Source organism: Opisthorchis viverrini, assembly GCF_000715545.1.
Source record: "Opisthorchis viverrini unplaced genomic scaffold opera_v5_90, whole genome shotgun sequence".
NCBI lineage: Eukaryota > Metazoa > Platyhelminthes > Trematoda > Opisthorchiida > Opisthorchiidae > Opisthorchis > Opisthorchis viverrini.
In genome coordinates, this window is record NW_008751743.1 from 810829 (window position 1) to 882917 (window position 72089).

General features: G+C 41.6%; 3 protein-coding genes across 3 annotated transcripts; all 3 read left to right on the forward strand.

Moving 5' to 3' along the window:
- Window positions 1–1627: 1627 nt before the first annotated feature.
- On the forward strand, window positions 1628–1858 carry T265_04935 (hypothetical protein; the record flags this gene model as incomplete). The annotated part of the gene is made up of 1 exon (XM_009169803.1): window positions 1628–1858. One exon carries the CDS (start codon window positions 1628–1630, stop codon window positions 1856–1858), a length of 231 nt encoding a protein of 76 aa, XP_009168067.1.
- A 3347-nt stretch (window positions 1859–5205) lies between these two features.
- T265_04936 (hypothetical protein) lies at window positions 5206–7712 on the forward strand (the record flags this gene model as incomplete). Its single annotated transcript, XM_009169804.1, has 2 exons — window positions 5206–5532; window positions 7119–7712. The coding sequence occupies 2 exons, from the start codon at window positions 5206–5208 to the stop codon at window positions 7710–7712; spliced, it is 921 nt and encodes a 306-aa protein (XP_009168068.1).
- Window positions 7713–24231: 16519 nt separating this feature from the next.
- Window positions 24232–32413, forward strand: T265_13635 (hypothetical protein; the record flags this gene model as incomplete). Its single annotated transcript, XM_009169826.1, has 7 exons — window positions 24232–24377; window positions 25630–25831; window positions 26602–26637; window positions 27429–27467; window positions 28419–28561; window positions 29466–29667; window positions 32235–32413. Coding segments are annotated over 7 exons (819 nt in total), but the record flags the coding sequence as incomplete, so codon positions are not given.
- Between the last annotated feature and the right edge of the window lie 39676 nt (window positions 32414–72089).

Consider the following 72089-nt stretch of genomic DNA (forward strand, 5'->3'; position numbering starts at 1 on the left):
TCACAGTACGATCCTCAATCGACTCACTATCCGTCGGACCTGACACTCAAAAATTGGGAAAGTTGATACAAACCTGCAAGCAAAGATGGACAGGCAACAAATTCCGCACATTAGTAACCACAGCGTGGCCAGAACTTAACCGGGAGCAAAAACCCAGGGAAGAGCAGCCAGGAAGCAAAGCAGGCGTAAGCTAGGTTCCCTTAGTCGGTACAAGGATTGGCCGTTGAAAGATTTGCTCTCAGGAGCAACAGGTGGTTCGATGTGAAGTCCGCTTAACCATTGGGATCCGAAACCAGTCTTCCTAACGGGCGGTTCATAAGTTTTTGCTCTCAGTAAACGTTTTCAGCAGTGTCTCGTTGCCTACTGGTCTACCTCCAAATAAAGCTCGCAAAATCTGCCTAGTATTACGCACCGATCTCTCCAAAATACCTGTTGGATGCCAGGTTTTCGGGTCGGAGAACACCCAGTCACCCGGCAACTTGATCGCTAAATTACCTTCGTCCCATTTAAGAAGGTGTTCCTTCGGGTAGGCCCGTAAATTCACTGTCGCTGAGTGATGCACAAGCAACAAAATGTCACAGAGTTCCTTTAAACACTCAAACGTAGAAAGCAGCTGCGAATTCAACATGACGATAATTTAGGATTCCATTTTTAATTTTGTACGGCAAAATACTGATTAATAAAACCTAATTTTAACTGCTGATCAGGAGAAGAATCTTCATTTGGCATCCTCCAGAGCAGGGGTGATCGGATGGTGCAGTGGGCATTCAGGTTTATGACGCAAAGTAAATGAAACCACACTGCAGCATCTGAGATATATATTGACCACGAAACAGTGGAAACGAACTGGCCGCAGCTTCACACACGTTAGTTTCACCTGCTGTTTTCTCCAACAAAAGTCGCCACCAGGTAATCCCACACAAAATCAACTAAGCACTGATGGCTGAATCGATTGAGTAATTTCGCCATTTGTGCGTATTCGTCCCCACCTAGAGCTAATCACACATATTTGAAGCTTGACGGGTCAGTACACAGCATACCAATGAATGGAAGAAGGTTTTTGCTGCGGAGTTATTTATTAGAAAATGCCAACTGACCAGTTACTGACTATTGGACAAGAAATCAAAACTCCCATATACATCTTAATTACAAAAATTGAATATACATCTTCTCATGAACGCGTCTTCCTGAATTTTCCTGGATATTCATTTAGTGTTGCTCAAGTCCAAGCAAATGCTGCAAAGCGACTCCACAAATCCGCAATAGGTCTCCCTTTTCAAGCGAATTTAAAAGAAAACATACTACTCACACGCCTCCCCCACCAGTAGTATCATCGTTACATTAATAATGACATCTGCAACGACCGGCGATTCTGGTCGCAGCCTCAGATTTTGCTTGGTTTGAAAACAAATTGGATGTGCTTCAAGAAATATTCTCATTTGCAAACTAGCGTGATTCAACTAGGCGGCTTAGTTGGATCTCTAGTGTAGGATAAAATTGCTCTGAATTTCTCGAGAAACGTGTCCCCGATCCACATATCAAGCTTCTGCATCGTCCGAAGAACACCTGTGGGTGCGAGATCCCCGGATTGCCTCGTAGTTATCGAGCTGATGGACGTTTAAAATCAATGGAAAGTGGTGGACCAGATTCGACTAGTTCCAAGAGTCGGCGAACTCCACTTCCATTTGCGAGGGCCCAATTGACACAGTTGGTACGAATGTCCACTGTGAGTGATCAAAGACTTCCATTACACTCCACACAATTATTTTCAACATTTCTGATCGATCGGATAAAGCAGAGTCCCAAATTACGATTAGGAAATTCGCCCGACGAATCGGAAAAACACCAAACATCGTAGGAGTGTAATATAAGGCCCAGTTACAATATTTCATGGCGAGCTTCAAACGCCTAAGGATCGAAGACATTTTTCGTTAGGGTAATCTATGTGATAGTGTGAGGCATTATTCCTATGGCCAAGTTCAAGCATCCAGAAAAAGCCGACATGAAAATGTATAATTGTACGAAATACACGTGGATAATACTTTGCACATCACAGACTGAAAACCCGGTCTCTTTCTTAACATTCCACTAGAACACTTCAGCCATCTGTGGAGTTCAGCTGGACAACAAACTCCCATTGTGAAAGTTTTGATAGCCAGGAATACGTTGTCTTGCTCTGTATATATAGAGAGAAATGTGAATTGGACAACATCTGAACTTTACGAGTTCCTGTACAATCTTGTACAGACATGCGTTGGTTCTGGTCTTAAATTCCATGAAGCTAGACAAAATTGCACCCCAAATACACTGGCAGAGAAAATTCGAATGCAGGAAAATGTATTATGGTCAATAAAATGCCTTGATCACTTCACCTAGAAGCACCCGGCTCAGAGTGCCCGAAAATAACGTTTAGACTGACGTTCCCGTCAGACGCTTAGGCTTTTTAATTGGACGCTAATCGTACCCATGAACCGAACCAACAACGTAGCAAAACTGTGTGCGACATCATTCTCACGGACTGTCACCAATCAAAATGTCAACTTAAAAATTATTTACAACTCATTGCGATGATCAGTTCCCTTGCAGGGAAAACAATAAGTATATTGTATTGGTAGAACTTGTAGAAGGCTTGAAACACGAACATAAGCACACCTGCCCGAACAACTTCCATATCAGGTCAGCTGAACCGAGCCAAACACGGAACAAATACAGGATCAAGTCGTCGATCACAACGAGTCGAGCCTTAAATCGATTTGATATTGGACATCTGGGGATAAGTCGTTCGTAGCCACATTTACTGGCATTGTATGGAGCATGTATTTCGAAGCTGTTTCCGGTGTGTGGTAACCCAATCGACAATCACGACAGCACTGACCACAAGCAGAAACACCATGGTCGCGCATCCGTATGGATTTAGGCGGGCCAGTCAATTGCCAAACTATTCCCATCGGTGGCGACGTTTGACTGTCTTACTTCAGAGTCATTCGTCATATCTTTCCTGTTTTTAACCAGCTGCTGTTTATAGTAGTTCCTCATATGAGAACTTGTTGCAGTGCGGAAACGCGGAAACCATAATAAGTAGTGGCGCGAAATAGAATGCACCAGAGCTTAACAAGGTAGAATTTTTCGAACCATGTTTTGGGTAGGTACTTTACCTGGCAAAAAAGTTATTGAAATTTGTTGCATTTGTCAGTAGATGAAATCTATTGCTTCGTCTGCGTGGTGTGTCGGAAAATATCGCACCGTTAGTTATGTAACACGTTCATTAACTGTGATCTATGCCTCTTCAGGTGGTGTATTTGAAGGTTTTGCATACTCCGAATTCTTTCCGCTTTGTATATTGGGCTTATTGTTTCCACCTTTAGTAATGAATATGTTGCCTTTAATCTCTTAGATAACTTACCTGCGTCAAACGGAACTGCTCATCGCCCAGTTTACTTAGGTACATTTATTCCTGAACAGTAGTTAAACTTGTCCCAAAATGTTAAACGCTGTGAAAAACACAATATACCCTTACGAAAAAACTGGCGGTCGCAATATCGTGTTATTTACATCACAGTTTAATGAGGTAGGTTTATACAGAAAGGAGAACTTGAACTCGCGATCCTATTGAATAAATATACTTGTAAATCCAGCGCACGCCGTTCACAGAGGGATGACCCCAAAGTACGCCAAAACAGTTCATGGGCTGATAAAGCGTTTGTAACATAGTTGACATTCGCTCTGTGAGGTGGAACACTCAGGCTGCACGGGACTCGCCATGAGCATTTTAAACCTCTCTATTATTTGGAGTATCACTTGAAACGCGCTCGTTTTCAGCACATTGTAAGCTTTCCGCATGCGGTCTTTTGCGAACGGTTGTTGGCCGACGAATCTTTGTCTACTTCCCTCACTGATGTGGAGTGCATTATGCATAACCGTTCACTTGCAACTGCCTGTGATGTTCAAGACTGACTGGGCATGCTAACTCTATGTGACTCGCTATTAATGTATGGATGATGATGGTGATAATGATGTTGGTGATGATCATGAAGATGAAGATGTTAATGATCATGGTATTGAGGATGTTGATGTTGATGGAAAGTAAATCTACGAGTTCTTCACGGCGTTTTCAACGTTCAAAGAACAAGACACATTGTCATCACGAACGGTGCTAATCACAACTACCCGTCGTGATTATTTATGGTGCCTGTCGACCGAATGATACCCTTCGGATTTTCGGACAATGACCATAAGTCCCCCGGGACACGTACAGTTAAGCTGTGCTTTGTAAAATACAGTGGCCTTGAGTGAAAATTTTGGTTTAGCAAGAAGCGTGTGCTCGTTTGCTGAGATACTCCTCTGTGGCATATCTACGGACAAAATCTAGGTGAATGTAAATTTGAATGTAGCTAGGACAGAAGACTTAACCTTTCGTGCAAATTTGAATCCGTCTAAAGTGTTATTCCGATAAATAAGCTATAAGCCGGTTCTAACACCCTTCACAAAGGACTGCAGTTTGGATACCAGTGTTTACTCAGAAGAAGGGTCTAATTAACGGTGCCTTTTACAACTTTGTATGTTTGATGTACAACGTGTGGTATCGGAGGGTTGTGGGGGTTGTCTATGCATGCCTATACATGTCTATACATGTGGATTTCTAAACAAAGCCAGGAGAGTTAGAGCTCGTCCTTCGAGGCGTTAGGCAAATCACTCGCATGGCTCATTCGTGAACATTTTCGCCTGTTCAGATATGTTCAGGTGCGCTAGCAAACTATTGGAAGTACGCTCGCCTCGAAATGCAGCTGTCCCGAGTTCAAATTTTTCCCAAAACGGCCAAGTATCTACACTGCTGATGGGCTCTAATAAGAGCGAAATTCGAGTCGTACTTCACTGTTTTTGCAGAGATTCACCAGAACAATTTCGATGAGTCAGGAGCACACCCGTTCAAGCGAGGATCATGAGAGCGTGATTTTGAAGCGTTCTCGCAGTATTACTGGGACTATTGCAGAACATATTTGTAGGTGCCACTTTGAGGCTTTAGGGATCAAATTTTCCATACACAATATCCAACTATAAAGCGTATTCTGTGTTGGGATCCAGTTGGACTGAGCGGAGGCGAGAATTTCGCAGGTAGTTTCACATACACAGGAACGAGCTTATTGCTTGTGAGGCAAACAAGCGCGCACATATGATTGGCAATCCGTTGAGGAAAAGCCTCAAAATATGATGACATTTTATGAGGTAGCCGGCGTTGTTGCCACCACTGGGATTATCTACAAAGTCTTCTACCCATTTCTTCGAGTACTGTTCTATTTTACCATCGGCAAACGCATTTTCTCAAAACGGAATCTGTTACCGAAATTCGGGGAATGGGCAATCATTACGGGTGGTGCGGACGGGATCGGCAAAGCGTTCGCCCAGGAACTAGCCAGCGATGGACTGAATATATTCATCCTGGGACGTGCGGAGGAGAAACTGAAGTCGGTCGCTTCGGACCTGGAAAGAACTTATCGGGTCCAAGCCAAATATCTTACTGTAGACTTTACGAGAGTAAGTGGCCTGATGTTTCAATTGAAATTTATATGATCTTAGGGAGCTATCATTCCCACTAACAAAGAAAAGTGTGAACACTCTGAAATGAGGTTTTTGGAATTGGCTCTTCGATTTTCGTGGCGGAAATTTTGTGTAGCACAGATTGTGGACAACAGGAACCTCGGACTCTGCCGGAGCTCATTGAGCTGTCTGGGGAGCACTTCAAACGGGCGTCTGAAGCCTCCAGGATCAGAGCACATCACAGCAATCGTAGTACACCCCCGCATGTCATTGGCATATAGACGAGAATTGCTGGGTGGTCTCGATAAAAACTTTGTCAGGTTCGGCAATCATCTCACCAAAGCCTACAGTGTAGCTTGATTGGGCAAAACGGTATAGAACTTCGGCTCACATCTTGGTGACTTTGTTTATGGGAAATACTCTGACACTTCTTCTTTCTTCGGAATTGGACGACGTCCTCGTGGTGCGGACGGGGTATCCGAGACACCTCTAGGAGTTAGAAACCACGCAGGTCCGCGTCGTCGGAGTCACGTAGCCCTTTCAGAGTTCAGCTCTAGTGAGCAGTTGGTTGTAGTGAACATTGCCTGAAGACTGTGCAGTAACCAATTTTATGTCCCACAATGGTCAAGCTTTGTGAATCGTGAGCAATGCGGTTCACTGGTATGGCAGAGTTTAAGCAGGTCTTTAACGAACAGGTGAAGCAGGATACTCATCGGTAAATTGCAAGTACAAGGCAGAAATCGCTTAGGTCTCACGTTTTCATAAAATAGTCAATCATATACATTATCTGATATAAAGGTTGGCAGAAAGTTTAGTCGTGCGGAGAGATGGTTGCAAGCCAACAGCCTGGTGACATTGTAAGCAAATAAGCGAGTAGTGAAGCGGTTAGTCTGTACCTTTCCGCGGGGAATTCAGGTGGATCATTTGGAATCCACAAACATGCGATTGAAATGACTACACAATTTGGCTCAGAAGACATTTAGTGAGTTCTATTGAGAATGACCCCTTGGGGACAGCCTTTAGTTGACAAAAACAATGCACACAAATCCAACACTTTTTGCAAAATTGTGATCCTCAATGCTGGGTGTCTCCAAAGACATATCGAGCACGTTAAATGCGGTCACCCACAGTTAGCCTCGTCAGTTCCCTCGTTAAGCTGAACTTGGGAGACACAGTCTAATAGTCCTGGAAGATGAGAAGCTACCCCTTGGTTCTGTGTTCCCCGCTTAGAAAACATCCGCGGTTTTTCCATTGGGTTTCCAAACCCGCTATCTTTGAGCCGGGCGGCTGAGCACACCATAGGCAATGTTGTTCATCGCCGTTCTAAAGTACAACACATTGTTCACACCCCGTGATTTTTTCTGATTAGCTTTTCCAATGACGATATGATATGATGAGATGATAACACAGCTTTCACGAGATGGTTTCCTTCGAACCAAATTAATATTAAAATCAACTGAAACTATATTGCTGTTATTTACTAATTGTTTTCTTTCCATTCTCATTTAGTTTAGAGAGATCATTTCTTGGATTGGACTGCCGTTTTAATACTTATTTTCCAACTTTATCTCCGCTTTGTTCAGCATGACATCTATGAGCGTATCGAGGATGGAATTCGTAAATTATCTTCAATCGCCTGTCTAGTCAACAACGTCGGTATGATCAATCAACATTGGGAAGAATTCGGTTTGGAGCCGACCCTCACCACCGCAAAGATCCAAAGAATGATCACATGTAATTCGATTTCCACAGCGTGTATGACGCGCGTCTTGCTGCCCCGTATGCTGTCCCAAACTACCGGTTCAGCCATTATCAATATTTCTTCAGCCTCCTCACAGCTGCCACTACCATACCATGTTCTCTATGCCTCAACCAAAGCGTTTGTTACCCAATTCAGTGATTGTCTGGAGGCAGAATTGGAAAGGAGCTCCGTTATTGTGCAGTGCTACTGTCCGATGTATGTCAAGTCTAACATGTTCGATGTCAAGCATTGCTTCACAATCCCCGATACTCGGACGTTTGCACGCAGTGCCTTGGATATGTTTGGAGTCGAACGCCATACTACGGGCTATTTCGCCCACAGTCTGCAAACCGCTCTTTATACACTGGCTCCACGTCCGGGCATGACTTACACGATCCACATGGACTATCTGTGGAATCACAAGAGGAATCGATAACTCGCTATTAGTGGACTGTGATGTGCGGAACCGGTATATCCGACATCATTACTTCCTCCTATTCTCCTTCTATGTCGATTTGACTGCCCGAATTTGATATATTAAGCGTTGTTCACTGGGTGCCAGTTTGTTTTCGACTATTCAGGACAACTTGATGGCGTCCTTGGCTGTTCCAACTTGATCCTCACGTGAATGTTTTACTGCTCTGTTTGGCATTTTGAACTGATGCCTGCCACAGAATGCTATGTGGTACGCCTGGCTCTTAACCACAAAATTTTGACCAAGTTTCCCCATCGGATCCGATTGTGTAATAGAAGCTAACCGCAACAAAACTGTTGTACAGTGCCAGAGGCAGACTAGAGCCGTTTGCCTACTGTCAAGGAAGTTAAATTTTTAACGTCTGGACTCGTATCTGGAGACATAGTGGAGCAATTATCTGTATCAGCGTTGACTGAAAATTCCATTTCATGTTTCACACCCATTTCCTGGCCCCCCCCCCACTTATTTACTCGTGGGCGTTCACGGATTATTTGCTTGAGTTTTGTGCCCAAATCACACCGGCTTTTAGGGTTGGTGGCGTGACGAAACTGGCCCAGGCGTTCTGTCGGAGTAACCAAGCTAGTACTCTGTTGCTGCGTGATTTGATGCCAATAAACGAAACTTCTCTTCAGGGCTTTCATACGAGTTGCATCTGGATATCCTGAGTGAGGTTGTTGCATCACTTTGTTTTCCGTAATTCCGTTGGTACTACAACTCGGTCTCCGGTCAGTAAACAATTATCAACAACTGAAAGCGATTCACGTCGACTGAAAAATTGTAGCAGCTCTTTGGAGATTTCATCTTTTGGCCACTTTGTCTCTACACAATTTATTACTTCCAATCAGATTTCCCCATTGCTGTTAAGCAGTGACTGGTAATCCTCTGGCGCACTTAATCAAGATCTGACGAACTTCAGACTCGAATTAAACGGTTTGAATTACACAGTCATCACTTTCCCTGGGATATGATTGATGAGGCGAGAAGAAGCATCTGCTGTACAGATTTGTTGCGTTGATCGGTACTGAATAGTAAAATCATCGGTTAACAGTATGTTAGCCTATCTTTGAAGACGATTAGCAGTGAAAAGAGAGTCTCTTTGTTCCGAATATTGAGAGCAGTGGTTTGTGGTCAGTAAGCAGCGTGAAACGTCTTCCGCAGAGCATTTTATGGAAACGTTTCACATGAAAAGCGATTGCCAGAGCATTCTTTTCAATCTGGCTGTAATTTCTCTCAGCTACTGTCAATGACCGCGCTGCGTGGGTAATAGGCTTCTACTGTTCTCCGAGTAAATTATGGGAAATTACAGCTCCGATGCCATAATTCGAGGCGTCCGATGCCACAATAATTTCCAGTTCTGGATTAAAATGTGTCAAGATTAAACCAGGAGTGAGGGTTGCATCAAATCACTGTTGACATTCTTTTGTCAACTGCCACTCTTCTTCTCCCATTAGTAACTGGTTCAGCGGACACTTTTGATGAAGGCTTGGTAGAAAAAAGCGCTATAATAACTGGCGAGGCTAAGAAGTGAACGAAGTTGTACAACATTTTTTGGAGGCACCATCTGTCTGACAGCTTCAATATTGTCAGGGTGAGGACCTCGGTCACGCTTGTCGACAATAAAGCAAAGAAATTCAACACTTTCCATTGAAAAATTACACTTTTCCGACAGCAAATGGAATCCAGCTTCTTCCAGACGTGAGGAAAATGTCTTTTAACATGTACCTAACCGATCAATTGTATCTGAACCAATAATTAGGGCCTCAACCAAATATACTGCGATACCAGGGATGTCATGGAGAAAAGTGTTAATGAGTTGTTGAAAAATGGATGGTGCAGTTTTCATTCCGAACGACAGCCGGTTGTACTGGAAAAATCCTATGTGTGTGTGTTGATTGTCAGGTCTTCAGCCACTGGAACTTGCAGACATGCATCCGTGATATGTAACTTTGCGAATTACTTTCCACCGTTTAAATCTGTGAAAAAATCTTCAGCCACTGGTAGTGCACGCTAATGGTTTTCTAGCATGGAGTTTAGACCTGTTGAAAAATCAGCACAAATACGTTCCATACCGTTTGTGCCCTTCACAACCACTATGGATGTAGTCCATTCCGAATATTTACAAGTCCAGTTATGTCTTCGGATTGTAACCGATGGAGCTCATCTTCTACTACCGATTGAGCTGTGTATGGAACTGGAGTTTTCGGCACCAAAACTAGCTTTGAGTCCGGTTTGGGATTCAATACTGCATGGGCTATACTGAAGCGACCCAAACCTGATTCGAACAGTTCTTCATGGCGTCTTTTCAATTGTGCTATTTGATCAGGAAGTTTTATAGTTGATGGAAGTGACTCTGACAGTCGCTTGACATGCGATTTGCTGCATGTGTGATCGATCTGCTCGTCCAGTAGATTAAATTCCGCCATCCATTCGAGTCTCAATGAATCCAATCCGCCGTGATTCGCCATGAAGCATTTTGTGTGAATTGACTGGTCACCATAACTGACTTGACGGGCCGAACAATTCCAAAATAGTCCCGGAGGCATTTCGTGCTGAATGAGTGATGTGGGCGAGTCTCGGTTGACCCAGTTTGTGTCACGTGCCCCTCGAGATTAGAGTGATGTCTGAAACAGTGTCTAACTGCAACGTAATTCGTCTGCCGTTGATTTCCACGCGTATCTATTGATGTTTGCGGGCACCATCCACTTTGAAGGCAGCCGTTATAACTCTGATCTGATTGGTACGTCTGAGTAGTTTCAACTTCTTGTGGTTGAGCTACTCGTCAAGAAGCAGGTCTCCTTGTGACCCTTTCTACCACATCGATTACAAATATGATTCCTAAAGAGACAATTCCGTTCAAAATGCCATTGATCGCAAAACCAATACGCTAAATGAGGTACAGAGCGTGGTGAGTCAGTTCTGGTTCGGTTGACCGTACAGATCAAATCGTGGTCCACCTCGTCGGACAATCGTCAAATCACCGATCTATCGTATTTCCGATTCACTGTTCGTATGTATTCTGCAGTCACCTGCTTTAGTGTGACCGCAGGGTTCTGTTCAATTTTATTCAGTAACCTAGTCCGAAAATCGGTATCCTTTGTAGATTGTAGACCACAGACATGAATGAGGCACTTGTATTGGTCACTCGTCATTTTGTGATTATTTGACCGTTTACATTCTCTAGTCACACGGCTTGAATAGCTAACTCAGTCCTCGTCTTTTTTGCACATCGTATGACATTTGTAATGAATATTGAAAATAGATGTGGATTCTCCAAACATTTGAGATAACACTGCAATCACTTCATCGAAATTTAGATCCGTACTCTTCTTCGGAAGAATAAAGCTCAAAAACTTCCCGTGTTCAGCGACGCCCAATTTTCGAAGCAGTAGCCGAATTTTCTTTCCTTCTGGCACATTAACCAAATCAATATGAAACGTATCGTCATATTTATGGAATCAAGATTCCAAAGTTAACCGAGAATCATCATCAAAATGGAACTCACCTCTATGCTGCGTCAGAGTATCCGGTGAAGGAATATTTTCCGGTGCTGATGATATTGCGATTGCTTCCTTCGAAAAATTCAGCAAAAGCGTCTCGATCCATTTGTCTTGATATATTCCTAATTGTGCTCGCAACTTTTCAAACTGGGCTTGTTACCGTTGCAATAGGGTTTGCATTTGTTCGAAACTGACAGCCATGATTGAGTTTGGAAATGCAGATAAACCGTCTCCACTGGTATCTCTTCACCTTCCCTGATGCTACTGGGTCACAACCAAGAGATAAAAAGTCGGCCGGAAAAACAACTGTGTAAGAATGCAAATACAGCGTTCTCTTTATTTCACTCACTTGTAACTGGTCGATCTGTTCTCAGCCAACCAGTGTGTCTCCTGCAGGCCCACACCGGTTCTCGAGCGGCTGTTTTCGTTGTCACATTTAGTCATAGATGGTCATCTGTGCGCTTGAGTGCGGAGAGCACATGTTGCCTTGGCCACCTGGTGGGCGTGAAATGCCTTGCTTCGACACATGATGGAGTTGGATGCGATTCGGACGTGTAGGTGCACTCGTACGGCACTGTTTCAGCACGCGATTTTTCCGCTGCGCCGTAGGCTGATGCGCGACCGTATTATTCACCACCAGTTAGTGCAAAGTTGACGACATCATCATCCCTTTATCTTATAAATAATACGTGAACAGTAGGATTCAGGTTGTTGAAAGAAAACTTACTGATGACGTAAACTATTGCACACTAAAGCTCAAAACGAAAACCCGGCAAATGGTTACCACTGATCTGGAGAACAGGAAACACCTCCCCTCAATGTACCATTTACTTAGCGATCTCTTCGAAGGCGGTTTTATCGCTTGGTGCTCAATTTGTGACGCCATCCTGACATTGATGGCTGCTGGATGTTACAGCACTGTGTCGGACGTTCACTGACCGACCACTCTCCCTGACTTTGATTGGGATGTCCAAATTGGGATCTTTTCCAGATAAGCCCCGCCAAAAATTAACCTCGGCCACACTAAAAAGATTAGAACAAATTTGTACTTTTAGTTATTATTGAAGGGGGAGGGGGAATTGGAATGTGTCGTTAATAATGTACATGAAAAGGTCCGTTTTTCGGTACCTTTGTCTCCAAATGAACTCACACAAGCAACTGTCCGCTAAAGATCGATGTGTGCCGCATTGACGTTTATTCTGCACCTTGTATACGTGCCAAAGAGATTCGATAGTTTATGTGTGAGCTCCAGTCGTTGGATCCACAAAGTTTCCGTATGATTAACCGTTTCATGAATGTAATTCATGTCGTTCACCGTTCCAACTCCTTGGCGTGATGCCCACATACCGGAGATGATGAATGAGTCGGGAGTGATGCAGGCCTAGATTGTGTCCATCAAAGTGGCCACAGTTCGATCTGGGACTGCATACATGAACACCTCTTTAGTTTCCCGACAATTCCCTCCAAAAATCCACTGCTGGGGAATCTCCCTGCGTGGTTTCCACGGCAAAATATTAGCATTTCGTCGATCTCGAAGTGTATACCTGGGCTGCTGATAACTGTTGGAGTCTACAAAAGCGACCAGGTGCAAACTTCGCGAAGAAAGTTCTTCCAGTCAACAGTGATCGTGTGGCCAGTAGATAATTCTTCTAAGCAAAATTTTCGCCAAGATTTTCGCCAAATTTTTGGACCAGCAATAAATGAGTAAAAATTACTGTCCTAAACTCCGTCCTAGACCGCTCCAGCCAAGTTCCAGCTCGAAGACCGATTTCTTGCCGACGTTGTCGGGCATTACCTCTCCAGCTGTCAGAAGGAGCCGAAAGCGTCATTTGTTGCCATTGTTGCTGATGGATCACTCCGAGAGTTTGCAAAATTTTTGCACAAAATGAGCCTAGATGCGGATAAGGAATTTTCCCATCAAAAATCGGTCAAGGTTGTGTGCGTACATTAAATTGGAACTGGCAAGTTATGAGGCTTAACTGTTCTCATTTGCATTAGTGTTGGGGCTTTTCTGTAAAAGATCTCAAAATTGGACGTATAACGTACACACCCACTCAGCCAGTCATATTGCCCGCTCACTGCCCGACACACAGTTCACGTGGCCAGGTTCGCCCAGCAGACTCGCTCTAATGTGCTTGCGCTGATTTATGGTTCCATCTGCCCTCTTATCTTTTAGGTTAGGTGTGACAGTCCAATCGGTCTCACTTCTCATACACGTAGCGGCTACGGCTACGGCAGTACAGATCCATTCAACTCAATCACATGCCGTAATCATCACCTGATTCTAGCCCTAACAAAAATAGTAATCCGCATATCAACTAGATCAGCTGACGTTTGGGTGCGACTCTACCCTTTGAATATTCCACACAACAACATTTGTGAATTATTCTCGCTTTGTGGTGATGCTGGCGTGCAAGTTAGAGATTTTGTTTAGGGATATGGAATCGGAGACACTACCAAAGATCGTCAAACAGGTGAGGAATCTTTCTCCATGATTTGTAGCTCAACGGGGTTGCCGAATGGGGACGTTTCATAGACGAGCACAGCACCCTGTTATGTGAGGGTATAATTACTTTCCAACAACCTATCTAAAATATTTCACTGCGATCTTCAAACAAATAAGGATTCGAGGTCGTTTTTTTAGGGTACTCTATGGGATAATATAACGCAGATCTAACTACAAACCCACTGAGGCATTATTTTTATGGCCAAGTTCAAGTAGCCAGAAAAAGCCGGCAGGAAAATGTATAATTGTACAAAATACGTGTGGAAAATACTTTGCTCATCACAAGCAGTGAAACACAGGCTGAACACTCGCTCTCTTTTTTAACATTCCACTCGAACACATCTATCATTTGTGGAGTTCAGCAGGACAACAAACTCCCATTGCGAAAGTTTTGATAACCAGAAATACCGACATTTCGATATCTTGCTCTGTATATATAAGGAGCAATGTGCATTGGACAACATCTGAACTTTACGAGTTCCTGTACAATCTTGTACAGACATGTGTTGGTTCTGGCTTTATTCCATGAAGCTAGAAAAAGTTGCACCTAAAACACTCGATTGTAGGAAGATGTATTGTGGTCAATCAACTGCCCTGACCACTTCACCTAGAAGCACCCGGCTCAGAGTGATTACTCAAAAGTGACAACTATATTGCCCAAAATAACGTTTAGATTGACGTTCCGGTCAGATGTTCAGCCTATTCAAATGGACACTAAATTTATTCATGAACGTCACCAACAATGCAGCATAAATGTGTGCGAAATCATGCACACGGACTACGCCGCTGTCACCAATCAAAATGCCAACTTAAAAATTATGTACAACTCATTGCGATTATCAGTTTACTTTCAGGTAAAAGAATATGTTGTATTATTAGATGTCATAAGAGGCTTGAAACACGAACATAAAAACACCTGCCCAAGCAAATTCCTTATCACGTCAGCTGAACCTAGCCCAACACGGAACAAATACAGGGTCAAATAATCGATCGCAGGGAGTCGAGCCTTAACTCGATTAGATATTAGACATCTAGGGATAAGTCGTTCGTAGCCACATTTACCGGCATTGTATGGAGCGTGTATGTCGAAGCTGCTTCCGGTGTGTGGTAACCCAATTGACAATCACCACAGCACTGACCACAAGCAGAAGCACCATGGTCGCGCATCCGTATGGATTTAGGCGGCGCAGTCAATTGCCAAACTATTCCCATCGGTGGCGACGTTTGACTGTCTTACTTCAGAGTCATTCGTCATATAAGTCGTTCGTAGCCACATTTACCGGCATTGTATGGAGCGTGTATGTCGAAGCTGCTTCCGGTGTGTGGTAACCCAATTGACAATCACCACAGCACTGACCACAAGCAGAAGCACCATGGTCGCGCATCCGTATGGATTTAGGCGGCGCAGTCAATTGCCAAAACTATTCCCTCGGTGGCGACGTTTGACTGTCTTACTTCAGAGTCATTCGTCATAGTTTTCGTCAGTTTTTGATCAGTTGCTGTTTATGGTAGCCCATCATGTGACAACCTTTTGAAGCGCGAAAACACGGAAACCATAGTAATTAGTGGCGTGAATTCCGAAATGGAATGCATCAAAGCAGAAACATCATGTTTGCGCATCCATATGCATTTTGTCGGGTCGATTAATTAGCAGACTATTCTCATCGGTGGTGATGTTTGACTGTCTTATTTGAGAATCATTCGTCATATCTTTCCTCAGTTTTCAACCAGCTGCTCCTTATAATAGACCTTTCCGGGAGGACCATTTGCAGTGCTTAAATACGATTTGAAGAACACCACATATCTCATTTTTTTCCTCAACCAGCTTATTGCGCGATTTCATCCGAGCGGTACTCAAAAATATTTTTCAGTGTCTTATCCATATCTTACTGCTTGCTAACCTGCAGCGTGCTCCAGGGCAGATTAACTCTTCAGGTGCATTTGATGTGAATACTTATCCTCTAAATACCTGCGACTGGGCGAGATAACTAGTGGATTTCACCCTTTGGTCACGTAGCTCATGATTAATCTCATTCCTCCGCCAGGTCAAGACTTGACCACCTCTCTGCTTCCGCCAGTCTGAATCGGAAACGGAAAGCAGCACCTTTTTCGGCGAACGATGGGTCAACATACATAATACATATGTTACCAAGACAGCTTACGTTGATGAACACACTATTCGATGGAAGACCTTGTTGCACAACCGAAAAGTCGCCTTCAAATTGTTTCGCTAGAGCAACAAGGCGAGCTATGTTTCTGAGACAACGATTGTTGAACTTCTGAACACGTTTCAGTTCCACTTCTCGAACAGAGCAGTTCCCATAGCCATAGAAAAGAACAGCCATTACTCTGGCCTGAAACACGCGTCCCTTGAGATTCAGGAGTACACCGCTTAGACGCCAGAGACGTCACAATTTAGCGAACGTTATCCGAGCCTTGCAGATTCGTGTACTGACCTCATCTGTTGCACTACATTCAGAAATACTACAAATTCATGGGTAGATAAAACGCTCTACAATTTCTACTGCCCCCTCCTGGATTGTAAAATTTGTCTTCAGTGAGTGCATGTCCAAGAGCATGACCTTACTCATTGTTGGTGCAAAGTGCATACCAGAGGCCGGGATGGCTTTGGTCGCTTCATCCAAAAAGACCTGCACCTTCTCCCCTTGTAAGACGAGAACGATATCCCAACTTAGATTATCACGAGATTGTGTTCATCAGATCTCTAACCGTTGACCACCTTGGTATGAATGACTCTCCTAGTGTGGCGTGGGCACCCCCCAGTATATCTCAGTCGGCGCCTAGGTGCATAAACTCTCACGGCACGGTGAACTCCAGTCTCTTTGTGGCAGACCACATAACGCATCTGGGTCTTATGATGTAAACTCAAAACCAGGCCTTCACAAACGTGAGTCACCGAAAACTGCCGGGCTACCACTATTTAACGACTTGAGAAGGTGAAACTTTCTCTGATTACTAGGTTGCCAGATTTGACTTAGTGACCTATTTCTGACGTTATCATGACGCTACATCGGCCATATTGGATCGAGAGAGGTGGAAGTGATCTGCAAGTTTAGCGCTGATGATTACTTATTCATTGATTCATATTTCTAGACACTGAATGTCAGACCTAATGACCGTGGTGTTCCGACATCGTGACGCACCGGCTATATAAAAAAAGCGAGATAAGTAAACTTGACTGTAAACTAAGACAATAAAATGGTCCAGCGATATGGACAAATCCCTAATTGGTCAATAGCTCGAACCTGTCATAGTGGGGTGTCGATAGACTTTTTAAGTGGTTGATTAAGCACACAAATGCTGACGGGTTATATTCGTCTGTATTAATGAACTGTGGGACGCCAGTGGTGACTAGTCATTTCATTTTTTGACGAAACTCTTTGATACTTCTTCCGTAAAACTGGTTTTCAGGAAGGCTGTTAGTTCATTGTCCAAAACAATAAAATCATAGCCAGAACTGTTCGTGACGTTTCACCATCGGTCGCACCAGACAATTGTGTCAATATCATTTCTAAAAAAATACTTGAGAGTGTAAACTTCATTGAAATTATCTTTCCTGACTTGTGCAGGTTGATTAAGTTGCCACCCTCAAAAAGTAGACCAACCAGAACAAGAATAATCTACCAATTGTCACCAAACGTTTTCGAAAAAGGAATATTGTTCCTCCGAAGCCAAACGTTTTTACAAATCCCTCAGTGAGATTAGCTTGCAGTATAGAACAGGTGGTGGTAGAGTGACACTTCCTGAAATGGCGAGGGATGAGTCCAATTAGTGTGTGTGTATAACTTCAACTCGCTGTTACCTGCTGCCAGTCATACTGATAATGTTTACAGCAATATGGAATGTGGTTTCGACAACGACAACAACAACAACAGTACTATCTTGTGTTGGTGCCTTAATGTGCAAACAGTTGTAGTGTTTGGTCCACAGCTCCATCTACCTGAATTTCGTGCCTAGTAGGTTTCGGTGCCCATTAACTACACGGTCTGTTTTGAATTTCTCGGCTTGCTGAGACACGTCCATTGTGATTAGAATTTGTTGCACTTCAAATTGTGTCTGGAGCTGCATCGTGTTTGTGGCATATTGATTGATAGAGATAACCTGCTTGTTATTAGAAGACGACCTTGTCTGGTAGTCGTATGCACCAGGTCTCTGACAGGTCAGCTGACAAAGATGCAGAAATATGGGCGTATGAGAATAATCGACGAAGCACGAGGCAGTTCTACCAAACAGCCGTTTTTGGATAATGGGTGTAATTGGTGTCGATCTGGGTTCACTATTCCATTATAGTTCAAACCCTTCTACTCTACTTTCTACTCGTTCTCTTGTAATTTAAACTACCTCTGTATGACGTTTGAAGGAGACTCATTAGCATCATATGTCGTAGTGAAATTCGCTTCTCTGTGAGAAGATTTACTTTAAGAGTGTTTTCCTTCATGTTGCTCTCAATCGTTCTCTTTGGTGATGCAAAAATATCTGTAGGTTTTTCACTGACATTTTATTTTCCACCGCAGACTGAACTGGTAGAGCTTTCGGATGTGATTGACCTAGTGGGTTTCTTCTTTTCTTTAGAGAATGAGTCCATAAAACATGATTTATGTGCCCAATCGTAGTTCCAAGTCTCGACATGACCAAGTTTTTGTGTCCAGTTGGACTAATTTGGAAATACGCTTGACTTCGAACACTCAGGTACAACTATGGGGTTCTCCGTATGGCAGCTGAAGGTTTGTTTACTTCTCCTTTCTTCTAAAAATTCTGCGTGAAAAGACTCTTGAGCAGCCTTTGTTAGACTGACAGCAAGTTACAGATTCGCCAGGTTTGTTGACATGAACATCGTGCCAAACAAGCATCGTATGGTCGCTCCGAACTGTCTCAGAAGCTTTTGCAAAACCCAGGAGAATACCACACATAGGTGCAAAAACCCCTTCGGACATTACGACGAATACACAATCAAGCCAACCGCCTCACCATACTGCTTCCATGAGTTGATTTTGGCCTTTCGCTGGAATATCAATGGCATTGATATTCCAGGTCAGTGGCCTGATTAGTTGTCGGAAATTACAGGTAAAAACACGGAACAGAAGAAGCTGAGGGTGAGTCGTATGCGACTGAATTTTGAACTTGCGCTCAAATTCATTGCTGATATCTATCTCATCGAACTCAATCGCACCTCCAACTCTCCAACATCAGCTTTTTAACGACATTAGTTGACAAAAGCTGGGTTTTGAAAGCCAATCAAACGAGGCTGAGTTCTATACAGCTGCTCATAGGTTTGTCACAAAAATCCAAATAACCCGCTGCCGTTTCGTGTTTTTCGGAACTCAACAGGCAGGCCGATTCCCCGATTCTCCATTTGTCTTCTGTCCTAAATGCGTCCTTTTAAGAGATGCATAAGGCAAGATGGAATTTCTGTTGTTTCTTACTGCTTGTCCTCTCAGTTAGAGTTCAGACTTGGTGAGTGGCGTTCCTAGCGCACACACCCGTTTTGATTCTTCTGCTACACATAACAACACAATTAACTTGGATCACGTCCATAGTTTGTAATGTACAAATTCGACTATCGGCTATCCACATTCCCAAAAATTGCCAAAGTCTTCCATCTGTCCTGGTGTTCCCCCCAGTCAATCCAACACGCATGAACAACATCATCCACCATCAGGCAGAAAGGTTTCTCCTAGATGGGCTGTCACCGGGAGTTTAGATATAGCTGTACTGGTTGGAGGCCTTGAGGCTCAGTTGTCTACGCAAACTGTTATGATGTTAGGATAGCTAACCCGCAGTCGGCACCTTCCAAGGATAAAGTCTCACTTTGGGAGTTTCTTTCTCCTATACCACTTTGTAAATCCAGGATCAGAATGCTCGATTTTTGATCGCTTACTTGATTCCAGATCACTTATAGGAACGACTCCTGAAGAAAATGGACGGTCATGATGGGGCTCAAGTGTACTTGGGCATTTGTACTTTCCAGTCTAAAACTTATATGGTTCTATTTATTTGCATTTAGAAGAGAAAATTTTGTCTATTTTGGCACCTATATTTCCGAATGATTCTGTATTGAGTAGCTAAAAAATACTCAATCGTTTACAATATTTTTCCGGTGTCCAGATTAAGATGCCTAATCCTCAAAAGCACGTTTCAAAACAGATACAACATAACACAGGAACAGCACTCATTGTGCTCTTAGTTTCGAGCTGCTTGCCTGGCAACAAGTCGAGCAAACCACATCCGGTGTGTCAACCCTACTTTCGACGACCTTTTCATCATGTACGAAATGCTCGCCATCCATTAAGTAGGAAATTTGATGTGTTGGAAACCAAGTATCGATTCTTCCAAGTATTTGAGAGTAGAGGTGTTCTGGCGATCGACACTGCGTTTCACTCAAAGTGCCGTTAAATCCACTCAGATTGTACGACAAATATTTTGATAAAGTGCCGCAAAAATTGGTTTGGGTAGTGTACAAGATGTTAAATACCGATAATTTCTTGAAACTATTTCCGCAGCTGCATAAAAAACAGACTTTTAGGTAGTTGATGGCTCTTATTGGTCTTCCAATTTTAACAGAGATGCAGATTATCATAGATATGCTGCTCTGATTGGGCGAGCTAACTCTTATAATCGACCGTAATTTAGAGAAAAAGTGGTTAAGTCTGTACAACAAAATGATGGAGCTAAGAAGTCGAACAAGCTAGAGCGTGTTTACCTGTCATACTTGGTTGGATTTCTAACACTCTTCTATATGAGGTCACCAGATATTTCACTGAGAGCGGAACTGGTTCATGCCTTAATTGTGAGCCTAATTCAGAAGGTCTGCCTAATGCGGTTAACCGAAGACGCGCGCAAAAGTATGAACTGCGAGAAGCACTGCTGTTACCAAGTTTTGTACCAGTGTTGCGGAATTCGTGGAACCACTTTGTATCATTTGCTTGGATTTGACCGACGAATGAGTGGAGTCAATGAATCTCCAGGAAATTCCAAGAGGACGCGTTTGGGAGAAGATGGGTGTCCAGTTTTTGCAAACAAGATGCAAATTAGAGGTTTGCAACCGGTCAGTTGGCATTTCCTAATAAATAGCTCCGCAGCGAAGGCCTTCTTCCTTTCACCAGTAGAACTAAATTTTTACTTCCCACAGAAATACTGGACTCCATAGTAGGGGTGTAATATGCAAGTGAATAAACTTGTGGGTCAGTTAGTTGTATACATCTGAACCAACCAACATAAATTTTTGGAAGGAAAGCCTTATGTCAGAGTCTACTGGCAGAAAAAGACATCGCAAATTACGATGCTGAATCTGCACTGTTTTTCAAAAGGCATACTTTTGCAAATGGGCAATAAAGCCGATCTATTCCACCATAATCCTGAAAGTTGACAAACGAGCGAGTGTGGTGATGTAGGCGACCATAGTTGAAAATAAATTTGAAAACATAAGAACCCATCACGAACACTGCTTTGCCAAATGAATTCAATTTATAATTATTGATTTGTCGTTCTCGGAACTGAGTTACCGGTCTCATAATTCCACACCAAAAATATGAAATTCTACTTGTGATTGCAGCACTACCGTAACAAACCTAGTATGCCAGTACTCGAATGAAAATAAGGTGTGATATAAGGTAATTCATAACCTCCCCCCAACTATTGGAAATTGATTGAAACATGTCTCTGGATCCACCCAGCCGGTACAAATAGCGGGAAGCCTATGCTGTATCAAAATGATGCTCTTAATGTACGCGAATTGTGTAGCGTCCCATGGGGACACATAAATTACATCAATAAAGCTTCTTATCTCATTATCTCATTTTTGAATTCTGAAACTCTTCTCTCTAGTATTAAAACAAACGAGCTTCTTCGTTCGATAAACTTCTCTAATTATCGCAAGCTACCTGTTATGACTTTGGGGTTTCTTAGAACTGATAAAACAATTTCATTTTACTCGGCAGCAGATGGATTATTGTAGATGTGTTGGTAATGATCCATGGTTTTAAAACTCAGGACCGATTCTGAGGAATTAACAGCCTGGCAATTCACAGATATTAGCTACTAAAACCTTCGGAATATCAAAATATCAAAATGCATTCGAAGTATTATATTTTAGCATAAAGAACTGGAATGAAGGTCACTTCCAGGAGACGCGTAAAAAATCAAGGCAAAATGAAATCCGGGATTTTAAAGTAAGTTGCGATTGCTTCCAGAAACTAATATAAGATTTCCATGGGATAACGTGTGTTACTCGAAAGGACTTGATGTTGGGGGCCAAAGATTGTTAGCCCCCTTACTAAGGCATTTAGTAAACTTAATTTAAAGTGCAGCATGTCGTGTATACTTTGAAAAAACGCAACCAATTGAGGTTACGCTCAACACTAGTCTTTTTTGGCAAACTCCGAAACACGGACGTTTCAATGCAGTTGAGATGTGATGAAATAAATGGAAATAACTGTACACTGACTCAGCCTGCCTGAATTCAACTTAAAAAATCTTTTCTATGCCGTATCGCGTACCGCAGGATCAAGTTTCAGCGTTTATTTTACAAAAGTTTAAGAGTTCTTCCAAATCACCATTCAACCGTGATTGACTCCTACTCACTGGATGAATTTTTCGCAAGTTTATTTGGATCCAAATTCCATGTGATGCTCAAATATGCGTTGTAAATTCAAAACCTTTGTTACAAAATGATGCACTGGGATGCCAAAAAACCAAGATTCTTGTTTCTCTTTTCTTGAGATTGCCGAATTGTTACTGTTTGTATTTTACAGCTTTGGTACTACAAATGTGCCGAAACGAAATGAAATTAACTTTTTTGTGACAACGCAAATAAGAACAATCGTTTTCACCCAAACGTGACACAGACTGCCTTAGAATTTGAACTGACCTTTTACTTGTTCTTCCGTGCGCGTATCTATATAAGCGCATATAAAATTAACTCACATTAAAAAAGAGGAAGACTAATTTAAGGATGATTTCTTTGCTGGTGATCTGTGTTGCATTTGGGCTGCAAGATGTCGTCTGTAAGTCAGTCCTTCTGTGTTAATGAATAGTGATCATTTTATGGGTCGCATGGAGGAGGCTTGCCATATATGACGTTTTATCGTTATTTTGCAAGAATCTACGTAGACCTGATTTACACAACATCGTGCACTTATTTAGCTAGACTTTTATGACAATTTTCCGAAAGCGAGTGACCTACATGACATTCTGTACAGATATTTATATGAAGAGAGGGATACAATAGTACGTAGTCTATAAATGATATATAACATAATACATATATTCGAACCACCTACGTTCATTTTTAACCAAGAATATGATAAATGAATTATTGTCATTAAGGTGGCTACACTTTCTTCATATACGTAAATCATCAACCCAATAACATAAAGCCTAGTAAACAACTGTTGGAATGCCCTACTAGTGCAAGGAAGAAGACCTTCGTTGCAGGGTCACTTATAAGAAAATGCCAACTGACCGGTTACAGACCACTGGATATGGAAGCAAAACTCTCAGTTGCATCTTATTTGTAAAAACTGGATATCCATCTTCTCCTGAACGCGCCTTCTTGAACTTTCCTGGATGTTAACTGACTTCATCGCTCAAATCCAAGCAAAGCCTACAAAGCGACTCTACAAATTCCGCAACAGATCTCCCCTTTTCAAAAGATGCAAAACGAAATTACACGAAAAACACCTACTACTCGCGTGCCTCCCCATCAGCAGTATCACCGTTACACTAGGGCATATGGCGTTCGAGACCATGTTCAAGAACATTTCCAGAGAGGGTTTGTTATGACCACAATCGAGAGCCTACATAATGAATGGATTTGTCAAACCTCATAAAGAGCTCGGCTATGGTTTGTGATTAAAAATCAAGCCTAGAATATAGTGTATGCCGAAATTATCGATTTCGTATTCCGTAACAGCAGTGGGAAACAGGAATGAAAATCACTGTGCCCAAAGCACTCTATTTTCCGTTTTGTGGCGAGACGTCTTACAGAGGTCTTCATTGAAGGCGTTTGTCCAGCTGGCTTAGCTAACACCAGAAAACTGACTGAGTAGTGTATGTTCCGCGTTTTTTGTACTCAAATTTTTCTTGAAACTCTGAAAATTATCACCGCTCCTTGCAGCTGGCCCTCCAAGAAGTAAGTATTTTTGCTTTCTTTCAATGTCTGTCGCATTATAAATTGGAAGTTTTGCTGAGCAGTACAGTCGGTAACCTCACCAGTGCCAAAGAATCGAAACATAAGTTTTGTGCATCAGATGAAATCACTCGTTTTACAAGGCAATAACGATTTCCGCCTACATTACATCAGAATATGAATTCTCGAGCCTAATAATGATGAAATTGTTTCAAAATGAATGAAATCAAGTTTCGCATGACAGTCCAACATATTTCAGTTTGAAAGCATACAGTCTTTACCAGTCCTAATGTGAGCACTAAATAACATTTGATAATTCATTTACTACAGGACCCACTTGTAGCCATGTGCTAACGGAAGAATTCGGAGAAATCAAATCGCCAAACTATCCGAATGCTTATCCTGATAATCTCATCTGTTCATGGACAATTCGAAAACCACAAAATCGGAGTGAACTTATCTTTCTTAGTTTTGACGTAAGCATTTTGTGTGAATTGAATAAAACAAAGAAAAATATATTTCTTTTTAACTACGACTGTGGAGTGTACAGTGAGGTTCCTTAGCTGTTCTGTTCACCAGTATTCCATCTCTTACTGTGTCTACCTGCGGCCCAGCTGTACCGGACGGTATCCAAATTTTACGTGCATTCGCCTAGGGTAGTACAAACGATCTTCACTCATGACTTCATTCTATACAGGCGTTAGCTGCGGTCAAAATACAGTTCTGATTGCTTCGAGGAAAAATACATCTAAGTGAGCAACAGAGAAGTATAACGCAGTTGTTTCAAGTAAAAGATAGTGATAATTCTTTTTCAAACGGTTCCAAAAGCCATACTGAAACAGGTAAACACCGGAAAGTATTTAAACAATAAGACATGCTCTGTTCCGCTGCCATTGCAGCCCCCCAGTTCTGTCAACCGGTCATTGCATTTAGCCAACCCGGTCGCCCGAAATGGTCGTAGATATATTTGGTTAATACCATTTTAACTGATAAATAGTGAAACTCAAGACGGGTGCACAAATAAGCCATCCATATAAACCAAAATTGTCCGGGAAAATAGTAGTCACTCGATTCGGGTGTGTACTCTGCTATTAAACAAAACTAAGCGAGGCAATGTTTGGAGTTGAAGCTTACCAAAAAGATGCAACCAGTCATGAACTTTGTTTTGCTTTCGAAAAATGCACTTATTTGGAAATCAATTTTGTCTTTATGAGAGACCCATCTGAATCGCTTGTTTGTGATATTCTACAACTTGGGTTCAAGTAGAACATAAGGTTGAGGAAAACTCGGGGGCTGCGCCTACCTGATGAGCCCCAAGAAGGTTGAAACCGGTCATGGGCTGTCGAATAGTTTCCAGCAACCTTTGTTTTGTTTCAGCCCACGCACATTGAGTCCAAAGAGAGCACGCCAAAAGAATCCATTGCCCACCCTTTTTCCTCTCACAGCCTTAAGACCTAATTTTGGATGTAACGTCAGGCCAGATATCTGTGTTGGTATGAAAATTAGGTGCAGAACACCAGGATATCAGAAGTATTCACAACAATTTACGAAGCACCATATTACAAAATGTGTTTACTAAATCCTACAGTTTGCCAGGAATCCAATCTGAGAGATACGTGAGACAGTAGTTCTCTTTTTTGCAAGCCTTCCTGTACTGGACCTTATGCTGCACTAAGTTGGCTGCGTTGTGGAAGTTGGCTAATGCGCGCTGATCACTTTCACAAACAGGTCGAAGAATCCTACGATGGAAGAAGATGTCGATTTGACGTTGTTTTTATTCAAGTTGGAACCCATAACAGACGAAAAACCTACGGACCTTTATGCGGCCAAGATATACCAGGACCGTTCCAGTTTGGAGAGGAGGTTTTGATCACCTTCCTGACCGACAGAATAGGAGCATACAGCGGATTTCACGCATTTTACAGAACGGGTACGTTGTGTCGTTTGTGTGCAACTTAGCTTTCTACATAGAGCCTGATGAATTACTACACAATTGTCTGCCTTTTTATCAGAAATATCGTTTTGAATTCTTGGCTCGATGGCTTGTGTATTTGAAAAGGGGCAAGTTTTCCGCTCTTTTCTGTTATGTTTTACCGAGTAACTTCAAGTCACTTTGCAATGAAATGCGATGAGTGCGAAAGACCCTTCGTTGAATCGTTATCCTCTTACTTCTTTAGATAGCACACCAAATAATTGGTCTTCAAAATGCACGGATATTAGTTCGTAAATCTTTAAACAATTATACTTTTGAATCACATAGAATATTGTGAACAGAGTAGCAGCATCAACCCTCAGGCCAAACCGTGTAAACACACCTTTGAACCAAGAAAAAGCCGACTGTATGAGGAGTGAAGCAATCAGAATCTTAAATGGCCCGCACCCCCAATTGAAATTTTGCAAGCACTGATGATCAGCAGTTAAGATTGGTCGAACTTGAGCACCTGATCTGTACATAGCTAGTCAGTTGTTGAATCACATTTTGTTCCCTCTGAACTAAATCACCGTACTGAATTATCATGAAAATGTATATTTGTTCAATCGATAGGCGCCTATTTCAAAGTTGAATACCCAACCAGCGTTACCCACGCACGCCTCGGTCCAATATTTAGCCAGCTTTGCCTAAGCAAGATATGTGCAGAAAGTCGGTATCTTGTTTACGGTCTAAAGCTAATTATTTTTGAACCCTTTTCTTTATATCAGTCGGATCGGACATCGAACCCAGCACTCCAGTACCGAGTAAGCTCTGAAAGATGTTATGTTTTAAAAATATTTGTAATGAATTACGAGTACGAAAATATTCATAAATGATTTGCGACCATTGTTCAGAGCATAATAGTTTAGGAATCAGGGGTGCGAAAGGAAATTTCGTAGTTTGGATGTTAACCAGTGGACATGAGTAGAATAAACAAGCACTATTCAGGTCTTAGCATTTGAAAATTCGTTCCCTTGTGGGACGTTTTCTGGTGTATGCAAGGATTGTTTAGTCCAAATTGAATTTCCTACGGGACCAGCAACCGAATCATATGGAAGAATCAAGCGAGTAATATTTGTTCAAATCGATCGTCAATCTGATTCGCGTACTCAGTTAGGGGACGGCCGCCGTCCTTTGTAGGGAATGATTTGCTCATTAATTTAAACTTTCTGTATAGCTAGTTATAATGAATTAAACTGCGTGTTACCAATAAGTCCATCAGGAGTTTTGTGTCTCAGTATAAATTAGACCCTACCGGTTCAAACACAACATATGATTGCACCGGAATTAAAAAGCGCCCATGTCCTTTGACATAGCTCAGCTGTTCTTAAGTCATACAGCTAGAATTTCTAATATCAAGTTAAAGATGGCCAAATTCAATGATTTTCAGTACATGGTAAACTAGATCTACCAAATTAAAATGTTTCCTCATTCCTTTGGGGGCGAATTCGTCGCAAATTCGAACAACAGGACTAATTGAAACCGTATTGTGCAATCAGAGACTCACACCGTACAAGAAATAAGGCAGTATTTGTTTCATACGTTTATATTTTAGGGAGTTGTGAGTACACCGAAATGGAATTGGACAACATCAGTAAGTTAGCTGCATAAACCGTCATTGGAATATTTCGCACTGTTCATGCTGCAGTATATCCATACCGAACATGTTTTCTAAAACGTGGAGATCACACAATCTGTCAGGTGCTTACAGTGTACCTTGCTGTGCCAAATGGAATGGTTTACATTAGCTGAAGTGGCCTTTTTCTAGTGTTTAATGGGTCCGAGTTTTTTTAATATTTGAAGGAGAATAAATTTTGATAAACATCCTGAGCTACTCAGGAATTCTAAATATACTGACATTTTTGAAACACAGCAAGCAGGAGTATGTGAACCTGCTGCCTACGAACATCAAATGGTGATTTCCAGTTCTGAAGGCCAAAAGTATTCGCATGAGCTACAGATAGATCGTAAAGAACACCACAGTACTCAGACGAATAACTTGTCCCCCTACCTCTAGGTATTTCTTCAAGGCATGAGAACAGACATTTTTTATTACCAGATTTTTCAACCTCTAACTTTTAGAGTTACCAGTCTGTGGCTTTCAGCTATCTAACGAAAAAGGAGCGAATGCTTAATACATGTGACAGGCTAATTAAGAATGGCGTTATCCGGCTTTAGAAAGTAGAATAGCTGGAAAGCATACAACATACCAATTCTGATCGATGAATTCTACAAGGACGTGGTAAGGTCCAAAGCAATGGTTCAGGATTCCAGTGAATCTATTCTGACCTCAGCAGCCACTACAGGGTCAGTACAGACTACAATGTTCGCTTTGCTGGATGAAGATTTGTAAGGCACATTTTCAATTCATCCCCACGGAACTCAACCTAAATACCAGATGCTTACAGTATGAGCTCATCATTTCGTCCTACACATAGCAGCGCAGCAGTCACTAACGCAGTCCATATATTCAGCAGTTACCCAGCCAAGCCACTCCATTTTCACAGATAATAAAACCTATCATTTCTTTCTGCCACAAAATTAGCTCAGTGCGACTACCATATTGCTACTGAGAGTGGAATAATCACTTCGCCAAACTATCCACAGGACTACGGAAACAATCTGCACTGTTCTTGGATGATTATAAAACCGAAAAACCCAAGTCTTCTGAGGTTCACTGACTTTGAGGTGAGTCATTTCAGGATTGTTTGCAACGGTTGCTCCTGTCTGAACGTCAAACTCACCGCAGTAAGTACACTATGCGATAGCTGTGGTAACTAACTACCGCAATCAACGTGCGAATGTGCTGTGATTTAAGTCTACCTCTATATGTCCGTAGGCTTAGTTTGCCATGAACTGCCACAGCTTTGAGTCTCTTCGGATACTGTCATCAGATGCAAAATAGTTAGAAATTCATGAAGTCATGGTAGACTGTTAATGCGCGACATGCACTCAAGAGGAGGAACCCATGTGTTACAATTCACTCCCGCCTGATTGCTAAAAGTGAGAACAAACCGACTTCAGAACAACACTGAAACAGAAGGACGAAAATCTACTGATGTTCTTCATTTGGTATGACTTTATGAACTTTTCGATTTGTGTTTTGCATAAAGCAACATCTGACGCCTAATGAAACGCACTGCCCCTCGGTAGCTGTGGACAGTCATAAATAACCGCATTTTTGGGTGAAATCAAGTTCAGTCGACTTATTTTCATCAAGCTGCATCGTACGCAGGCACCAATCATAAAGCACTTTCAGTGAAGGCGCCGCCGGCAAAAATTGGCGTTCCCGGCCGTGAACATGATAGTGTGAACGTCCTCCTTCACACAGTTTGAGGGAGTTTAGCATCAAAAACTACAGAAATTGAGTGGAAGTTGTCGTCACCCCAACGTAGTGCCTTATCGTGTTTGAAATTGATTCCTTTATCGTTTGCATGTTTGTGGCAACAACCTCTGTAACTAGCAATATAATTTGGAATGTGAAAAATGCTTTCTGCAGTCAGGCAAATTCAAAACTTCATGCTAAGCCATGGCTTATTCTTGATTATTTTGGTACCGAATAGAAAATTGACAAATTCGCGATCATTTACAGGTGGAAGAGGTAAACTGGGGTGACCGCTGTCAGTTCGATTATCTGTACGTGTTTGTCGGAACCGGCGTTCACGTGACCTCTTACGGACCGTTTTGTGGCAATATTCCACCAGAGCCCATAAAATATTCCGACGAAGTACAGATTACATTCACAACCGACAAGAATGAAACGCGCAAGGGCTTCGCTGCGGAGTTCGGACCAGGTGAGTGGAACGGGCCGTTGAAAGTTATGCTTAAAATATCCGCGCGTGTTCTCACTAGCAAAGCAAAGCGGTTTTGCATTTGTAACACTCAAGTAATTATGGCGAAAGAAACGCTGCAACAAAATCGACCAGCCGGTGAACCGGCATTATATTTAACCACCTTAAACCTGACCAAAGTGCATGTATCTTAAGTGAACCCCAAGAGCTGAGTTAGCAAAACGGAGTTCATAGCAGATTTCATGCATTTTATGGGTCACGTATGTAACTTATTTTGGTACAATTGAGTTTTCAGCCAAGAGCATGATGTATGGATGCGTAAGCCGTTTGAATTATGCGAGTCATTGGTGAGTTGTGGTGAGGACAAAACACCCTTACATTGGCTGCGTAAATTCCATCAAGTGAACAAATTGTCTAGTAGCGCGCGGAGTCACAACCTTAGCGCACCTGTCATACGTAACCCAAATGGTCGGAATAAATTTTCCGATCACACATATAATTTTGCCAAGTAATTTGTGCTCACTTTCCTAACAGATGCATGGAGTCTGGATAAAAGCCATTCATTGTTGTAGTGCGCTGTCGTTTGTAATACTGTATAAAACACTGTACAAACACTGTGTGAAATACTTGCCTGTCAAACTTCCAGCGTTAGGCATACTATCAATGGACGAGCCCATTTGCGTGTTACGTGCTAGATAATATCTGAAGCGTGATCCATTCGAAACAGTTGGTTGATGAATATTCTCAATATAATTTTTTATGTCAGAAGAGGGTTGGACCACAGTTTTGTGCAGAACGTATCTAAACTTATACCATTTATACACAAGGTGGGCGAAAAACATTTACTACGAATTCCTACACCAAATGCTGTAGATCACTGTTCCAAACACGCCAGGATACTTGGCTGATAGCAAGGTTCTCTCAAATCTTCGTAATCTGTTTGCAGAATTGTATTTCACAGGTTGGTCTCATTTTCCTGTCGCACTTCTCATTGATAGGATAAAAAACGCCTGGGCAAGCCTAATGACACTGGACATATCGAACTTTCCAGACATTTATTCGTGTCGCTTAGACACCGGAAACTCCCGATTTATAACTTTAGAATAGTATGAACAATCGACAGCTGAAGCTCCTGCGGGTGATCTGCAGTTTACCTCTGATTTGCCGACACGAGTGAAATATCCTGATGTATGTGTGTTTGGTAAATTTTCACGAAACGATCATAACTAGGGAATCATCCTCAGACTATCAGTTGCCTAAATTTCACGTGTGCACCAGAGATGTGTTTTCTGTTGGGAGTATGCTCTCAACGACACAATGTGCCTTGTTCAAACCGTTCGAGCTTGTTGGTGGTGCTGTCACACGAACCGCGGCTATTTACACTGAAATGTTCTCATAAGCTTAATTACTCGAGTACCGAAAGCTCAACGTATCTGAAATGGCAAGTCAAGTGTGAGGTTAACATACTCAAGGCCCTGAGCTTTTTGCAAGCAATGTTCAGCTGTTATGTCAGGTAACAGAATAAACAAGACCGGATGTTTTAATCCACGCTCTAAGTGTATTTTTCGGATGATCATGCGTACGTTCTCGTCCACTGTAATGACATTTTTGAGAACATGGGCTTATTCTGAGCAGCCAAACCCGAATAGTCGTTGTCCAGCATACACAGAACAAACTGTTGGCGGGCTATTCGAATATTTGCAACCTAAGTCGGTCTACAGGTATTTAAACAGATTGTTGTCGGTCTGTTCGTGAAGCTCAGCAATTGGCTTCCAGACTATTTGCCGTCAGACAAGGAGATAGTACGAGTGTGCCTCAGTGATGTGGCCGAGATTGGTGGCGGAACGTTTCAAAGCCAGCTGCTAGGGTCACCATCCATCCGATCAGCCAGAACTAACTGAAGAATGCTCGATATCAGCTAAGTTGCCCGACAAAAGGAAGTCACTGGCCAGGTCATCGCACAATACTTATCACTCGCTGGTTTCATTTTAAACTACTTTGTGCCTTCCCGTTTAGGACTACTGGTTACACAACAACGTGAAGCGTTTTAGCTTACATTTGGGAGTAACTGAAAATATGCGCAGCTACTAGCTATTGGTATTACGTGCGACTGTTTTGCTTTGAACAAATGCACAAAACAGACAAGAGTAAAATCCTTGTCTAACGTCGGCTAATATGTATATAAAATAAATGGGTTCAAACTCATAGTCTTTCATTTTTAAATATTTGAGATGGGGGCAGTGGGCACAGATTCAGATACAAAGTTTTGTTTAAACTTTGAGAAGTCCTTAACTTCTTGACGGATTTTATCCGATGTTATCTGCTGTACAATTATTCGTTGTGATGGGTGGCTGGTACATTTATGGGAAATGTATTAAGGTTGATTGGTTCACCCCAAAGACCTTGGATATCAGACAAACTATTTGGAGGTCGTACAAATCAGTTACTCGCATCTCCTCAGACGATATTAATCTATGTCGCCCGCCCAGTTTGCCGCCTATTTTCATTTTCATTGGTATCCATAGAGATGTGAGGCGTGATGCTACATTGTTTGGGTTTTCTTTTGACAGATATCTGTTTGTTATGCAATTCCACACTACTCAGTTGCCATTTCCGAATATGAAGATCCCACTCACTCGAGGTGCGTTCGATTGCATGCAACTGACATTTAATTGTGTTGTACGTCGATTCACAATTAAAATTTGCTGTAATCTGCTCATGTGTATGAGCGCAATACTTGAGGAAAAATATAAAGAATCACCACAGCAAGCGCTTTTCTTTTTTATTAAAGCAGAATTGTGAGAAATGCAGTTTCATGCATCCTGAGTGCTGTGAATGATCTTTAAGGTCCTTACTCCAGGATATTCGTGTACTCATTTGACACGCGCAATCTAATCAAAGGTATTAATTATCGCGATTAACACCGAGGGATAAAGCTTGTAAACCGCCTGCATTCCCATGAAATCTCGCAGAAAAACAGTACTCCTTTCTCAAATGCACTACAATGCCAGTTCCATGTCCTGGATGATGGGTGGTTCCACCCAAGATGTGCCTTAAACTAATTCTTTGCATGATATTAGTAGTAGGGATAACATAAGATCAATCATTTCGGAGTAGGCTGAGCTCACGATGACCCAATGGGTGGGACGGGGGATTATTGACCGGAATATATTTGGACTAAATCCAATCCCAGAATCTCTACTCTACCTGTCTAAGCTAGGATGTTGTCGCGTTATCTCAGCCCTCGTGCGTGCATCAGCCAACCTCGCAGCTAGGTATCAGATCAGTGTCAGAACTGAACAATTATTACTATTTTATTGGATGGGTATCTGTTGATGTCATCTTGTGTTAACGGCCAAAGCGGTAATTGTTTTCGCTGAGGGACGCCATGTATACAGTTTGCTCGGTCTGACGTCTCCTCAAGAGGTAGCCTATCTGTCCCAGATGCAAGAGCCACACTCTACTGTGCCAGAAAAACATACATTCTTTTATCTTTCCACGCCAACTTCGTCACTGGTGTGCTTGTAAATTTACCACTCCCAACCTTCAAATGCTTTTTGGTAGAAACTTCCTAGATATCAATTACGCAGACGAAATAGCTTCTCCTTTACCTAACGACATAATGCAAATTAACAATAATAAGTAATAATCTTGACTGAATAGTTCCACCTGACGATTTTACATGCGCTTCACACCTGCAGATTGTAGAGTGCTGATGCAAGATTGGCTGAGCTCGAACCCTAGACCTGGGCTTGCGGATGAGTCTACTGAGGGAATAGACAGCTTCATCAGTCGCGGTGATCCAGCCAAGGACAATATATCTATCCAAATTAGGAAAGCCACAGCAACTTGTGTGAACTTGCGTCATCTGTTGATTAGGACTGACACCAGCTATTCCATCACCAGTCGAGCTTAAAATGTTTGAGAGCTCTCCACATTGTTATGTGGACCAGAAGCCTGGTCTCGGCTAGCTGAGAACGTCAACAGCTTCCAGTGGTTTTACCATCAACGTCTTCGGAGCATTGTCTGATTTGGGTGGCAACATATTCAGTAATGCTGAAGTATGTCAACTGTATTCTGAAGGGTGTAACGTGTCCACAACTGATCACAAATTGCGCTAATTCAGCTACGTGCTCCATCCGTCAATTGACTGACTACACCGAGAGCTCATTTTGTTTCAGTTTACGAAGGACAGGAGTAAGTCAGCGAAGGTCAGACTTTTACCAAGCAACGAATCATCAGATCTATTACCGGGAAACTCGACTGCGCTGCTTGGGGACCCAGAGATGGGCTACACCAATGGTTAGAGACATTGTCAAGTGAGGACCAGTCGCGCACTAATGATGGTCTATTACTGACCTCATTAGATTGAAAGAGGGGAGGAGTTATCGAGTGAACCTACGTCAGCGTAGTATTCGACACCCACAACATCAAGTCTTGGGACAATGGCCGCCAAAATATTACTCTAGTGACTGTAACATATTTAAAAACATTATTCCGCAATATTCCAGACAACATCTTCATTAAGATGTTCGCCTGATTGCATGAACTGTTTAAATCGTTCAAATCTGAAACAAGCATGAGGTACTGATAGATATGACGCTTCCTTGCTTTGTGGCCTTCTGTTATCCACACCTCACTCCTACCCAGTCTGAAACAGTTGAACGCGATATGCTTTCTTGGTGTGTCTGATGCGGCACAGATACAGGCGCTGTCAGTCAATTAGACATCATGGTCACTGGGTACTAGAGTGCAGACTGATCCACTATGCTCACAGATATAACCGAACGTAGAATCTGCTTTACCCGCTAGTTTTTCGTAGCACGTTTCTCCTCGTTACTCCAGATTGACCCCACAAAACGCGAAAAATCTAGTGTTTGCAGCTAACTCAACGGGGTGGAAGCCCTGTAGTATCCATTTGGCAGTGAATAGAATCACGACTAGACATTTGCCGTTCAACAGTCCTTGGCTGTTGCACTCTTTTTCCCTTCTGTTGCTTAGCATAATTCACACAGGGCAGGTAAAATTAAAGCACTTAAAACAATGTACTGTAGTAAATTCTTTGGGAGCGTACTATCGCTATGGGACATAGTCCAGCCTCTGAATCTCACTTGCTTATGACTTCAGTTTGAAGGGAGATTTTGAAGGGATAGATTGCACAATTTCTCGTTTGTGCTCTTCCCAGGCCCTGTTTCTGAGACTTGTCAGTAGGTCATCAGGCAGGCAAACGGTTCATTTCCCAACTACTCATGAGTAGATGAGATAAGGTGCTTCATTTATTGCCACACTGGTAAGCTTCAAGGGGCGAGTCGGTTGCGGGAATACTCTAGAAGTTCTCCACTGAAGTCCCGTGTATTCGATCCCTATTTGTCTGTTTTCCTCTTGTTACGTAAGTTAATTATACTGGACTAAGTACCGTTAAATCAACATAGAAGATTTGACACGTGGTTGGTAGGCGTGAAAAGTACCTGACCTATAGAGAGGATAGATTTTCGGATAGTTAGATCGCTCATGAAGACCTTCAACTTGACAATAAGCCACGTCCCGATAGGCAGTATATTCGCTGTGAAAGGTGAAAAGAAAAAACATCTTCTGCGACACCGTCCGTTAGCAAACACCAACTATTCGGTTACAGTCTTTTGGGCAGGAAACGCGAACGTCTCATATGCTCATAGTTTTACAAGCCTAGCATTTTCAAACGTATTCCTTAACTTTAATGGATATTCACTGACCAAAACGGATACTACAAAGCTGTTCCACAAATAACGTAGTAAACTTCCTCTTCCACTAAACGAGGGGCCTAGCTTCGACACGATCACAGAATGCTCGCATACCTCATCAGTAGTATGCGCCGTTACACGTGATAGTGTGCGCGTATTCCTATAGCACATTACCTATAGCATGGCCACCCAAATGAAGCAACTGCATTTAGTCAGTCGCAAAAAGTCAATATGGTGTCCTCTATGAAACAAGTTTTCAGAATCCTGGGATCCAGATTTAAGGAAAAGCTACCTCTCAAATTGGGCATATACACAGGCACTTAACCGAGGGAAGAAATCCTTAGTAAAGTGTAAGAAGAGGGAAAGGTAAGGATGTTGCGCATATAAAAAGCGGTCAAAGGTAAATGAACTTTATCTTTAAACGGCATTATATTGGACAAATCTGAGTACGATGTCAGTCCAACCAGACTGACTAAACCGCCATTGCGAATCTCACCTGATATGAGGCCGGTGCACAACGACATTCAGACATTGGTTAGGCATTCGGGATATTAGATGACAGTCTGAATGCCACCGGCATCTGTTGCTCACGATATTGTGCACGGTCTCCATCCAGGCGCAGGTATGACCATTTGGGTTCCAGTCAGGATGGAGCACAATTTCTACAGTACGGAGTTTAATCGTAACTGCTTAAATTGATATCGCATGGGATTAAAAAGCCTTTACGTCATGTAAAACGGCAATAGTATGAACTATGGACATATGAAGCATTTTCTATGTTTGGCTTGATTTCGGACAACTAGTTCCTATTGATTTCGGTTTAAATAGCTAAGTGGTTAGGGCGCGAAATTACTGATCAAATAGTGCTTGATTTAACTACTTACTTACGCGCTTGGGTAACCGGTAAATATCACAGCATATGCTATTTTTGGGTGTCACTGCAAATCGGAACCTGAATCAAAAAGCAGCAGAAATATTGTTTCAATAATCCATGGGATACAATGAGCGCCGGGAACGTCCTAGATAGCAGTTGGTTAGTTCCGGGAACCGGTGGATACGCACAATCCCCGATTCCTCTGTCGGGATTCCGCAGGCTATCTATTGTCACCGACCTGCTAAATCCCTTTGTTGAGTGTACCCAGCCTGGTCCTCGGTTGCTTTCCCTGGTAATGGCGACACACTAAACCAACCAAGAATAGTTTGGTGAGATTGCGTTGATAATCTCTTGTTTCTTTATTTTGGGCCTTTTAGTTAAGTAGCGTTTTAACATCGGAACCCATTCGGCGTTCAGTTAATGGAGGGATGGACCCGAAAGATAGATGGAAACTTGCGGATGGCTTTGAAAAAGTAGTTATCTCACCGATCCAATATTCTACATGAGAATCTGGCAACTTTTCAAAAACCCGTCAAGCAAAACATATTAGTAGCTTTTTTATTTTCTAATTCAAATGCTGCTAGTGGACATTACACTAACTTTTTTTCTTGAATCACTTTGTTGTGGCTCTTTTCCTTGTCCAGCGATAAATCTAACCCAGTGTAGCTTAGTCTAATATATCCATAGGTAATTTGGGACAAGGTGATGCTGAAAGTAACAATGTAAGTAAATAAATATTATTTTAGGCAGCTCACACTAAAATGCGGAGAGCATGAGAGCGTTTGTGTGAATTTACAGTGAACATATGCGATAGGCCTTCCTTAGGGGAACCAGTGAAACATTTCGTAGATAACTGGTGAATAGTACCCAAATATATTCTCACTGTAATCAGGTTCTCGAGGGTAAGAATGCAACTGATTTTCATCTGTTGTCAACTTGGATTGTAGTGAAGTGGACACATTCACTGAAAGTTTACTTCCCGCCATTGTGTCTATTTGTGTTCCGTGTACATTCACCAAACACATTGGTAGAGCTTTCGGCTTAGGGTCCAATCCAGATAATTCAAAGTCGTACTAGGTTCTCTCTCGGACATTGTGAGGATGTATGCGAAATATAAGCACATCTCAGCTGTGCTTCATCTAGCCCTCTGTGTGCGAACATTTCTGATGTTGCTGGCACGAGTTCTAGTTCATAAAATCCAGAAAGACGGTATACACGTTTCCTTTTATTCATATCTAAAATCCAGTGTATCTGTTCGTTATTTTTTCGCTGAGATTGGCCGGTGGACACCACGACGGGTCGGTGGTTGTGTAGGCCAACAGATAAATGACCACCAACTCCACCTTCTGAAAATCAGTACAATGTTTCGAGCAAACGGAAGTGAGGGTAAACTTTTTCCTGTCAAAAAGCGAATACATCACTCTCTGTGTGCATATTTTTCCAGAACGCACTATGCTGCGGCTTGTAGCATGCCCACGAACGCTTCCATTCTGACTGTAAAGAGACATCCTGTATCTAATACATTTGCACAAGCAATTGGTGCCATTTGTTTCCCTCCTAGACGTGCAGATTATACTCTGTTTAAGCTAATTTCAGCATTTTGTTTAAGCAGTGGGTGAAGCATAAAATGGCCCATCAAACTTCCTTTGACCCTTCTATGATCAGGTTTTTAATTCGAGGACAGGAAACCGCAGAAAATCCGAGAAAAAAAAAGCTGGATTAAACCACGCACTATCATTAGCAAGTCGGTCAATGGAATGCTGAAAATACATATTATACGTGTTACTAATCACAGTCAAGAAATCGTTCTAATTGATTAATACAGATTGCTAGAATGATTCTCCAGTATAAGTGAATTTTTGCAGGCGATGAAAGACGCAAATTGAAAAATATACAGCACTGTAAAGCTATGTGTAGACTAAAGTATCCTGTTAAACTACGGAACACCAGATTCAAACATTCACGCATCAGTGTTAACGAGCATTGTCTAACCGGATTCTAGATGTTCACGGAAGTTTTTCCCTGAGTTTGCAGTGTTGATGGCCTCCAAAGGGCTAAACTGCTAAACATAATCTGGCAGAGTTAAATTTGACGCATCGCATTCGCACGAGCACACATAGAGAGAGACATTCGCAGTTCAGGAACTCTCGAGTCCATGCTTCTGTGCCAATAAAATAAGAGGTCGTTGAACTTAGAGTTCGAAGGTCAAACTTGTGGTTGAACCACATTTGCTTTGGATTAAGAAAGAAAACCGCGGTACAAAAGATATCCGGTGCCGTTTTCTAGATATTCTTAGCGTGTTTATATAACACAACATATCTGGGGGACACGGTTGAAGTTGTGATATGACTAAGACATATGTAGAGTACGCACCGTCAGTTCTATAGTACTCTACATTTACCAAACGAAACACCGATAAAAAAAATCTGAAGATTTGGGAGTCAGCGCAAGGAAACTTTAAAATGAATAAAGTTGTTACATTTATTACTGCTTTCGTTTCCATGCGACAATCGCCTGACATGGCCTGATGACAGCTTAAGCTATTATACTGTAAAAGCGCCTTTGGTCACAAGTGCTAATGTTTCATCAATGAGTAGTTTTAGTTTGGAACTGCGAGAATAATGTTGTCTGCACACATTCTGCAAGTGTTTTCAGTGTCCACGGAGCTGCGAGATCCATTAAGCTCAGCTACACATCCTAATAATTGCTTTGCTAAACTTAATGCTAAACTTAAAGCCTAATGCCTCTGGTGCAAAATTTTGATGACTCTCAAGTAAAGAGCAATCCGAAATACAAACCTCCATGACCAGGGGCAATCAGGTTACACGTATGCGGGTCATAGGCACAGAGAACTAAGCATGGAATTTGCCAAGCTAGCTGCACTCATGCGACTTTGTGTTCAGTTATCTACAATAAAACGAGCACAGATATTGAGCAGCAGTCCGTTCGAACATTGATTAATTCAAAGCGTTTTCGAAGGGCACCTCTTTTATGATTACCCTAATGTGTAAAAATAGGGTCCGTTCCCAAAACTTGGTTTTGTGTCACACCGATATTTTACAATATCTAGGGAGCCCAAAATCTCTAATACCTGTTGATTTAAGTCGAAGAAATTTCAAGATGTATACAAAAAAGTTGACCAGCTCCACACCCAGACATCTCCTGGTCACTTAAGTTCAAGTCACCTTCAATGACTGCATGGAAATAAACACATGCAGATGGTTGGGTTTTGCGATGAAACTCATACACCCCCTAGTGTTTTATGTCAGTGCAATCAGATCAATTGATTTGATTTCTCTGGCCCCTAACTTAAGATAATTAATATATGGTGGTGGATTTTGAGTGCCACACATGTACTGCTCGTTTCCAAGCGAGTGTAGACATGAAACATGCTCCTGATCTTCATTCAAATTTGGCAGATGTTCTCATTGTGATCAGGGCAATGATGAAACTAACGAGACTGGTGTTGAATTTTTACTAACCTCTTCCTGACAATACACATAAGTTCCGCACACTGAGTTTGGCATCTGGAACTGTTCGTAATCAGCAGGGAAACTGAACCTTTGCTCACACACAACCGATCAGATAGTAACACATGCACCAAAACTGTAGACTCATTATGGGCTCACAAGCATTTGAGCACATGGACAATAGGTATCAAATTTTGATTAGGATAGTTTGTGTGTCTGCGTACGGGAGAAACGTATAATATTTGAGCTGAATTCAAAAACAAAATTTCCTAAAGAACACGGGTGTTATGTATTCTTAAAGGATTATATTGTGTATATCCCTGTGTGCTACAGCTCAACCACTGGGTAGGTGGAGTAAATTGAAGAGCTAGATTTAAACATAGTTACACATTACTGGCTCCAACATCCAGCATCCGTATACAGTTAGCCAACCTCTCAAATGTTTGATTTTCACCGACCAAGTTTGAAGGAAGTATTTTGCCAGATATGGCGATTTTTAGGTATTTATCAAAGTAACTACAACGAACATCCGGATTACGCAACCTAAATTGCGCTTGACTCGTTTATATTATTATTAACCGAGGTGGCAATTTGGCCTGTTTTGTGACCAGATTAACGTAACTGGATGTGTCAAACAACACAGTTAACCATCCATTTTGGACGGCGTCGCAATGAAGGCTAAACTAATTTGGACGTGTTTGCAGTGTTGATCCCATCATCTAGTCCATCGTGCGTGATTAGCCCTTTATAAATGCTGTGCAATTTCAACCAGCTTCTTATTCTGAGGTTAAATTTTTGTTGTCTCCTTGCCTACTCTTCTTATGAATGACAAAATCCGCTTGAATCTCCTATATTTTGCTCACCACAAACATGCAACCGGGTTTGTTTTAATGCAATTAAATGAGAACTAATAGGCCGCTAGACTTTATGCCCAGTAAATTTTCATACCTAGTGCCATGTGCCATCTGCCATTTCTACACATCTCTAGCGAATAGCAGATAAATTGATGAAGAACTCCTTTCTGTGTAGCTGCAGTGAAGTAAGAACCATTTCACAGCACTCTGCCAACCGAAATTTCTGCGAATAAAACCTTTGGGAATGGCTCGTTCTCCATATCACAATGTCAAGTGTGCATGAAAAAGATAGTCAAATGCGTTTGTTAGTTTATTGATGAAAAACTCACTATCTTACTGGTGTCTTCTACGCTGTTAAGCTTGCATGTTCTGAAGACATTTTATGCATTGCGATGAAAGTGGACGTGCACACTTTTCCTGGATAGCATTAGGGACAAAACAACTCATGACAAACTTTGGGCACACAAAGGCCTGGAGGAAAAATGGAATAATTTATAGTTTATTCCACCACCCAAGAGCGACCGAGTCCACAAATTCGCATGAGAACATCGCTAATTAATAGCCAGATTGAAGAAACTTTTTACTCTGAAGTTGTTCATTTTTATTTCAAGAAATGCGATATTCTGCAGTAGAGTGATCATCAGCTGAGTACTTGGGAAGATTATTGGTTGTTTATCAGATGGCTACTGATCTGGTCACTCAGGATGCTAATTTGTTTTTGAATGTCTCCTCAACAGTAGAGGTGGCATTATCGGTACAAAGTTAGACGGGTTGTTTCACCTATCTGCCTGAGTTTATGTGGAATTTTATTATCAGCTGGTATACATTGGTTTTATTGTCCAAATGAAAAAAAATAACTTCGGAGGAATCCCAGCAGTCAGTTTTGCATTGTGTTGCTTTATGGTCTATGCACCTTCCATTCAAGGTTTGTTTGGCTCACTCTGAGTTCCTAGTGCTCTCTGGTATACTTTTTTAGTGTTTGTTTAGCTGGTTGCTTTTTTCTTTATCCGCAGTTGTTTTTTCTCTTACTGAAAGCGCCCACAGAGTTTAGTCAATTATTCACTTATTTCTCTCTATTAAGAACTCTTTTTCATTGTCTGATCCCGTTCCTTGATTTACGATGCAATGTTCAGTCACGCAAACTAGGTTGCTGTTTTGATTGCCAATTATATTACCCAACTCAAAATTTTCTCTTCTGTTTTTGCATGCATCTTTGAGACTTATGGTCCTATATCCCTTTTGTTTTGCTCTTAATGTTTGTTTGACGGGGTCGGCTCCATCATGTTCTCTGATGAATGCCCCACGTCTTAGTGAAATTACGTCCAATTCAGTTCATTTCTTGTCAAAGTTGGTACCACTCCGGTTAATTTGCACCCGTCTTCGACTTGCAGTAGCATTAAGGCTACGATTACCTGACCATGTTACGACCCAAAAGAATAGGTTACTGGCTCTGAAGTTATTTGAGTTAATTACTGTCTGGCATACTCTGAGTCACCTGAGTTTGCGAGTTGTCTCATCTTATGCTGAGTGTGATGAACATTTGTTCCAGGGAACTGGAGATGCTGATATAAGTAATCATCTTCTGTTAGGTTGGAGGGTGACCAGTTTTCTTTCATTTGTTTATCACGTTCGTCAGACAAGAAGCGCTTGTCAACGTTTATCTAACCGTCAGGGTCATTTAATTTAACTGATCACGTGGACCGTAATTTAACTACCAGAGTAGACCAAGCACACTTAGATTCACTCGGGCTATTTGGCACAGATGTTGTGGGATTTTAATCCCACTTTGAACTTAGCAATTTATTCCTCTGCATTTAACCTACCTTGCCAGAAATGCACAGTGGACCAAATTAGACCCAACACTTAAACACTGTTCAAGTGTAAAACGTAACATTGAAGTTAATGTTCAGTAAGTTGGCTAGTCCAGCTTGCATAAAAACGCAATTATGGACGCCAGTCACCAATGTGGATTACAGGTTTAAAATTTGCACAACGTGACCCAACCATACGTATTCGGGAATACCCACGACCTGGTTCAGCCATCGCCGCGACGCTCAGTTTTCGCTTAAGAAAACAGTTGTAATTACTTCTTAACCAAAGCCACTTACCAGCGAATTACTTTGTGCCGCTTGCACCATGGAGGCATAATCTTCAACAGCATAACACTGTTAAAAATTGATGCTTTGCTGACCTCCAATAACAGACTGCTTGAATGTCTCATTAGAGAGAATAGAGTAGAGGCGGATGGGGGAAGTACTTGGAGCAAGCCTAGTGCGAGTAGCCTAAGGTGTCTACATGGTCAGACACACTTTCAACTAATTTGGAGAAAAAGTGGCAACACTGAGCAGATATCGAGTGATAACCATGTCATTTGGTCTCTGCATCCGGGCAAAATTGGAGTCTACTGTGTCTTGAAAATTAAAGAGCACCAAGTTCTGAGTCGGTTAAACGGGTGCTCTTGCTCTAGCGCATAACATAGTTTGACGATTTAGTCGACACATCCCCTAAAATGCGGGAAACGCGCCTGTCACTACAGCTGGTATGTCTTGGTCCACGATATGGCAGCAACGAACAAACGACTCCATATTTTGCAAAACTGATATATTTGTGATTGGCGTACTCGTTATTAGCCTCTTAAATTGAAAGCAGGCATTATCACCAATTGTTCCCTATTGTCTGAAGTAATCTTCTCTTTCCTAATGGAGGCAAAAGATTAGACAAAGGTGACTGCGTAGAGCACCCTCATTCTTAAGTAACGAGGGTTAGTTGTCACAAAAAAGCACCGGGTTGTATTTGAGAAAACTTTTGCCGTCACGCAATTCCGATAGATTTCTGGCGTAACATTAGTCTGACCGTTCAACTGAATGTCATCAACTGACTAAAAAATGGTCGTTGCACGGTGCAGCGCTTGATTTCACTCACATGCAGTTTTAATGAACCGGTCTCGCGGATCAAGTGAAATAATTCTGCGTGTTCCCCACTTCCTGGGCCTCTTCCACTTTCTAAGACTTCCATACTTACCAGGCATTCCGATCTGCACACACGTTGAGTAATTCAGTAGACTGAATGATTTTAGGGGCCGACGGGGAAATATCTGCAAATCTAAAGAGCACCATTGTTCTGTCTGAGGATTTGAGCCCAGGCGAACACGGTGGACACGTACCACAAGCAAAACTTTCGGAACTGTTCAAAGCTGTCCTCTACCGACAACCCCAGTTTAGCTCAATGGTCGAACTATCGTTGACGGAGAAACTGCGTTTGGAATGCCGCAATAAGGCTCAATATAAGCGCACTCCCAACGACCACTGAAGCATGAACAAAATAAGAGATCAAGAAATGAAGGAAATGTTCTTCCTTTCAACAAACCGTGGTAGATACAAAATAAATCCTAATAAACTTATCGAAATTACATGGCTAAATGTCCTCTGTAAATAAAATAACAGGACAACGTTGGTGATTAGCCAAAAACCGAGATAGAATGAGGTCATGCCTCAAAAAGGATTGTATCGGTCTGATCAGAGGAATCGCTACAAGCACGACAGAGGAACGGATCTCACAACTGACTGATATTACCACAAATCAGGCGCTTTCCAATCAAATTTGGGAAAACAAACCTCAAAACCAATCACTGAAACCATATTTTCTAGATACCATTTAACATTACCTACGTATAGGCAAAAGATGATGGATTTACCCATTCAGCTCCCTAGTAAAATCCTTCCCTGCTTTGATGATGAAAGATTGGTAATCCGAACTTGACAAAAGTCCCGCAACTAAACAGCCCCCTCAAACGGCCTATATTGCCCCAGGTAGCTGCAGCAAATGTTCCGGAATGCTGGTGTGGATATCATCACCGCAACTTCAGTGCACATGTTTGATGTTAATAAAAACAATTGCCCTGCTAATGTGATCATCGATTCAGCGCAACTATTGAACAAAACCGCTGATCATTTCTCCCAGTCAGAAAAGTAGTACAAAGCCAAAACTGAGAGATTATAAAGCAGTTTATTCAACTGAGGTTTCAGTTGGAACCAAGCATCGTGAACCTCGTTTCTGTAGACGTAATGGTATCCTAAACAGTCTAGTGATAATAACAAGAATTGCGTCTAAAAAGATAAAGTTACTAATAACTAGGATGAGAGAAAACTAATGCAGATTCCTCACGCGGTTGAAAAACCTTGAGACTGTGATTCCAATAAGTACATCGCTCTGCATGAGTACGAAATTCCAGCATATAAAAAACCTACATGGGGTGCAGGCTCTTGAGATATATTTATTCATCGTATTCGTAATGCGTGGTCTTCTGTTACTGCGGTTCACACATTGCTAATACGCTCTTTTTTGCAGACGATAGTCAACCTGGTACATAGTGCATAAAATGCAACTTTGCCTGAGCAATGCATGCACGGTTCGTCAAACTCAGCAAGTTAGGAAATGCAGTTCTTCAGCGAATCATTCAGTTAAAAAAGCAACCAAGAAACAGATAACCTACCTACTGAGTAATTCCCATAGCCGTGGTTAATACATACCCGTAATTTAGTAGAGGTTAAATATTATTAAGAGGCAAACAGCACGAAGCCTTCTCGCACTTATCGTACTTACACATTTGCATCAAATTAATGCGCGAAATACTCAATGAATTTCATCCCCTACTTGCATACCTACATCGTTTTGCTAATGTTCAACCTGTGCAGCTGAAAGTGAAAGACCGACAGAAAAATATCGCATCGTAATCGGGTCGTCAAAACAAAAGAGGTCATCAGGCGGGTCGAGGGACACCATGGGACAAATTTGAGCATATTTTCTCCACTATCGTCTGCCTACAATAGACACTTTTTCAAAAGCACATGAAACTTCACTGTGCTGATAATGGGGCCCAGTTGGGTAGCAAAATTTACAAGTTTCAAGGTAAATATTATTGCGCATTGTATATATTTTGGAACGCTAGAGGGTAGTCTGAAACCAGTAAAACTTAGCGTTCCGGTGGACCAGGAATCTGCCAGTGAATCATTTATTATTCAACAGATGGCCATCAAGTCTATGGTGAGTCCACCCGAAACCATCGCTTTTCACAGGGGTCGAATTCATAATATCTCTTTGAGAATGAATAGAAATCATAAAATTCCGGGGATGCACTGGACGAATTTCTGCTGGGAATAACTAATATCGAACCTTTCACAAAGAGGGCTGAAATGACTCATTAATTCTATGGAAGTGGCTTGGTGCGTTTGTACATATTTCTCAATTTTATGGGGCCTTGTGATAGCAAATGTCAGGTTTACTTGTATATTAGTAGAAGCAAATCCACTACTTTCTTTCGGGTTGCGTGCTTTGAGCGCTTCTGCAGTCCGCGGTTGGATTGCACTTGTCTTTGGGAGTTGCCTTCGGCCTTGCTTTGCCCTGTAAAAACGGTGGTCGGATTTAAACTTAATTTTTACATGGAAGTTTACCCCCTGGAATGATTAATTTAGGTGTTTTGAGTAAGCTTGTGAAAATCGGATCACTTTGATAAGGCTTGTTTGTAGCTGGAAGTCTTCTTCAGCAGACGTCTTTGCGCTTTCCAACTTCTCCTTGTACTCCTGCAAACGTTTAAGTATAATCAGAGCTTTCGTGCAAACTGCTTACCCACAAGAGTATCCTTTGGTTATTTTTCCAGTCAGCAATAAATTTCTGCTTCAGCATCGTATATCGAGCCCACTGTATGCGCTAACTATACACCTGAATTTAAAATCTCCATATTACCCTGAATTATGGGCCACCTAAAAGAGGTCCACAAAAAGAATCAGTTAAAAGATAGATGTCGTGTTCATCTGGAAAGTCGTCAATCAGAAAAACAGTCAGTATGGAACCACGGGAAATGGATTCCATGATTGAAGAATGAATTACCTCACTTTCTGTCAGAGTGAAATATGATCAAAATGCTCATCAGCGGCTCATGGTCAAAAGGCGTATTGTTTAAAATTCTAGCCATGCAATCGCTTGTATAAAAGATTGCGCATAATGCGCGCAGTTCATGACTTTCAAATGGAATCGAAGAGTTGTGTAATACTTCCCGATGCTCCAACGTGAACTGGTTTCATCCACAGAATGAAAAGTCGAATGAAAAGACAAATAACTTTCTCAGAAAGACATCAAATGCATTGTGCCGTGACAAGCTGGAAGCATTAGAATTTGGTATTGCTAAAGCTGATCTCTAAGCATGAACTAGCCAGATTACCAAAAGAATTTGAAGGATGATGCCAATCCTTTTGATTCATATTTGGCGTTTAGATATAGTGGCGTATCAATCTGGATGTTCAACTGTAGTAAAACGAAAAGGTATCTCACTGTCTCCACCTTGAATCACTTGTGCAATGCAAGCGCCTTGAATGCGTTGGTGTTGAATTTTCAGAATGATCGTTAGCAGACTTCGATGCTCTGCTAAATTGTATCCATATAGTTACTAGCGAAAGGCCTGGGAAACTCCGATCTGCAGTGGGTCGTCTATTCTACTTGTGACAAGCGCCTCTAGCAGCACGAGGTTGCTGTTTCCCGTTTTCACTGTGAGTTGCATGTCGCGAAACGCATTTTCCAGCACTTGATTTGTCCGTGAATATGCACTATATTGCACAATGTCAAGTGTGACGTCCACGTATCTTACCCATGTTTCCAGTTTGAGATTTGGTGCCAGATCTCATCCAGTAATTCCTCTGCAAATTCCTCAATTACTCAAGTGGTTGGTTACATTACTGGCGCATTTTTGAATTCTTCCCCCTGTTTTCCATTCAGCTAGTAGGGTTTCAAACAGAGATTCAGTACGCCACAGACGTCCTTTCGCCCATGTTTTCGGTTTGTGGTAGCTTGATTGTTTGTAGCCACTTACCTTGTTACATTTTAACCCAACACTGGGAACCCTGAAGATATGTCAAAGGAGACTACCATCCCGTCTTTGACGTAATTCATGTTTCTTGGTATCTCTAGAAGCTTCCATGCCTTGGTAAAATGTGAGAGCCGCCGGTGAAATGCTTTAGGCGCCTCTACGGTTCTCCTGAAATATTGCATGTGTTTGTTTCTGGTTTGATGATATATAATACTGATAAACATGTGAGTACTGCCTGTTAGGGTGCCGAAGCCCTACCTTTCTGTCTGATGGAATGATGGTTGGGAAAAAAATTAACCCACATTACACTGTTTATTTTAACACTCGCATATGTCTAGAAAAGTTGAGGAAGCGGCTTGAGAATGTTCATTTTTCGAATAATTCTTGCCAATGGGATTATTAATCTTGTCTATCGTAGCTTGTTGACCGTCTTTGTTCGTAAACTAGTCCGCAGGGATGGGCGTCCTTTATTTCTCCATGAATGGAAAGACTGGAATAAATGGCAGCGCATTTATGCAATTTTCTGGGATTTATGGGGTTGAACAACTTCTGTCTTGCGGCTGTTCTTCTGGTTTTCATTTATTTTGTTTTCGGTGTTTTCCGGCTTGGTCATTCTAAAGCCAGCGATAAGTGGTTCCTGTTGTTTGGCGCCAAATCTGCTTGATCTTTCTGGGGCCTTGCAACTGTTAGTACTCTAGTTGTATTGTATTTACATTGATTAATACAAGGTGGCAAGCACTAACAAATGTCTGATTTACCAGAATGATGATGACGAGAAAAGTGCAATAAGCCAAAACGTGACGTATCGTTTGAGGACACATGTTGAGAGGTACTGAGTGAAGTTTCGAACGCGGGACGTGTTTTCTCTGTGGAATACCTCCTACACATTTTTCGTGCTACATTTGTGGAGCTCGTTTGATTTCCGTTCTGTGCGCGCGAGTGTGTGTGTGCGAGTTTTATGCCTATTTATTGTGTATAGTTTAAAGAAAATGGTGTCCCTTCGAGTTCGGTACTTGAACGAACATAAATACAACTTGGCCCGATGTCTCGAAGTTCGTAAGCTTGGCGCGTGGCTCAGGTGATAGCCGCGTAAACAAAAATGGATGAGATGTAGTGTGCAAGTTGTCGACTAAATTTGCAAGTGAGACACGTGGTTTGAGTGTTTGTGACGCGTGATATAGTGGGTCACCGCTACACAACTAACCAACCATTCAAATCGGAACTGCTGAACGTGGCTTAGAAACTACATATGCTCAGGCGAAAAGAACTGTAGTTTGTCATATTTCAGCCAACATTTTCCGGGCTTCTGAAGTCAATGCCATCAGCACAACCTCCAACAACAAGTTGGATAATAGTGAAACACTTTGCCAATGTTGCATGTTGTTGCCGTGAGCCCCACTAATAAATATAACAACTAAACTTTCGGATTTTGTATGACGCCGCTTATTATTTCCTGCAGTCGCGAACGTCATATAAAGTGCAACTAGGAAACTGGTAACGGGGCGGCAAACCCAATACTTATTAGCATACTTGAAATCCTGCAAATACAGTCTTATAGAAGTCGTAGAAAGAACGGATGTATAAAATTCCAACCAGATTGTTTAGCTGTCCAGTTTAGAGAAACAAAACGTTTCGTTTGGTGTCATCCCAGAACTTGATTCCGGCAAGTGCATCATCGTGTCACGAGTATGACAGTTAAAATAAAACTTGTTGTAGAAAAAATTGCACCTAAAAAGCAACGGCTGTTGAGCAATTAAGCGTCAAATTTCTGACGCACGCCCTTCCGCTGCCGAGTCCCCCATTTCGCCATTTTACATGTTTTCAGGGGAGGAACTTTCACCTGGTAAGTGGTGTATAAATTCTCGGGGACCTGGAAAATACTTAAAGGTTTCCTGAGTTTTAGCAAGTTGCGAAATTTTGGTTCTTTATCAAGCATTTACATCTTTAAATAGCCCAGTGCGTTTGCCGCAAACACAGAACTTCCAGGAAGAAATTTTTACAACAGGGCATGATGCATAGCTGTGATTTGATTACACGTTTTGAACTGTTTATATCAACTTTTATTTGGAACATCGTGCCTTCAAACAAGTGTCACTCTCATATCTGTGCCAGTGTAGTGTTCAGTAAGCAACAATCTGTTGGTTGTGTGCACCTGCACAAATGAAAATGAAAATTGCCAAGAATACTAGTAAATTGTAGTTGCAGCATTTCGACAGATGACACCAGTTTCGTGCGCCAACCTCCACCAACGTGGATTCGCTGAATTCCGATGAAAATGACCAATAGTTTTCTTTCTGAATTCCATGAAACCGCTTTTGGTCCGATGATAGTACAGATGTTTAGCATAGTACAATCCGAGGCAAATGCACTTTTCTGATGAACCCAGATTTACGGCTTTTGAAGGTAGAACAGATTGGACAGCGTTACGGATAACATTTTTCCAAAAAGACAACACTAAATGATGCCAGTATGTGCAAAATTCCGTGGATGAATATGAAAGTCAAGGGTGCACATGAAATTGAGCATTAGCCTCTGGATCGAATGTGCCTCAATGTAATTTATCGGATGTTAATCAGTCATATCATGCTACGAAGTGCACATTGAAGAATCTCCGTGGGCAACGCTAATCCAGTGCAAGTTGCGCTTCAATGTAAACAACGTCATAGCTATGTGAGAGTCCCTTCACTGCACCACCCATGTAGTGCATGTCTCTTGAACGTATTGGTGACCAATGTTCGCACACTGGAAACTCTCGGAGATTACGTGAGCGCGACCATGTGGAGTTGTGTTTCTACCTTGCGTCCAAATTTCCGTTGATGACAACTACAAATTTTCGGATTATGTTGGTGATATTGTTATTGTCTTCATGGAGAGGAGAATGACACAGGTGTTTTGGATGCACTAATACATATCATACCGTTTTTCTGCTTAGGCATTGTTATTGAAAACCCTAGGATCATGCTTACTGATATTTAGACGCTGGAAGTGCTACTTACAATCCGATGAGAAGCAGTCAGATTTGTGGAGCGATTCCCCAATCATCGGAGTTATGAGTTCCAGTTGTAATATGACACATGAAATCAATGCATAAACGACTGAAGCACTTGTCAGTTTTAAGAAGTTTTAGGCACCCGTGGCGCAATGCCACGGAAGACGTATAAGTCAGGGTACCGTTGCGTGCAGCTGGCCGTTGCAAGCATCAGATGGGATATGAATTTGGACCTATGACTATCGTTTTGTTAAATCCAGAGCTCTGCAAGCTTCTGTAGACGAATCAAAAATAAGGATACGTGTTTCCGAATTTGGAATGAGGTCTTCAATAAAAGATTTTCGGCGAAAGGTTAGGCCATGAATTTCGCATGTTCTAAAGGAGTGCTGTTACCCTTACTCTATACACGGTTGGCTAAGCGGAAAATCTAGTTTTGCTAACCATGATTAGAGTCCTACCGTGGCACGTGTTTCGTTTAGCACAAGGATCACCATAGCTTTGCGCCTAGTGGAATCATAACGGATTGTGTTGTACATCTGCTAAAAAAGTAGGTCAGAAGATGCAGCGGCCAGCCATGCAGAGTGATTTTGACTTCACAGTCCAAATAAAGTTTGGACTGTGAGCATCTCAGCCCTGGGATTGGTGAACTAGCCAACGTCATCCGTTATTCGAGACTATTTGCCTGATATAAATTGTTAGCTGAATTAAAAGGTTAGGAAACAAGAAACTAATACGACAAGCAAGCGACTGAAATAAGATGCATCGGTGGCGAAACATGTTAGGTTTCTATAATCCCCAGAGACGTACGCATGGGATGATATGGTGTATTTGTAGTCGGCTAAATGATCTCATACAGATGTTCGGTAATAAGAGTTATTAGGAAGAGTTTACATTGTGAGCCGCATAACCGCAGGGTGCTTAACTCCATCGTTCATGTAGATGGTGAGTCACTTTTCACTTAATTGAACAGAGTGCGGAACGACAGGCAGCATTTTTTTCGCGGTGCGCATCAGGTGGCACAGAAATTCAGCTGAAAGTTGCGAAATTTTTGTCACCATACCAATGAGTGCGTAGCTTGCGCATCCTGTTACCTCAGTACATTTTTCATAGCAATGAAGGATAAACCTGCTTACAAATTTACCATAAAGTCCACGCAAAAATTTAAGCACAAATAAATCAGCCACAATTTTTTTAGGCTACCGAATTGAACACATTTCGAGATTTATACCCTGGTATGGGGGGAATTTTTCAGCATGGTAGAACAACATCTGTATATTTGTCCGCGTAAAAAACAATAAAATGGAATGGTACAACTGATAATCGGCATCAGCCAGAATTTCCAGTGATGTCACAGTTTCCTTAACAGGGGAAATAGATATATTTTACTGCAGTTGTGTATCAGATACAGTAGCTAGTACACATTCAGTGGACGATGAATGATAGAATAATGATTTGGTCAATGAACCTACACAAATAACCCAAAACAGATAAATGTCAGGAAGCAGTCCGACAGAGCATCAAAAATAATTGCATGTAACTAGCATTGTGCTAAAGCCAGTGCCCGCTAAATTCTCTAAGTTCATCAGTTTCTCTCACTTACTCCGAACCCAACACAGCCTGTTTGCATAACGCTATCGCGTGTTGATTAGACTGTAAGATAAATTAGTCTTGGTACTTGTGATATGGGTTCTTCTAGTAGCATTTTTTTATTTTGCCTTTCTGTGCCGTTTACAATGGGAGGAATTCCACCTGGTAAGTAATGCGTGAATCCACCAAAACCTGGATAAACCTGCGTGTTTCATGAGACTGATTGAATTACAACATGGTGGTTATTTGACGGAATACTCATGAATGTAAATGAAAGTTTAGGTGTACCGACGAGCGTTGAATTTGTCATAGCAGTTACCCCAGCCAATCAAGGTCAGCTCGCTAAGTTACACACATGAATGAATCGCATACTACCTCTTATGTGCTAACTGCGTACGGAAAATCCTCTTCCGCATCAGTGGGTTCATTTGTCTCCACGCAAAGTCACCGCATTAGGTTAGCGTGTAATATGCCCTCTACATAAGATCGAATTTCAACATGGTTTCTAGAATACCTAAATACTGAATGACTTCCATCTGAGCTGAGCAACGCACGGGACGATTATGCAGGCTAAATGGCAGCTTTTTTACTATACCTTCTTGCTATGCTACGTACGTTGTTTCGATAAATCGTGATTTGTGGAAGACTAATTTTACTTGGTCCGCGTAATCCAGTGGAGGACACCTGCCTGCAAGTTACTTCTAAACCACCTGAAATATGCAAGGACAGTTCGGCCCTTAAATTGAAGGTCCAAGGGCTGCGCAACCCTCAGCATCACGGTTTACGATTGAAAATGACATCAGCAGACTGGTTTTATAGGGTAGCAACAGCCAACAAGCCCTGTGGTAATGTAAGCGCAGAAACCTTTTGAGGACTTCAGCAGTCGCGGCTCATCGCGGATGGAAATGTAAAACAGCACACTGCGTTTTATGGTACTGTGTAGCAGACTACCCGCAATTAACTGCATTAGTCACGGTGACCGTCACATGAAGTGTTCAGTGGACATTGACAAGCACTAAACTAAACTTCTATTGTAGTTCTTTCGTATCCTCACGCTTATTCTGCCACGGATGTTGTCAGAGTAGCTGAAGATTTTTGGAAAATAAATTCCACTGGGAAGGACTGTCATCAAAACATCCCTGCTAATGATTTTGATGGCTTCCGGTAATTTTTTGGAGGAGGCATGAAATCGTTAGAAAAGCCGGAGTCATTATTCTTGGGGATCCAATTTAGCAATCATCCGGTTCACCTGCAAATATGAGATCCACTAAGTTCGTTGAGTTTGCAGGCTTCGGGCACATCCAGTCTTAGGACTTTGGACTTCATTCACTTCTACAGGTTGTCTGCGCAGCCCAACAACGGCAACTTCAGATGCTATAACGTCTTGCAGTATAGTCCTCTGTAGGATGTCTAGATCAGGCTATTTCTGAATGGTGACATAAATTGGCGTGCTTACTCCGGCTTACTCCGACGTTAGCTTCGCATGGATTTTGGTTTCAACTATACATCACAACTTAAAGAGTCACTCGTGACACGCGGCATTCAAGATGCTTAGTCAATGCGCAAACAAGTGGTCGGCTACGGAAGGAAATCAACAGCTCTGACCTATATTGTGTTGGACGGACAAAGTCAATTTACTACTGCTATGGGCTAGGCACCAGATTGTCCATGGCACTCGACATGAGTTGTGTGGAATCAAGTAGGTGCTTGCAGACGGGCTCGTGCCCCTCCTCTAATCAGACCGTTACGTCAAAAACACAAAATGTTCCAAGCTTTACAGGTCTTGGTACAGGCGACTTTAACCGAACTCTTTGTGCCCCAAATAAATACGAAAAACCAGATGGTGAGCAGATTTCTACTACTCCTTTAGTACGAGTAGTAGATGTGCACAAGTATTGGCGCACATTTATAAAATGGCATCACATTCCAAGTATTTGAAGCTGCGAGACCTATACATTCGTTCCAGGATGTCGCGTATTCTTTGATAGAGAATTATCGTATGGTTATTCATGGCACATGAGTAGATAATATACCCGTTTATTCCAGAGCTGATCTTCAAAATACGAACATGTCTGCTTATGACCTTTGGGTATATGGCTGAAACTCATTGTACACAAGTATCAGTTGAAGAAATCATTCCAGCAAATGTCCCCGCACGACAGGCATTCCAATAAAAGAAAGGGTATTCTTTAGTCTTGAGTCGGATAACTTTAAGCTGGCCACACTGAACTGAATTACTAAAGCAATTATCTGCATTATGCGTAGTCGGTAGCACATGAAAGAACGGCCAGTCACTTCACAAACCGTTTGTGTGGTTAGCGAAAAACTGTGGCACAAGTTAGAGAAAATTTAGCAGCGGCTTACGAGACATTTCAGTCAATATACACATTATTTTCAACGTTATCGCTCCATTTTACAGGGTTTTGTATCCCTCTGCATTAGGTGTTCAAAGGTCTAACAGATGTCCCTTCGTTAATTGTAAATGGGTTATTGAAAGTGAAATATGTACGCTGATTTTTCGGTCAATTTTATTGAAGATCCCGGTGAAGGTGAGTGATTCTTGTCTACATGAAAATGATCAACCAAGCAATGCGAGGTTATCATTTTCCGCTCTTTTAAAATTTATTCCAAATTCTCTCATGGTAGCGTAATGTATCTTCGTAGAACCAGAATTCACAAAAGCTCTTACATCAGGAGTAAATGGACAGCTGCAAGGGACACCGCTGTGGCTTTCACTGCCTGCTTTAGCAAATTTCAAGCTGAAAATGAAGCGTATATAAGGTTCACTGGACTATTACTAGCATGAGATTCACTGTGATTTTAGAGCTGCACACTTTGGGCACCTCCGACTATAGGCCGTTGGATAACACTTTCGCCTGCAAGTTGCGCAGCGTGAAAGACCGATGCGTCCGATGTGACCAGATTAATGCATGACTTTCTTTTCTCTTGTTGTGTAGCGCCATCAATTTTTTAAAACTCATAACAATGTTTGCTGCTCTTCTAGGCGCTAATGTCAGCTTGGAATATTGCGCACTTGGAAGTTGAATGACCATGATTGAATCTGTGGTTTGCTACAACGCTTTCTTTACCGGATATATCTCGGCAGTTGTGTGCTTCCTTGCCGAGATTGCTGGGTTGTCCTAAAAAGATTCGTGTAAAGTTTCACTTCACAGTTAAGCCTTCTGCTCCCAATGGAATCTTTTCTACCGTAACTTGAATCTATTGGTTGCGTCATATTTGTCTCAAAGGCTGAATCTGCCATATTTCCTCACACTTATTACTGTTTATAAGTAACTCTAGCCAAGAATTATTTTACAAAGGGAAGGACAATGTCTTGGTAGTTTCCTCAAAACCTCATGGTGATATATATGCAAACGTGTAGATAATACAAGTTAAAAAAAATCGGCGGTCGGTCTGGTGTAGCTGACTTCTCTGGTTTTGTATAAGAATGCTCTAACCATGGCTGCAATCTAAATCGTGCTCTGTTGCTTATCGTTACTTGAATAAACGTCTTGTTAGACCTAAATCACGGCAATAATTTTGAAGGGTAGTTTGTCTTCTTTTTATCCTGTTGTGCATATTGTACTGAATACAGAGATTGGTTGATTCTACCGAGTTTCGAGAAAAGCGTTTATTCCGAGCGGTATGATGCAGTGCGGAGGGCGGATGCCTCAGTCAGTCGCCGGTCAAGTCAGTCGTGACAAAGCCTCAATTATTATCGCCAGATACGTGATCTGGCTAATGTGGTCTGATTTAATATACCTCATTTGTGGGATCAGGTCCATATTCGTAGAGGATAAATAATAACAGTCATTTTTATTACCTTTGCTGGCTGTTTTATAGCCCGATTCAGGCAGGCAACAACCATGAAATTGGCGTGACCAAGTCAGTGTATTCTGGCCATTCACTATGGAAACAGAGGCGCACTTGTTGTGGTGCCTGACTATCAAACGGTCAGTAGAAGCATTAATTCGTATGTGATTTAGAGAAGTAAAATGTGTTCTAAATTAATTTAGTAGTTTCAAATAATTTTATTCCGCCAACGAATGCCAATCGAAACACCCCACTCCATGCAATGGTTGCTTGTTAGCGACATATTCCATATGCACACATTTGTGAGGTGATAATAAAAATATTGTGTGACTACGTATATATCCCAATATGACACACAAATTTTGAAGTACATGCAACATAATGATAAGAAAGAATGGGTTATACTATCCTTCTACTAGTGCAACTTTCAAAATACTCCGAAACAAAAGTTGAGGTTCTAACATGTCCGACCAATATAAACACTAAATTGTAGAAATTATCAGAAAAGAAAATTTAGTAGTTTGGCACAAAGTGAGAAACATCCGACCTGGAAAAACTAATGAGATAAGGTGACCGGCTAAATGAAGATCACATACAGTACAAGGATATGTGTAACCAGAAAAAGTTGAACAATTATCAGAACATAGTTCCATGAGGGCGCAAATCGAAATCCGTGCACCAAATAATCGGCTCCACGTTGGGCAAAACTTCGTCATTTTAAAAGTCACCTGTACCACGTGTACGTTTTTTTTAGTTTTGTTTTCCTGTTCATGCTCTCTCCTGTTCATATGATGGTTTTACGCTACCTGGGTGTTTGTCCGAATATTGAATGCACATTGTTTCCGCACACACTACTCGGTTTGTCAATTCAGCCTAGTCCCAATTCACAATTCTTCGACACCAGTTTTTCGTAAACGCAAAAGTTTTATTGTCTTTAAGCTCCACTCCCATTTTTTCATTAGGTTATATTAGAGCAAGTGCCTAGTTAGTTGTTGTTTGTCAGAACAACCCTGAAATTAGCCATCTTAGGCTGATTCGATAGTAGTTATTCCGAGTAACTTGATTATGATGGCGCCCACTCCAACTTAATTCCACGAAGCACAGATTAGCATCTTATGACGTTCTCCTCCGTGCCATTTTTATTACACTGTTGAAAAACATCAAAGCAGCCGGTGATGTCCATGATAACCTTGCTGCAGAAGACTCTCGATGCCCCAGTTTCTTCCGCTTTTACTCGAGCAGGAGATATTTGAGTGCCTCCATTCTGAATAATCCGAAAATTAGAAGTCACGATAAAATTACGTCGACCACCCTTTCATGCACCTTTCAGCAAGGCTCAATCAGACCGAAAGACGCCACTGCGTATCCACGTTGCCCGGGGTGAATCTGCGTGCAATTATCTTTGTGCGTTTGGCAACTCGAAATATTTCATTTGTGCAATTTTGCTAGGCTATTACTTGTGAGTTCAAGAGCATCATCCACATCACATCATCACATCGCATATTATTCGGGTAATCTGCATTTTTGGTACAAAATTTCTACTGTTTCAAGAATATTGCCTTTGTAACCAAACAATACGTTGACTCAAAAATTTTCGACAAATATACTGATCACTGTTTGAATCCATAGACATTGCATAAAGCGCACAAAAGTTAAGCTCAAAGCCAGAAAGTTCAACCAAGATTTAGCTGCGAGCCTAATATATTGGGGATTTTCACTTAATCTTAGGTTTACATAAGTATTCTAAACTGACAAACGATAGCTGTGCATGATAGGAAAATCTGGCTTTACAAAACCGATTGCTTCACCAAAAACAGATGCGAATTTAAGCTGCGTCGAAGAATGTGTTTTCAAGGACTTGACGTATCTGTGAGGCGAGCATGGAAAAGTGAACAAAGCCCAATGTTGAAAAATCCACCTGCGTATCATTTGGCTGCTGGATCATCTGTGAGGGAGCATGGAAAAGTGAACAAAGCCCAATGTTGAAAAATCCACCTGCGTATCATTTGGCTGCTGGATCATATCAAAACACGGTTCATATTCTACCTACTCACAATATTTTCAGACGAAATACCTTCACCAGCTGAGTAGTGCATATATTCACCGAAATCTACAGAAGATACTCAGTTTTCATGGATTTCAGTAAATTATAAAGTGCCGGTCCTTACAAACACATAAATATTGCACTATGTGGTTCTACTGATACAGCTCTATCCGCTCATGAATGAATTTCACTAACGTGCATAAGTGGAGATTTTGGTCTTTCAGTTTCAACTCATTTTGTTCTGATTAATTGGTGGAATAGATTCAAGCATGTATGTGCCTTAAACATATGGTCATGTATAGTTTTGTGTATTAAAAGTCCGCTTCCTCGGAGAGTGGCTGTCTACCTCCGAGTTGGATTATAGACGCTGATCGTATTTATCACTTGTGTGCTTGGTAATTGAAACAAAGTGGTTTCATGGAACACGGGATCAAATTTTCACCTGCATTGGAGGACACCCTGACAAGCATCCAGTATTTACATTTATTTATTTTATATATATTATATATTAACATATGGTTTACCAGTTTATCCAGGTCACATGCGAATCCACGACACGATGCCTTATTTTAGGAGAACATTTCCAATGGTTTTCAGTTAAATAGTTAAATAGTTCCAATGAATTAATTTATGAGAATGCAAATCACTGTGAGGATGTTCGCACGCAATTGCGATCGACGTATTGTCTTGAATGACAAGAATTTCGGAGATAATTAGTATCGACAACACTAAAAAATAGAGCACTCGATGAACACTTTCGCCCTCTGATGGTTAGTAGGAATCCAAAAAAGTTTCATCAGACACCCAGTACCCATACTAGATACCAGCGCCCACGCCAGCCTAAATAATGTTCCCACTGTCATCAATGTCAGCTAAATTAAAAAGTTGCACAAATCGACTATGTACATTTGTGATAAGCCTGCTTAATCTCCATCTCATAACAGGACGATTAGATAATTCCAGGGAATAGGAATGTATAAAGAGAATGTCAAACATAACATGCTTATTTTCCAGCAGCACATCTCGGGGGTGAGTGACTTTTGGCTACACAAAATTCTCATATAAACGCAAGTGAAACTTAAATCTGTGATATTTTTATACCAACCAACATAAAAAAATGCAAAACAAGAGAATAAATTATCCTAGTTGACCAAGCGTTCTTGTTTGTTTTTAGTTGTATTGTGGTGCCCCTGTTACCGTGCTTGATAGGATATGCTGAACATGTTCAGGCTATTTGCCAGGAAATTCGCCAAAGAAAAGCTTATGCACAGAAATGTGAATATCACGTCACAATTCCTGTCGTAGATAATCATATTGAAGATATTGAAGAATTTGCCAGGTGTGATTACTGACTGGCCGAAGCAGGATAAAGCAATATCAAAATTGCCATTTCTAAGAAGTTCAATAAACTGTAATATCGCCGATGAATCTCCGCATTGGCCAGATAATTCCGTGAGGTATAAACCTCTTTGACTGTGAACAACAAAATCTTCAACCCACCGGAGTTGTACTGCATATTGGTCAGTGTGTTTATTCAACAAATATAATGGTTACAGTACTCCCAAAACGAAGCTAAACAGGAGCTGATAAAAAAATGACTGGATCAGTAAGCCAGAGCGGTCGAATATTCCTCGAAACATTTAAACAATAAAAATAGCCAAGAACGAAGTGGTGACAGAGAATGATTACGAAGGACTTCAAGGATAACATTGAATTTAACTGTCAGTGCGGTAAAGCCTATCTTGATCTTTAAGAGACGGCAAAGAAACCACAACAAACTTCATACAATAGATCCTCTAAGTTTTCTATCAAAACATTACGTTCCTTTGTCGTACACTGAATCCAACACAGCCTGATGTTGAGTCGTTCTGCAAGAGGAATTATGCGTATGAGTTGTGAAGTGAGTTCTTGAAGTAGCTTGGCTCGCATTTCTCTTTCGTATGCCGTTTGCAGAAGAAGAAGCTCCGCCTGGTAAGGAATACCAAAACCTGATAAACATATGCAGGTTTCAAGAGCCTGAGTAAATTGGAAAGCGAAATATTCACGGATGTAAATGGAAGTTTATGTGTATTCACGAGCGTTGGATCCACCACATCAGTTCCACCAGTGGGTTGTCGTCTACGCGCTAAACTATGCACTATGAACTGACTGCCGTTGTCTGATACAAAAGCCACTGAACAGTCGTGGGAGTTCTGGGGCTGTAGTGGCAGCTGTGTGATTGGTCAATGGGGAAATTTCTGACCATTCCCGGTATGCATTGACCAAGACAAAAAAGTGTTGACCACCCACTAGACCCGCATAAACGATGTGAAGGCGAGACTAGGGGTCGATCTGCCGCGAACATGACCGTAGGTAAATTTGCAAGGGTGACCCGGATGCTTCAGCACACCGCAGGCGCAATTCTGAGACTTGAACGATCCATCAAAAACCAGTAGACGTAACTCCGAGCAAGGGCCTTCATCCCGTTTTTTACGGGTGCCCTTTACGAAACTGGTTCAGGACAGCATGTTGTAAATTCTATGGGATGACAACACGTTCGGAAAACAAAAGGCATCCGTCAGCTAGTGAGAGTGCATCACCACGGTGGAAGTCAGGTCTCAGTTCGTTATTTTGGCTGGTAGTGATTGTGACGGTACTTAGGGACTTGTTGCAATACAGCGTCTTCGTCGGTAGCAAGGGCCTTCTCCCGTTTTTTACGGGTGCCCTTTACGAAACTGGTTCAGGACAGCATGTTGTAAATTCTATGGGATGACAACACGTTCGGAAAACAAAAGGCATCCGTCAGCTAGTGAGAGTGCATCACCACGGTGGAAGTCAGGTCTCAGTTCGTTATTTTGGCTGGTAGTGATTGTGACGGTACTTAGGGACTTGTTGCAATACAGCGTCTTCGTCGGTAGCCTGACGGAACATGTCGACATTGACTGAGAGGATGCGAATTGCTTCTGATACTACGTGGTTAACATCCGGTTCCAGGTCAATTTTTGCGACTACGGCGTCTTCTTTTTCCTACCTACTTGAGTCAATGAGTCACGACAGTGCGTTGACTTGTACCAGTCTAGTGGCGGACTGGTATCTGATCTTGAAGTCATATCCCAGGAGCAGAGTGGCCCATCACCGGAGGTTGTTGGTAGTATATACAGAGATTCCTTTCTTTGAGCCAAACACAGCCAGGGGTGGCTTATAATCGGTAAGTAGAGTGAACACAGATGACCGTAGAGCATTCTATGAAACTTTTTGGCGGCAAACACAATTGCCAAAGCTTCCTTTTCTATCTGGCCGTAGCTGCGCTGAGTTGTGGTCGGGGATCTGGCCGCACGTGTACTAGACTCCTGGCTGCTGTCGGAAAAAACATGTGAAACCACTGCGCCAGTTCCGTAGTTCGAGGCATCCGACGCCACAACGGTCTCCAGAGTTAGACCGTAGTGGATGAGTAGCAAATCGGAACTCAGAATTGATTTGACAGAATCAAAGGGGCGTTGGCATTCTTCTGACAATGTTCACTTGTGGCTTTTGGTAAGTAGCTGGTTTATTGGGTCTCGGAGGCGATACACAGCAGGTAAAAATGAACTATATTGGCCGACGAGACCGAGGAAGTACCTGAGGGATGCCACGTCTGTGGGCGATGGCTTATGTTTGATGGCTTCGATGTTCTCCAGATCTTATCGGCGGCCACGTTCGTCATGGATGAACACAATATAGTTTATCGACCGCAAAAAAAGGTGCACTTTCCTCGGAGCACTCTGAAGCCCTATTTTTTATTACGACTGAACATGTAATCAAGACGCTGACACAATTCGTGTGGGTGGGATTCCATGACAATGAGATCGTCCGAATAGCCAGCAACGCCGGAGGCACCCCTCAGCATCGTATCAGTGGTCCGTTGAATTATTTCTGGCGCTGTTTCGAGACCGAATGGCAGTCGAGTATACTGGAACAGACCGCGATAGGTACTGATCGTGAGAAGTTCTCGAGATTCTTCCTCAAATTCAACCTGGAGGTAAGCATGGTTCAAGTCACTCTTATCCATACATTTATCCCCATTCAGTTTTGCGAACAAATCGTCTGGAAGAGACGGATGGTATTGATGTTTATCCAGCGCAGCGTTGACACCGGTGGAGAAATATGCACACAGCCGGATGGTCTCACCAGCTTTCTTCAACAACACCATACGTGCGGCCCAAGCAGAGTAGTTGGTCAGTTGGAGAACACCAGGCTTCTGTATTCGGTCCAGTGCTTGGTCAGGGCAAGGCTGCATACGGTGCTGGGCGTTTCGGCATGAAAACTAGTTTGGTACTGGGAGAAGGCACAGTCTGGCTCTTTCATTTGTGCACCATCCAAGCTCGTCGTTGAATATGGATGCATAACTTTGAGGGAGGTCCTCAAGTGGACGCTTCGGAAAATGAGTTTTTAGGAGGGCATCTCCGGGTGCTGCGTGCACCAGGTTGCAAATAGAACTAATTGGTTTCTCCAGCAGATTCAGCCTTCCAAGCTGCTTTTGATACTCCTGCAATATCTCTCCGAGCTGCTAAATTCGATCGACATCGCCCATTCCCGTACGTCAATTGTAGTAACGGTATTTTCATCGGTCTGAGCCTCCCAAACTAGCGTTCACATCAAATTAACCACCAAAGGTGCACAGGGTGTATTAACGCCAAAATAAAACCAGAAACATTTGTACAGTGCTTCATATACACAACGTAAGCGGCAATGACTTTTTAGAAATTCTGGTGCGTTCTGAATCTTCCATTGGCAAACTGTATTCGGACAATACTGAGTCATGTTGCCTGTTGGGTCCAGAATTTCGACCAATCGGATTTCGACTTGATGCCGGACAGGCGAGCGTCCCGTATTTTTGCCCAATCATGCGTGGGGCGCACTTCTCGGCCGTAGAAGCACATGATCGCGAGCAATAAAAAGGGATCCTTGTGGAAATCCGCCTTAAACCGGGGGCGAGTGATTTTCGGCTACATGCAAAAATCATATAAACACCTGTGTGTTTTACATCTATGATACCCTTATTACAATGATCATATGAGAGAAATACAAAACAAGAGCATCAATGACCATAGCTGACCAAGCGTTCTTGTTTGTTTCTAGTTGTATTGTGGTGCTCCCGTTACGGTGGATTAAAGAACCAGAGCAACTACGATATTCCTTCGAAACACTTAAACATCTCAAATAATTACGTACGAAGTGGTGAGAGGAAGCGATTCGGAAGAACTTCAAATATAACACTGTATGTAACTGGCACTGTGTTAAAGTCTATAGCCGCACGATCTTTAAGTGATCGCGAAGAAATCAAAACACAGTTCAAAAAATAGATCTTCCTCGTTTGCTTACAATACTTTTCATCGGTTCGTCGTACTCCGAAACCAACACAGCCCGTTTCTAAGTCCGTCTGTAAAATAAATTGTGTATGTGTTGTGACGTGTGTTCTTGGAGTAACATGGCTCACATTTCGCTTTCGTGTGTTGCTCACAGATGAAGATCCTCCGCCTAGTAAGTAGTACCAAACCTGGTTTCGTGAGCCTGAGTAAATTGGAAAACGGTGATTCTTTGACGTAAGATTCACCGATATAAATGATGTATCCACTAGCGTTGCATCCACCACATCAGTTCCATCAGCGGGTCGTCGTCCACTCGCCAAATTACGCACTTTGGATAACCTCATAATAGTGCATGACACATCCCAGAACCCACGAGCTGAATGTATACGAACAACACTTCTAGCAGATTTCTGCACCAGTGGGTTAATCAGTTCCCACGCAGTATGTTGTCTATACGAGATCGAAATTCAACGTGCCAGGTTAAATATTTGATAACTTAATGACGTCCATCTGAGCTATGCAATTATCCCGAAAATATCCTTTTATTCATTTTATCGTGGAGATCTTTGTCATCCTAAATTAGAGCCTTTTATTTATTTTCCTCCCATATTGAAATAAAACCACTAAAACAATGTGGGATTGATTCAAGTTTTTCTAGCATATTTTATTGTGTGCTATAATGAAGGAAGCCGTGTAATTTATAATGACGGATCGGGACTCAGGTGGTTGTGTAATTTAGTATTTTCCACCTTCAGATGCATCGTTTTGACCGATAGTGAGGCAGTACGGAACACAGCACAATAGGATTTTTAGGTCCGCAAAAATTCAAAAATTATCAGGGATTATTGATCCGAATTAAATTACTCGGCGTAGCGTGGTGCGCGGTTCACCAAACTTTTGTGCACATTCTTTTCCGCAAGGTTGTTGAGACATCTTAGTGAGATATCTTAAATACGGAAAAAATTTAGTTAATTGGTGTTCGACCGCATTTAGGTTAAACCAGGCATTTTCTTGCGCTAAGGTACATTTGTTTTTATTTTCCTCTACTAGAATCCTATACACAGTTCAGGATAAACCAAACACCCCATCAGAATCAAACTGCATATTTGTTGAATGCTCCTTACTCAAAAGTGAATGTGAAATTAAATATTTGTAATTTTAGATCAGTAGGAATTCTAAAGAAGTTCTGGTCATTTTGTTTACATGCATTGAGAGCATTAGGGTGGTGCTCACATTCACATAACTTGTATATTATAAAAAGAGTGGGCGGCAAAATTCAGTTATTACTGGAAACAAATTTTGGTAGTACCATCGAGATATCGGACAGCGTATAACTTATGGATCACCATATTTTGTATCCTAATGGTATCTTTGATGCTAGCCTACGTAGACTGACAAATCCAATAATATCACCTACTATTCGCGATATTGAAAAGAAATTCCAAACTCATTAGTTGAACGCAAATGTCAATCAATCTATTCTCAAATTTTAGTATCAGACGTCTTGACTAGAAAGAGTTTGCGTAATATATTTATGTAGTAGCTGCTAGCCGAATGTATCGACCAAATTATTTGTGTCAAATGAACAAGGGGAGTGCTTCTATATATGACGAACAATGAAAATCAAAACAGTCCTCCTGAACAAACTAACATCTCCGGTGGTTTGAATTTTTCTAAAATTACCGGTTAATTTGATCCTCTGTTTCCCAATTCTTTCAATTTTACTCTAAAAACGTTCAAACATTTGCAGAAATATGACGCGCACATTTGATAACATCTCTCTGTCTGCTGCAAATTCTCCGTTTATTCCCACAACATTACTTGTCATGACATGACATATATATGTATATATACTATATATATATACTATGCTGTATAATATACTATATACTATGCTATATATACATATATACTATGCCATATTAGGAAGCGACCCTCCGCTCTTCTTCTTCGTTGCGCCAGTGAGCAACACTTATTCGACTTTATTAGAAGTTTCCCATCCTACTGAAAAAGACAAGTTTAATTGTATAACATTAATAATCCATAGTGGTTCCGAGATCCCCATTATGAACTCGGATAAGCAGTTCCAACGTGATAGGTGAACAAGAAACGAACCCTCTGTTAGCAATCATGATCTCAACAAACTTAGTCTATTTAGCCCGCCAACGTCTACAGGCTTGTTTTACCTTAAATTTTGTTCGCTGTTCTCCGTCGCAGACAGTTATCATGACCCAGCTTTCGTAGCTAGTTTACTGGATTTCCTGCCTGTTTGGCAACGGCAAACGCAGCAAAATGTCCAAAAAGAAACGTTTGTTGTGCGTACGTCTGCCGGTAAACGGAACAACAAACACTGAATAGTTTCTTTCGGCATAAAAATAGATTATTATTGAGTGAAATAACCATGCAGCACACGTGCTTCTAGGCTAGCGGTAAGCCCTTTCGAATTTTTTCACATGTTACCTAAGAAAGGAGCATAGTACGCTACTATTGAACTGCTGCTGATTACGCCTAAAAATAAGCACCTCTATTTAAGTCTGTGTATAGGTTCGTTCTAGCATTGAGACTACCTCGTAATCATTTTGTGGTGTTTCATATGAATTTGAATTTTATTTTAATTCCAATACTCAAGGTGTTTTCTTCATGTGCACACTCTTCCCCCTCTTTAGTGCACAAGGAGATACTTATGCAAAGCAGTTGATGTATTTGTGGACGTGATGAAAATGCATCCGATGGGAGCCTTCAAATGGCACAAACTACTTGGGTTCTGCTATATAGACCAACAGCAGTTCTCAAAGCACTGCTCTGAAACCATGTATTCTGAACAATGGATCACGGCCCCGCTGCTCTTCTGCCTCAAATGATTAACTCACACATATATTAAAGTGGACTGTGCGTTTTAGAATCAGACTTTAATATATACTTTGACGTTTAGATTTAATTTGATCCGTGGCCCCACTGTAATTTTTGTTTTATACATATATCAGTAAGCTTTTCTGAATATAATATTGAATTTTCGGTGTACTCCTCAGGAAAATTCAAAGGATATCAGATCGTGTTGTTGTTTCAAATGTATACCGCAAGTTGTTAAAATCTTAATAATATTCTAAGAGTCACCCAAACATCACCAAATTTGCAGCCTCTTGGGAGAAACTGAGGAATATTCTATATATGTGAAGATGCTTTGTATACAAATATAGAACTGAAGAGCCAGTGTCTACCATTTTTTGTCGTTTTCATCGTTCTGACCATTTGGTCAACCGGGTACCTATAGTCTGTCGAGGATAAATGAATTCTTGGGTTGGTAGCGAGCAGCTACCTGTCTTTATTAACCACACACAATTTTTTTCATTCAGATACGCCCATTTCCGGTTCAAAAAAATTTAGTTGTGCACTTGTTTTTTTAGAAGCACCTAGCACGGTCAACACGGATAGTACGACTGGAGGTGAGGATGGCGTTTACTAATGCTTAATTTTTTTAAATTAATTGTGGATTTTTTGTAATCCGCCATATTTAAGCTTCAGTAAACCCTAATTATTACCCTTATTATTTATGGTAACGACGATAATTTTCACCAAATCTTACATTCCCTCTCGTTCTTCAACCAGGATCTTCTGGCCCCAAGTTTGCCAGATGCGCTGTGCCACTCATTGTGATCAAGGCTTTACAAAGGTATTTTTAAACCAGTCAAATAAACTAAATTAGGGATATTTGCAATTATTTCTTGCAAAAGGTGGTTTACGAATAATTTTAATTAAGCTTTCATTATGCTATTGGTCAACAGCGAGCAAAACGCAGCACTGAAATTCCAAGTGACATTGCAATCTGTGTTGCCTTTAATGTGACCTTAAGTGACAACATTTTGGCATTTTGAGTTATAACATTCTTGCACATAAGCTAGTATCTCAAAAACTTTTCCCCGTTTTCTTTTCGTAGGTACATTTAAGAAGACACAATGGAGAAAGCTTCACACCAGTGGCTCGCCTAGACTAAAGATAATAGTTAAATAGTGTATTAAACCGTTTGTGTAACTGCAGTTGTAAAGTTACTTCAATAACCACAATTTCGTCATCATAACTCCATTGTTCTGACAGCTGCATAACACTTGCTGGTAGTTTGATTATTGAGTGAGTTCGAACATCAGATTTCTAACGCAAGTGGCATGGTTAGCAATTAATGTATTGCAATAGCACCAACCCGGGCGGTGTAGCGGCATTTGCCTTATGGTCAACAATATATATATATATATATATATATATATATATCCGCTGGCCATTATACTATGGCCTTTACCGCCATCGAGATATGGCCAAAATACCAGCCAGGATACAATCTGATAAACGCCCCTTGAGAAAATAGACCAACAAATTTTCAGTTACAGTTAAGTCATATTTTCTAACAAGGGAGTGCTTCAGAAATTATCGTAGTCGTAAAAGTCGCTGAATGCCTTCAAAGATGTGTGCACTCCTTTATTTATTTTTATCATCAGAACAACATCATCTCTCAAATGTCGCTGTTCAAAATTCTTAATCAATAATTTGGGTCACATTTTTATTGGCTTCTTCAAGATTAGTTGTAATTTGGCATTATCCTATTCAGAAGCTAAAATAAATACAATTCCACTTCTTACTTGTAAGCTTTAAATAATGAGAATGTTCCAACTTTGTCAAACTTCTGTTCTTAAGAAGAAGAGATTCATTTGTGTCTGAGCGAAAAGAGGGACGCTGAGTTGGGCGGTAATACGTTTATAGGATTAACTGTTTGACAGCATATAAGAAACTTATATTCACATAGGATTTGTATTTCCACAATGTTGGAATGTTGGCGCATATTTGGTAAGGCCAATAAACATGCAACTAGACGCGCAAAACTTCATGGCCTTTGTGAGTCTGAGGTAATGTTTCCAGCGATTAGGCGCCCGGAGAAATGCTAGTATTCACCAAACGGAAGAAAATTGACGGCTCACCAGCAAATATTGGGGCGTAATAATCAGTTACGTAATAGATACATTGGGTGCACCGCGTTATTCTTCTGTCTGATATCCACCTTTTCGAGGCAGTCTGGTACTTTAAGAGCGTACTGATTATTTAGTAGCCGTATATTTATCATAAGTGTAGCAACAATTGATAAACGCTTTCTGGTTAAACAATCAGTGGATATAAACAGTTCTTGTTAAGGCAAAGAGGCATCAGTAAACTGAATTATTGGCCACTTTAAGTGGATTTACTCCGGTACGATGCTGTTTTTATGGTCAAAACTCAGAATGCTCAATTGGAAAGACAATTCACATTTATCTGACAATACTCAGATGCTACTCTTTGCCAAACCCAACGATTTATCCTGGATATGGCCTGGTTCTTGGTATAAGTACAGGAGCACCTGTGCTGATAAAATGTAGTTTTGAGCAAATTCACTCTGCCTTTCTATAAAAGAAGGCTTGCAGCTGGATACCTAATATATTTGCGGTTCCCTATATTCTTTCAGATAGTGAGCAAAATGTTCCATCACCGCTGAATTTGTGATAGAGCGTAATGCTTAGCTAAATCTAGTCAGCATGCGGTGAACTCTTCTAGAACCTATCAAGATTAAATAATCAAAACCAAATGTAATAATTTACCGCCGCTCGACGCGGCTGCTTGTGGACACAAGCAAACCATGTGACATGACATGGCGAATTTTTGTGTACGTAGTTGAACACTGTGTTTGATCTAGTGGTTAGCAGGTCGTGGTGGGGAACTTTTAGCATTGTACAAGAGGTCCGGTTAACCTTTATTCACTTACTTACACCCGTTTATTTAAGTAAAAACTCGACAAGTGCTGGCAAATGACAAAACCTTTCTCTGGGTAAACGTTTTAATAGTTCCTTATTCTGATCTCACCCAATAATCTTTACATCATTACAGGCCGTTCTTCCATTCCACTATCAGGATCGTGACTGGTCATGCCAATTGCTCCTTCACATTTGTCTACCTTATTTTATGGCAAAATAGTTCGTATATGAATAAAACTGCAATGCAACAGCACCAGTCGGTGACTTGATCCAATCTAAGCAGCGCTTGATGAAGGCGGCGATGATGGAGGCCTCATGAAGAGCTGAGAACTAAAATTGCGTTGTGCGCGCCAACAACCATGTCAAGTAGGAGGTTACTACAAAGTACTTAGTTTGACGAAGTCCAACTACGCTCAGGCAGCTTAGAATCTCTTAACTAAGGAAGTCAATCTACGGTCTCATTTACTCCACCAGTTCATGACAGACTTCAATGTGGAGATAGAGTCAACCTCATATACACTGGCCTTTTTATACTGCATGACACATAAGGTCGGAGAAAACTAAAGACCACAGTACACGAGAAGCCAACCAACACTTGGGCAGTTCTGAATTCCTCGTCAGCCCATCCGGAGTCGGTATTTGTCAGTAGTGCCTCATCAATGTTTAGGCGTGTAAGGGCCCTGTAAACAGAAGGAGCCTATGAGACAGCGGCCCAAACTGAAGAAAAGAACAAAATTGGGGGTGGTGGATATTCAGCTAGCTTGATTAGGCATCAGTTGTGAAGTGTTGGTACCGGTAGCGAAACCCAAAAGTGAATGGATAGGGACCGCTGTTATCACATGTAATCCAGGGACATTGGAAAAGAATTCAAAACACGGCTAACATAAGAGTAGCTTTCCAGAGTGGAAATACTGTGCTCCGGACTGGTGCCACTGAAGGACCGCATTCCGGCAAACAGAACCAGGGACTCTGTCTACAAAATCAAGTGTAATGACTGCAACAAGGTCTATATAGGACAGACGGCCAGGGAACTTCACATCAGAATCGGGGAGCATGGTAGAAGAATAAACAGGTCGCCGAGAAACAGATGAATATCAAGCCTTACTGAAAGACTCGACAACTGCGGAACACTCACTGGACACGGGACACAAAATATATTTGGAAAATGCTGAGGTTTTGAGGGGAGGATTACGGTCCACGTACCAGAGGCTGATAGCCGAGGTGGTAGAAATCGCCAAGCATCTCAGTGTCAACAGAGTAGAAGGGGTGGAACTGGCAAGCATGTGGAGAACGGTTTTGAATCAGTCGAACCGGCACGCATAAGTGAGCGGTCATCACAAGGAAGAGTAGCCATCATCCGAATTCCACTTGACCTCACCCCTCCACCTCAAGCTAAATCGTTGCAAAACTCACAAGCTTATGAAGACTAAGGAAAGTCAATGAGTGGCTACCGGGGTGGATCATCAATTGCAACACCCTGAAGTGGAAGATTAACGAACCACATCCGATCAGAATTAATTTGAAACTCCCCAAATCCATCAATGCAAGACTGTGACAACCACACTAAACGACGAAAGCCGTTAACTGACACTCAACACTTACCTAGTGTAATAATCTGAAGAAGACTGACTCACTGATTGGTTCCCGTCTGCCTTACCCTGGCCAATTTGGTGACCTGCTCACTTGGCCTGAGGAAGCTTTTGGTCAAATGCGAAACGTTACCCAAATGAAGAGTACCGACTGTTTATCAAGCCCTTCTAAAACGCTGTAAAAGTAGGTCCAGTGAGATGGGTTCTTTTGCATTATCGGTGACCAAGTGTAAATCAGTTGTACTTTTGCCACTACGGAATACAAAGTAGCACACGCCACCGCTGACTTCAGCAGTCTGCGCATTTTTGTCCAGAAGTACAATACGGTCAATTTTTCACCTTGCAAGGAAAAAGTGATGTATTCGGTGATCGCTCCTGAACCTACATGGGCATCCGCTACTGAAAACGTACACCAATTCAAACAAATGCAAACCCTCTGAAATGGAAAACTGCTACATACAGCTGTCCCAACCTGAACTTCTCGCACAATTTAAGCTAGCATTGGTGTCACGATTGCCGCACACACTGCGAAAACTTTTCTGTACACTAATATGGCAATCACTATTAGAAATATTTGTTTGAAACCCAGACTTACATTGACTTCATTATGTCGTGTGTGATCTGTCAGTGAAAAACGACAAAACATTTTATCCCAAGTTCAGACATTTTAAACCAATGTGGTACTAGCGCCATACTCAGCTTATGTTGTTCAGCGGATTATTATGCATAAAGGCTAAATCACATGTAACTTCAGAAAAGTTCAGCAAAGTTATGAAGAGTATGATCCGTCAAAAATACATCAGACATTTTAAACTAATGTGGTACTAGCGCGATACTCAGCTTATGTTGTTCAACGGATTATTATGCATAAAGGTTAACTCAAATGTAACTTCAGAAAAATTCAGCAAACTTATGAAGAGTATGATCCGTCAAAAATACACCTTGATACATCAAATGTTGTGCCAATTGAATCGGCATTTGTGTCGCTTTTTCATTAAAGAAATATCATAAACGTGATTCAGTTGCTTCAATAAGTAGCATCAAGTGAATGGGTCCACTACTGAACTCCAGTAATTGCGCGTGACTCGATGTAGAACAAGTAATTGAAGGAAATTGTCTGAAGGGGTTAAAGATGAACGGGACCGATAACGGTTTGTCTCATAATTTTTAGCAATCTTTGGTGAAAAAAATTTCATCAACTGAGTTGCTCTTCCCTAATATTAAGAGTAGGGGGCTGTGGAGACCAAGGCTCTTTTCCTGTCATTATTATTGATGGCAATAGTTTGCCCCTGGGAACCTTCTACTCAAAATATAGTTGCATTCAACTTCGACCTTATAAATCATTATTTAAATGAAAAATTCATTTCGTCTAAGAAGGACATCGCTTACTTTGATTTCTAAACAAGCGTGATTTGAACCTTTGTTCCAAGACTGCGGAAAACTTCAGCAAAAATCAGTATATGATCTGCAAAGCTTAGTAACAAAAGTCAACTATAAAAGACGCACTCCATACGTTCACACAATTTTACAA